Source organism: Rhinoderma darwinii, chromosome 3, assembly GCF_050947455.1.
Source record: "Rhinoderma darwinii isolate aRhiDar2 chromosome 3, aRhiDar2.hap1, whole genome shotgun sequence".
In the NCBI taxonomy this organism is placed as follows: domain Eukaryota; kingdom Metazoa; phylum Chordata; class Amphibia; order Anura; family Rhinodermatidae; genus Rhinoderma; species Rhinoderma darwinii.
Genome location: NC_134689.1, coordinates 259,541,759 through 259,613,847, shown reverse-complemented (window position 1 = coordinate 259,613,847; position 72,089 = coordinate 259,541,759). Strand labels below are relative to the sequence as shown.

The window sequence follows — 72,089 nt, the reverse complement described above, 5'->3', positions numbered from 1 at the left end:
CTGTTTCGGCAGCTCCGTAGAAATTAATGGAGCGCCGGTCGTGCTTGTGCGCATGCGTGACCAGCGCTCCTTTCATTTTTATTGAGCTGTGCAGACGCCGGAAGTCAGAGGTTAGTCATGGAGAAGTTCAGGGGACATTCAGTCCCCCGTTCTCCCTATCGCTGCCAGCGATCACACATGTATCCCTTATCCTGTGGAGAGGGGATACATGTATTTTGTAGGACACACTGTAGGTCGAATTTTGGTTGGGAGGGGGGACGCTGTATGGCGCTCCCTACAGGGGGGGGACGTTGTATGGCGTTCCCTACATGGGGGGGTGGCTGTATGGCGTTCCCTACAGGGAGGGAGCTGAATGGCGTTCTCTACAGGGGGGGCTGTATGGCATTCCCTACAGGGGGGCTGTATGGCGTTCTCTACAGGGGGGGCTGTATGGCGTTCTCTGCAGGGGGGCTGTATGGCGTTATCTACAGGGGGGCTGTATGGCGTTATCTACAGGGGGGCTGTATGGCGTACTCTACAGGGGGATGTATGGCGCTATCTACGGAGGGGGGGCTGTATGGCGTTATCTACAGGGGGGGCTGTAAAAAAGGCACTATCTACAAGAGGGGGGGGGTTGTGTGACACCCAGGGGAGGGGGGGCCCCAGTCAAAAGTTTGCTATGGGGCCCAGTCTTTCCTAGTTACGCCCCTGGTTATTACACTCTCTGGAAATCAGAATGTCAAGAAATTCCACACATGATTTACTGAACTTCCATGTCAATTTGATATTCAGATCATTGACATTTAGGGCAGATAAAAAGATCTCTAGATTTTGCATGGTATATTTATTTTCATTTTTACAACACATTTTTCATTATCTTTGCATTATTTATTTTGCATTATTTTTGTTATTTGATTTTTGGACATTAGACTCTGAGTTGGGTCAGATCTGCTAACCCTTTGGAACACTTATCAGTCTACCGTGCTGCTGCTCTCCATGTGTTTGTTTGTATGTTTATTGTATTTCATGTGATACCATGTATTGTTATTTATTAATAAAGATTTATATATTCTTTTACAATACGTGACTATTATATATATAAATACCATTTATTGGGGTGTTTTGTCCCCTGTGCTTCAGTGCTTCTAGGTTGTGTCTATGTTTTATTTCCTGACTTATTGGAGTCTTAACTAATTTAATTTTTTTATAGACATAGTGGTATGAGGTCTGTTTTTTTGCGGGATGAGCTGTAGTTATTATTGGTAACCTTTTGGGGTTCATGTGGCTTTTTGATCACTTTTTATCCTATTTTTTGGGAGGCAATGTGATAAAAAAACAGCAATTCTGGCATAGTTTTTTAGTTTTTGTTATACAGTGTTCACCATACGTTATAAATTACATGTTAACTTTATTCTCCGGGTCAGTACGATTCTGGCGATACCTAATTTATAGCACTTTTTCATGTTTTCCAACTCTGCACAATAAAATTACTTTTGTAAAAATAATGTATTTTTTCTGTCGCCATGTTGTGAGAACCATAACTTTTTCATTTCTTCATCGACGGAGCTGTATGAGGGCTTGTTTTTTTTTGTGAGACGAGCTATAATTTTTATAGATACCATTTTTGGATACATGTGACTTTTTGATCACTTTTTAGTTCAATTTTTGTAGGGCAAAGTGACCGAAAAACAGAAATTCTTGCATTGTCTTTTACGGTTTTTTTTACGCAGTTCACCGCGTGGAATAAATAACATTATATTTTTATAGTTTAGGCCGTTACGGTTGCGACGATACCAAATATGTATGGTTTATTTGTTTTTTCAATAATAAGTGACTTGATAAGCGAAAAAGAGCGATTGTGTTTTATTTTATTACTTAAAACTTTTATTATATTTTTCACAACTTTTTTTACACTTTTCTTTAGTCCCACTAGAGGACTTTAAGGTCTAACTGTCAGATTTGTAGTGCAATGTATTAGATCTGTCAGTCATTCACTGACAGCAAGCCGATTAGGCTTCGCCTCCGGGCGCAGCATAATCGGCTTCCGTAATGGCAGAGCAGGAGGCAATTGTTAGGCCTCTTGTTGCCATAGCAGCAATCGGCAGCCCTGCTGCGAACTACTAAGATGCAGCAATCACTTTCGATGGCTGCATCTAAGGGGTTAATGGCAGGAATCTGAGCTAGCTCCGGTTCCTGCCATTACAGGTGGATGTCAGCTGTAACATACAGCTGATATCTACCGCTGATGACGCCGGCTGCTCATCTACTGAGCTGGCACCATCTTGCCGACGGCTATGGAAGCCTTTTCGGCCCCGCCTCCAGGGGTGCCGATGAGCTGCAAACACCTAAATGCACCTAAATGCAGCGATTACTTACATCTGGATGATGTAAAACGGAGGTAGAAGTGAAGGAACTTTTAAGTTTAGCAATTGCATTTTCGGCTTCGGGGGTCCAATTCTTGGCATTAGCTCACTTTTTGGTGAGGGCTGAGATGGAAGCAGTAAGCGAAGAAAAGTTAGGGATAAATTGACTGTAGAAATTCGCAAGGCCCAAAAACCTCTGAACGGCACGGAGACCTTGGGGACAAGGCCAATCTAAGACGGACTTGACTTTTTCTGGATCCATCTGGAGTCCTTGGTCAGAGAAAATATAACCCAGGGAGGGTAAGGATTTATTTTTAAAGATACATTTTTCAAGTTTGGCATACAGGTTGTTCCCCCTTAACCGCGACAGGACTTGGCAAACATGCTTCTGGTGTGTCATAAGATCAGGTGAGTAGACAAAGATGTCATCCAGGTACACCACCATGCACACGTACTGTAAAGGGTTTGCCAGACACAGGTTCTGTGTCGACGCCCGTGGTTAATCAGCCTTCATCAGCTCCAAGGTCTGCTAGAGTGACGCGATCTGTTACCACTGAGGCTGCAGGCTGAGGAGAGGGAGAACCTATCACAGCCTGGCCTGACGGTTCTAGCTCCCGCCCTTGGTCTATTTATACCCTCACTTGCAGCATGTTCCTTGCCTGTGATTGTCTGGTTTCCTGGCTCTGCGATTCCTGCTATTTACCTGATTGACTGCTGTTACTTATTGACCCTGGCTTGACTGACTATTCTCCTGCTCTGATTTTGCTAATACGTACTCTCCTGGTTAGACTCGGCTGGTTCACCTCTGCCTGTTGCTCACGGTGTTTCCGTGGGCAACTGCCCCTACTTCCCCTTGCTTCTGTGTGCCTTTGTCTTGTGTTGTCTCTCTTGCACTTATTGAGCATAGGGACCGTCGCCCAGTTGTACGCTGTCACTTAGGACGGGCCGTGCAAGTAGGCAGGGACTGAGTTGCGGGTAGATTAGGGCTCACCTGTCCGTCTCCCTACACCGAGTCATTACATAATCACAGGCACCATACCTTTTCTTACCCTGGTCCCTGACTCTACTATGGACCCCCTTGAGGCCCTGGCCCAGCAAATTCAGGGTCTCTCCCTACAGGTCCAAGACCTGGCTCAGGGGTTCAACCAGCGTGACTTTTTTTCTCTTTTCAGGAGAGTTGTAGACTCTATTTTCGATTAAGACCCCACTCCTCAGGTTCTGAGAGCCAGTGAGTGGATATAATTAGGTTCCGGCTTCAGGACGGCCCCCAGGAATGGGCCTTCTCCTTGGCTCCTGACGCCCCTGAACTTTCTTCTGTTGACCTTTTTTTTTCTGCTCTCGGGCTCATCTATGACGAGACTGACAAGATTGCCTTTGCCGAGAGTCAGCTGGTGACCTTACGTCTGGGTAAGAGACCCGTTGAGGAGTACTGTTCTGACTTTAGGAAGTGGTGTGTAGCTTCTCGGTGGAATGACCCTGCCTTGATTTAGATTGGGTCTGTCGAAAGCCCTGAAAGACCTGTTAGTTAGCTATCCTACTTCAGACTCTCTAGATCACGCTATGACTTTAGCGGTACGTCTTGACCGACGTTTCAGGGAACGACGACTTGAACGTTCTGGTGCCTTCACCTCTGGCTCCCCTATGATGGCTCCAGAGGCTCCGTTGCTTCGTTCTTCCACGGAAAACTCGGATGAACAGATGCAACTCGGGACCTCCGTGTCTCCCCAACAACGTAGAGATTTCCGCAGGAAGAATGGTCTCTGCTTCTACTGTGGGGATGACAAGCATCAATTGAACTCCTGTCCCAGGTGCAAGAATAAGCAGCCGGAAAACTTCCGCGCCTAAGTGACCATCAGGGAGGTCACTTGGGCGCACAGGTATTTCCCGTAAATATGAAGCCTAATAAAATCTTGCTTCCCTTTCAGGTCTCTTTTGATGGAAGGTCTGCCACCGGCAGTGCTTTCGTGGATTCAGGGTCTGCTGCTAATATTATGTCTGTGGAAAGGGCCTCCGAAGAGTTACCTTCTCATAGAGAGTACGATTTCGCAATCGATTTGGTACCAGGAGCTAAGCTCCCTAAAGGTAGGATATTTAATCTCTCCTGAATGTGAAGCCATGAGAGAATATATCCAGGAAAGCCTGGCCAAGGGTTACATTCACCCTTCTACTTCTCCGGTAGGTGCTGGCTTCTTCTTCATGGGGATGAAGGATGGTGGTCTTAGGCCGTGCATCGATTACCGAAATTTAAATAAGATCACTGTAAGGAGCCAATATTCCCTTCCTTTGATTCTTGATCTCTTCAATCAGGTTCAGGGGGCCCAATGGTTCTCTAAGTTTGATCTTCGGGGGGCTTATAACCTTATCCGGATCAGAGAGGGGGATGAGTGGAAGACTGCGTTTAATACACCCGAGGGTCATTTCGAATATCTCGTCATGCCCTTTGGGTTGTGTAATGCTCCCGCGGTCTTCCAAATTTTCATAAATGAGATTTTAAGAGACTATCTGGGGGTATTTCTTGTAGTGTACCTTGATGATATACATGTGTTTTCCAAGGACTGGTCCTCCCACATTGAGCATGTCAGGAAGGTGCTCCAGACCCTTCGGAAAAACAAACTCTTTGCAAAAACCGAAAAATGTGTGTTTGGGGTGCAGGAGATACCATTTTTGGGTCAAATCCTCACTCCTAACGAATTCCGTATGGACCCTTCCAAGGTTCAGGCTGTGGCAGAATGGGTCTGCCCTGCCTCCCTGAAGGCCTTACAGTGTTTCCTGGGTTTTGCTAATTATTACAGGAGATTTATTGCTAACTTCTCGGTCATCGCTAAGTCTCTTACGGACCTCACTCGTAAAGGTGCTGATCTCCTCCACTGGCCTCCGGAGGCGGTCCAGGCTTTTGAGATCCTTAAGAGGTGCTTTGTCTCTTCCCCAGTGTGATTCAGCCTAACCAAATGGAGCCATTCATCGTGGAGGTTGACGCCTCCGAGGTGGGAGTGGGTGCTGTCTTGTCCCAGGGTACTAGGTCTCTCACCCATCTCCGTCTCTGTACCTACTTCTCCAGGAAGTTCTCCTCCACTGAGAGAAACTATGACGTTGGCAACCGCGAACTCTTAGCCATTAAATGGGCATTTGAAGAGTGGCGCCACTTCCTGGAGGGGGCTAGGCACCAGGTAACGGTCCTTACTGACCACAAGAATCTGGTTTTCCTAGAATCTGCCCGGAGGCTAAACCCGAGACAAGCTCGATGGGCGTTGTTTTTTACGAGATTCAACTTTGTGGTTACCTATAGGGCTGGGTCAAAAGATATTAAAGCTGATGCTCTGTCGCGTAGCTTCATTGCCAGCCCTCCTCCTGAGGAGGATCCCGCTTGTATTTTGCCCCCAGGTATAATCATATCCTCTGTGGATTCAGACTTAGTCTTTGAAATTGCGGCCGATCAGGGTTCTACTTCCGTGAACCTTCCTGAGAACAAGCTGTTTGTTCCCCTGCAATTCCGGCTAAGGTTGCCTAGGGAGAATCATGACTCCGCACTATCTGGCCATCCAGGCATCATGGGTACCAAGCACCTCATTTCTAGAACCTATTGGTGGCCTGGGTTGCTTAAAGACGTTAAGGCCTACGTTGCCGCTTTTGAAATTTGTGCTAGGTCCAAGACTCCCAGGTCCCGACCTGCGGGCTTACTATGTTCTTTGCCCATTCCCCAGAGACCTTGGACCCATATCTCCATGGATTTTATCACCAATCAGCCTCCATCCCAAGGCAAGTCGGTGGTGTGGGTTGTAGTAAACCGCTTCAGTAAGATGTGCCACTTTCTACCCCTCAAGAAACTAACCAATGCCAAGACGTTAGCTACCTTGTTTGTCAAACACATCCTGCGTCTCCATGGGGTTACGGTCAATATTGTTTCTGACAGAGGGGTATAATTTGTTTCATTGTTTTGGAGAGCTTTCTGTATGAAGCTGGAGATTGATCTGTCCTTTTCCTCGGCCTTCCATCCTGAAACTAATGGCCAAACTGAGAGGACTAATCAGTCTCTAGTACAGTACTTAAGGTGTTTTATCTCAGACAGTCAAAATGATTGGGTCTCTTTCATTCCCCATTTCGAATTTTCCCTTAATAACCGGGTCAGTAACTCGTCGGGGGTCTCCCCCTTCTTCTATAATTTTGGGTTTAATCCACGGTTCTCCTCCGTTTCACCTGGTGGTTACAACAATCCCGAGGTAGATGTCGTTAATCGGGAACTGTGCACAGTCTGGGCCCAGGTTCAGAAGAACCTTGAGGCGTCCCAGAGCATCCAAAAGACTCAGGCAGATAAAAGACGTTCAACTAGCACCCTGTTTGTGGTCGGAGATCTGGTGTGGTTGTCTTCTAAAAATTTGCGCCTTAAAGTTCCGTCCAAGAAATTTGCTCCCCGGTATATAGGGCCGTACAAAATCATTGAGGTCCTCAACCCTGTCTCCTTCCGGCTGGAGTTATTCCCGTCTTTTCAGATACACAATGTGTTCCATGCCGCCCTCTTGAAAAGCTGCTCCCCGTCCTTGGCTACATCGAGGAAACCTCCGGTCCCTGTTCTCAATCCGGATGGGGTAGAATTCGAGGTAGCCAAGATTGTGGACAGCAGGAGGGTCCAAGGCTCCCTCCAGTACCTGGTCCATTGGAAAGAATACGGGCCTGAGGAGAGGACTTGGGTACCCGCCCGGGATGTTCACGCCGGTATATTGCTCAGGAAGTTCCATCTTCGGTTCCCCAACAAGCCAGGTCCACCTAGGAAGGGTCCAGCGGCCCTCATAAAAGAGTGGGTACTGTAAAGGGTTTGCCAGACACAGGTTTTGTGTTGACGCCCGGGGTTAATCAGCCTTCATCAGCTAAAAGGTCTGCTAGAGTGACGCGATCTGTTACCACTGAGGCTGCAGGCTGAGGAGAGGGAGAACCTATCACAGCCTGGCCTGACGGTTCTAGCTCCCGCCCTTGGTCTATTTATACCCTCACTTGCAGCATGTTCCTTGCCTGTGATTGTCTGGTTTCCTGGCTCTGCGATTCCTGCTATTTACCTGATTGACCACTGTTACTTATTGACCCTGGCTTGACTGACTATTGTCCTGCTCTGATTTTGCTACTACATACTCTTCTGGTTAGACTCGGCTGGTTCACCTCTGCCTGTTGCTCACGATGTTTCCGTGGGCAACTACCCCTACTTCCCCTTGCTTCTATGTGCCTTTGTCTTGTGTTGTCTGTCTTGCACTTATTGAGCGTAGGGACCGTCGCCCAGTTGTACGCCATCACTTAGGACGGGCCGTGCAAGTAGGCAGGGACTGAGTTGCGGGTAGATTAGGGCTCACCTGTCCGTCTCCCTACACCGAGTCATTACACGTACAACAGATCTCGCAATATATCATACACAAATTCCTGGAATCAAACTCATATTCACCATCTCTGGTGTTAAATGGGGTTTTTCACTCGTCACCCTTTCGGATGCGTATCAAATTATAAGCCCCACAAAGATCCAGTTTACTGAAAATCTTGGCTCCACGGATTCGGTAAAAGAGCTCAAAGATCAGCGGTAAGGGGTACTTGTTTTTGATGGTAATCTTATTCAAACCACAATAATCGATGCAGGGCCGGAGGAATCCATCTTTCTTTTGCACAAAGAAAAATCCGGGTCCGGCTGGAGAAGTAGATTTCCTGATAAACCCCCTCTCGAGGTTCTCCTTGACATATTCCTACATGGCTTGGGTTTCAGGCAGAGAGAGAGGAGATACATGTCTACGAGGAGTTGAAGTCTCAGGAAGCAAGTCAATCGGACAGTCATAAGAACGATGATGAGGCAGGATCTTAGCCTCCTTCTTGCTGAAGACATCCACATAACAGGCATACTGTGTAAGCAGACCAGGGAGTGACTGAGGTACCGGAGAGTGAACAGGACGAACCTTAGGCAGACAGCAGTGTAGACATTGAGATCCCCACTGGAAAATTTCTGGAGAGCTTTTTTGCCAAGCCATGGTAGACCCAGCAGGATTGGATTAATAGCCTTAGACAGGACATAGAAGGCTATTTGTTCTGAGTGTAGAATACCCACTTGTAACCTCAAAGGTTCTGTGATGGATGGAGAGAATTGGATCTGGCAATGGTTGAACATTCACGGAAGCTACCGCTAGAGGTTTCTCAAGAGAAGTCGTGGGCAAGTGGAGACGGTCTACTAAGGCCTAATGAATGAAGTTTGCAGCCACTTCAGAGTCCAGATAAGCAGAAACAGAATGTGATTCTTCACCTGAGGTAATTGTTACAGGAATTGAGAGTTTAGGAGAGAATTTTTCAGAAGGCATCGGTCTACCAAGGGTAGTTTTTCCTATAGGTGCTGGGTAGTCTCTCCTCTAGGTGCTGGAGTTTCCCGGCTTCTAGGGACATTGGCGCACAAAATGATCCTTGCAGTCACAGTACATACATAAGTTAGCAGAACGTAAGCGCTGCCGCTCCTGGTCAGACAGTCTGACTCTATCCACCTGCATAGGCTTTTCAGGGATGACAGTAAAAGAGGGTAGTAGGGGTATCTGAAAATTTGGTGCCAGTCTGTAGGACCTTCTCTCTTGAAGGACTTCCCGGGAGCGCTTTCGGAACCTCATATCAATGCGTGTAGCCAGAAGAATCAGGGCATCCAGGGTAGAAGACAGATCAAGACCTGCCTATTCATCTTTGACTCTACTGGCTAAACCCTGCCAGAAGGTTGCCACCATGGCCTCATTTTTCCAAAGTAAGAAACTGTGTGGCCGTTGATTCTCCTTAGCAGAGTGTTAGAAGCGAAGCAGCGGCTGAAGACGTACGGCCCGGTTCCTCAAACACAGTGCGAAAAGTGTCTATGAAAAGCTGCAGATTAAAGGGCTCCCGCTCCTCATGTTCCCAGATAGGATTCACCAATGACAGGGCTTTGCCAGACAGTAGAGAGACAATGAAGGCTACTTTGGTCTGATCAGATGGGAACAGATGTGCATGCAGCTTGAAATGGATTTTGCACTAGTTGATGAAGCCTCGACAGGTTCTTGCATCTCAATCATAACAGGGTGGAAGTGGCGAAGAAATTCCAGGCCCCAGAACTGGAGTTATGACGGGTTGAGGAGAAGATGGAGCAGAAACTTGAGAGTTTGTCAGGGGAGCAGTAGAAGCAAAGTTCAGGCATGTGGAAATAGAATTCACCGCTTGCAGAAGCCGATCCTGGCGTGATCGGAGATCTCACATGTCCACTGGCATGGCTTGAACTGCCATCTTGGGTTAACCAGTGGGATCCATGGCCCGAGCAAACTGTCATGACCAGTGGGTTGAGCTGACCCTCTAGGCTACTCTGCCAGATTGGCATAGCTGCTGGCCAAACAGAAGCTAAACACGCATTGACAGATGGTACCTTGGAAGTAACTCAATGCAGGCTGAAGCAGGCTGTGTCGAATTCCGGGCAACAGGCTCTGTCAGATAGCTGGAAGCAGACTGCGCTGTGTAGCTGGAAGCAGACTGAGCTGGGTAGCTGGAAGCAGGCTGTGTCGGATAGCTGGAAGCAGGCTGTGTCAGATGGCTAGAAGCAGGCTGTGTCGGATGGCTGGAAGCAGGCTGTGTCGGATAGCTGGAAGCAGGCTGTGTCGGATAGCTGGAAGCAGGCTGTGTCGGATAGCTGGAAGCAGGCTGGTTCGGATAGCTGGAAGCAGGCTTCGTCGGATAGCTGGAAGCAGGCTGCGTCGGATAGCTAGAAGCAGGCTGCGTCGGATAGCTGGAAGCAGGCTGCGTCGGATAGCTGGAAGCAGGCTGAGCTAGGTAGCTGGATATACTAGAACAAAGCCTTGCAGCCGTCAGGCATTGGAATTATTCAAAGAATTACTGATTTGCCATTAGGCAAAAAAATACCCTGATTTCCGGCTACCTAAATAAAGTTGGTACTAAAATATAACTTTTATTAGATACTTATAAACTAACAATAATAACAACACGATTAAAAGTAGCCAATGCTAGCTGACAGTAACTAGTTAGTATGACACGTTGCCAAATACACTTGGTCAAAAGCAACCTGCTGTACGAGTGTGAGGGTATGTTCACACGCAGTGGTTTCAGTTGTAATTCGGGCCGTTTACGCCTTGAGTTACGCCTGAAAAAATGGCACCATTACGCCTCCAAACATCTGCCCACTGCTTGCAATGGGAATTACGGTGTTCTGTTCCCACGAGGCGTTATTTTATGCGTCGTTGTCAAAATACGGCGCGTAAAATTACACCGCGTAAAAAGAAGTGCAGGTTATTTTTTGGGACTTTTTGGAGCTGTTTTTCATTGACTCCATTGAAAATCAGCTCCAAAAACGGCTGTAAAATACGCAGCGAAAAACGCGAGTTGCTACAAAAACGTCTGAAAATCAGGAGCTGTTTTCACTTGAAAACAGCTCCGTATTTTCAGACGTATTTTGCTAAGCTGTGTGAAGATACCCTTAGGGCCAGCGTTAGCAGAACGCTATACTAAAACTGACTCCATATATATAGAATTCTATCTAACTATCAGCTAAGCATTGAGATTCAAATGAAAGAAAAAAAAACCCCGACATGTTTCGCTACCAACGTAGCATCTTCAGGGGTTTAATTGGAGCTAATGATTATTAGCCCCATTTAATCCCCTGAAGACCAAGTGCATTTGGCAATGTGCCAGTTACTGTCCGCTAGCGTTGGCTACATTTAATCATGTGGTTATTATTGTTGGCTTATAAGTATCTAATAAAAGTTATATTTTAGTACCAACTATATTTAGGTAGCCGGAAATCAGGGTATTTTTTTTTTGCCTAATTGCAAATCAGTAATTCTTTGAATAGGTAGCTGGATATGGTACACTGGGTGTGGTACGCTGGATGCTAGACTCAGGATACTGGACCTCTGCAGGAAATTCTTGGATGTGCAACACTGGCACTGGAACACTGGGCAGACTTCCTATTATAGTGCTGAAAGTGCAGGGATAGGCTTGGGAAACTTTACTTGTGCATACACTGGCCCTTTAGGAGGGGGTCAACGTGCGCGCACACCCTACAGGCAGAGCCTGCCCTTATCGCATGACTGAGACCTGGTCTCCGCCCCGGAGGATGCATACCACACACATTTATCTCATTTGATGATCCAGATGACATTCATAATTGTTGTGAATGAATGAAAGAAGAAACAAATGAACTTGACCTGCACCTGTTTCTACAAGAAATGCTCTTTTCGCCATGTATTCCAGATGTTATTGTGTACCTTTTTTTAACTGTTTGGATTAAAAAGAAAAAAATAAAGAGAATTAAAAACTAAAATAAATAAATAAAATAAATAAAAATTATATTGAAGACAAGAAAGTGTATAGGGTAAGATGGTGGAGCTAATTTCTTTCAGAAATTGCTTGCTATTTTATGTAATAGTACCCAAACACACAAAAGTGATAAAAAAAAAAGATAGAGAAGCTCTTTACCTTCTTTTACCCTGGTTCTCAATGTCTGCATCTAATAAAGTACATGAAAATTCAACATATAAAGTGCTTTGTACACCTGTTCACTAATATCAGCCCGGCTCACACGGCATCTTACATAAATGTGCAATGCCTTTGGGCTGCCAGTTTGCAACAATATTTGCTTTTTCGAAGATGCTTTGGAACTTTTCCTGAACCAACTCTATAAAGAGCATGTGTTATTCCCAGAAGCTACATCCTGGATCTAGGAGCAGGAACTTAATTACTACTAAATCAATACAACTGCACATTACAGACAGTGCAAGGAAATAGAAATGTTACAAAAAGTTTAAAGTAATCAAAGGCATACAGAACATGTCACACTTTATACCACATTACCACAATTTTATAGATCTAGCATAATATATATTGTCATATTTTTAAATATTTGTGTTTGTATATTTCATATTTTTTATATAAAGAGTTTTTCCGTTTGATTTTGAGAAAACCCAAAGGGACAGATTTACTAATACTCTCTACGTCCGAAAATGCGATAAATTTGTGGTGCATGCAGTATGATAAATTTGGAAACATCTAGCTAAACAGGTTAGACACTTTTCTCTTCTTTATACCATCCCTTGGTTGGCTTAGTTTACACCAGTTTTTTGGGTTGAAGTTTTGCCACAATTCGGTGCATTTTAGGACCTGCCCCTTTGCTAAGGATGCCGAAAAAAAAAGGTGTCTAAAACAGTTAATAAATGTGGCACACAGCATTTGCTCCAGAATTCTGGCTCAATTTGAACCAAAATTATGGCGCATTTTAAATAATACATCTGCCACATTGTGTTTTAAAAGCTTTACTTCTGAACACATAAGAGTTATGCTTCATTTAGCCAACTAAATACTTTCTTTATGGTAAAAATTTCTGCTACCATTAAAGTGATTTTATTGTCAATATATAAAGAGCATGTATAAGATGCTCTTCATTAACCCCTTCGCGCACCCAGACGTGCTATTATGTCCGGGTGCGGGGGGTGATGTTTGGAACGCGCTCACAGTCTGAGCGCGCTCCATATGCTGTGGGTGTCGGCTGTATTTTACAGCCGACACCCGGGACTAACAGCCAGGAGCAGTGATTGCGCTGTTCCTGGCTGTGTAACCCCTCGAATGCTGCGGTCAATAGCGACCACAGCAATTGAGGCGTTGAAAAGAGGGGGCGGCCCCCTCCGACAGCTCAAGAGAACGGGGGTGACGATGGTTGTTATGGCAGCCCAGGGGCCTAAAGAAGGCCCCCAGGACTGCCTTCACTCTACCTCTGTTAAAGAGACTCTGTCACCACATTATAAGTGCCCTATATAAGGAGATGAAGGAATAAAAGCAAAAAAGCCAAAAAACGGGTGTCTTCTATGCGCTATTGATCAATAGAATCTTCCAAAGGACGTGTATTCCAAATTCCTCAAGGATAACGGTAAAGTCGATATTGAAAGGATTTATTGATAACAGGATGATATAAAAACACAACTGTTTAACAATGAACAGTTTCGAAACCGGACCGGTTTCTTCCTCAGGTAGTATGTAAATGAAAGGGTGGCGTGTCGGTTAAATAACCGAGTGAAAGGTCAATTAAAAACCAAGAACTACCGGGTCGGATACAAAAATAAAACACCAACTCAAATTACATATCAAAGTGTACATATGATTACAGTCAATAAAAAATACAAAATATATGATATATATGAGCTATGTACGTATATATCATATATTTTGTATTTTTTATTGACTGTAATCATATGTACACTTTGATATGTAATTTGAGTTGGTGTTTTATTTTTGTATCCGACCCGGTAGTTCTTGGTTTTTAATTGACCTTTCACTCGGTTATTTAACCGACACCCCACCCTTTCATTTACATACTACCTGAGGAAGAAACCGGTCCGGTTTCGAAACTGTTCATTGTTAAACAGTTGTGTTTTTATATCATCCTGTTATCAATAAATCCTTTCAATATCGACTTTACCGTTATCCTTGAGGAATTTGGAATACACGTCCTTTGGAAGATTCTATTGATCAATAGCGCATAGAAGACACCCGTTTTTTGGCTTTTTTGCTTTTATTCCTTCATTCATTATTGAGACTTTGTACTTCACTATCGCTATGTGCAGCCTCATACACAAACCCTAACATTACTACAGTGTCCTGATAATGAATACACATGAAATCCAGCCTGGACGTCATGTGTACTCAGAATCCTGACACTTCTGACTCTTTTTTGTGAGATTCCAGCAACGGATACGAAATCTCGCGAGATCTCGGAGCTAAACGAGATTTGGTTTCACTTGCCGGAATCTCACAAAAAAAGATTCAGAAGTGTCACACATGACGTCCAGGCTGGATTTCATGTTTATTCATTATCAGGACACTAGTAATGTTAGGGCTTGTGTATGAGGCTGCACATAGCGATATATCTATATCGCTAGTGCAGTGTAAATGAATGGAGAGGAGTGCATGATGCTGATTGGTCAGCGTCATGCACTCCTCTGTACAACGCCCACTTGCTCGAAAGTAAAAGTACACCCACTTGGGCATTAAGAAAGCTCATTAGCATAAACTTAAATCGCTCCTAACTTTGTGAAAAAAGATCGGTTTTTTTAAATAAAAAGCATTACTGTCACCTACATTACAGCGCCCATCTCCTTATGTAGGAGATAGGGCACTTATAAAGTGGTGACAGAGTCTCTTTAAGCCCTGCCTGGGGCAAGAGCTTAAGGCCCTGTTCACACGGAGTTGTTTTATGAGTTTTTTGGCGCGGAAACCGCTCCGCAAAACTTGTCAAAAAATGCCCGAAAATGCCTCCCATTGATTTCAATGAGCGTTGGACGAGTTTTTTTACCGTGAGTAAAAAGAACGTGTCGCGGTAAAAAGAGGCGACATGACCCATCTTGAGGCGGTTTCCGCCTCCAAAACCCCATTTCAATCAGTCAGAAAGGGTAAAAAACACCTTGACGAGTGTTTTGACGAGTTTTTGTCAAACCACTGTGCAAAAAACGTCTGGAGCAGTTTTTGCAGGAGGAACTTTCAATGTGAACACAGCCTAACAGAAGCCTGTAAAACAGACAACATACTGCAATACGATCTAACGATCGCTGGTTCAAGTCCACTATGGGGGTTAATAAACTGTGTAAAAAAAAAGTGAAAACATTTTTTAGTAGTGAAAAAGAAAAAAAGAAAATATTAAAAGTTAAAAAAAATAAATCCTTTTCACATTTTCCCCTAAAGAAATGTAAAAAATAAAGTAAACAAAATTGGTATCGCTGCTTCTGTAAAAGTCTGAACTATTACAATATAGCATTATTTAACGCACACAGTGAACGCCGTAAAAAATAATTTGCTGTTTTTAGGTCAACTTAGCTCTAAAAAAAATGTAATAAAAAGTGATCAAAAAGTTCTACGTACCAAAAAATGGTACCGATAAAAACTACAGCTCGTCCCGCAAAAAAAATAAACCCTCACACCGCTCAATCTGTGAAAAAATAAAAAAGTTATAGCTCTCAGAATGTGGCGACACAAAACTTTTGAAAAAAAAAAAAAGTTTTTTATCACTAAAAATATAAAAAAACCTATATAAATTTGGTATCACTATAATCGTATTTAACCACAGAATAAAGATAAGCTGTCGTAAAAACGAAACCCAAAAAACAATTGAGGAATCGCTTTTTTTTCCAACTTCAGCCCGCAAATAATTTTTTTTTCAGTTTCCCAGTACATTATAAGGAACTATAAATGATACCAATAGAAACGACAACTCCTCCCGCAAAAAATAAGCCTTCACACCACTCTATTGACGGAAAAATAAAAAAAGTTATGGCTCATGGAATGCGGGGAGTGAAAAACTAAAATGAAAAATCCAAAAATGGCTCAGTCCTGAAGGGGTTAAAATCACCTACAATATATAATATTTTTTTTAACTGAACAAAGTCAGATACTGAAACATATTCTTTATTTTCTAATCTGTTTTTATTTTCTGTTTTCTTTCTATTTTCTGTGCATGATATTGAAAGTATAAGTTTATGATGTACTAATTTTACGAAGAAAAAACTATTTGGCAAAATAAAAACTATGTAGCGTCCATGGTCGCGGGCCGTCGGGTTTACTCACCTCCCGACGCCCGCAGCCATGGATCCGTGAGCGTGGCTCTGTCTCCTTCCTAGGAGACGCCAGCGCTCACTTCCGCTCCGTCCTGCTGTGTCCCGTAGGGATCGTCATCATCATCAACTGCCATGATTTCCTGGTCTATAAGAAGGCCCCAGGCCTTCTGATCCTTGCCTGAGCGTTGTTAGTCTATCCCAGTCTGTCTCGCAAATGGTCCCTTAGTGTTTCCCCGTTCCAGTTGTTACCCGTGCCCTGTTTCCCGTTCCTGTATTCCGTATTGTTCCAGTTCCTGTGCCTACCAGCGTTGGAGTCATGTCTACTGCACCTGCTGTCGTTTGCCACGTCCAGTGTCGTTTGCCACATCCAGTGTCTTCTGCCACGTCCAGTGTCTTCTGCCACGTCCAGTGTCTTCTGCCACGTCTAGTGTCTTCTGCCACATCCAGTGTCATTTGCCACGTCCAGTGTCTTCTGCCACGTCCAGTGTCTTCTACTACATCGGATACTGCCCGCCACGTCTGGCGCCACCTGCCGCACCAGCCTCCATCCGTGCTGAAGCCACAGCCACCGTCTGGACTATTTCAGGTACCCAAGCATTACTATCTGCCATTTGACTTTCACATAGACTGTGACCTGGTCAGCTGCCTCCCCGCTACGGCGGAGCGGCCTAGTGGGTCCACATACCCTGTGTCCGTGACAGTACGCTCAGGCCATGGAACCCGCTGGCCAGCCCAAGAACCCAGTACAGAAGATTCAGACGGAGATGCATGACCTACGCACACGTCAGGATCAACTCCTTGAGGCGGTGAATTCTATCCTGGTCCGTCTGGATCTACTCGCTGTTCCACCTCTGGTTCTTCCTCCTGAAGCGGTTGCTGTGCCACTGCCCGTTGCTCCTCCTGTTTGTTCCGGATCCACAGTTCCTCTGCCTCTTCCTCCTCGCTACGACGGTGATCCCAGAGCATGTAGAGGATTTCTCAATCAATGCACGGTTCATTTCAGGCTACGGCCTCATCTCTTCCCCTCCGAGGAGGCCAAAGTGGCGTTTATTATCTCCCTCCTCGCTGGCAAGGCCCTGGCATGGGCGAACCCAATCTTGGAGCAACAAGGACCTGTATTCTCAGACTTAGCCTTATTCCTGCAGTCCTTTCGTGCCGTGTTTGAGGGGCCGGGTCGAACATCCTCTGCCGCAGCCACTCTGTTGACCCTCAAGCAAGAAGGCTCCACAGTAGCCGAGCTGGCATGGAACAATAAGGCACTGGTGGCGACCTTCTGGCAGGGACTGTCCTCTCACATCAAGGACGAACTGGCGGCCTGCGACCTTCCTTCTACCTTGAATGCCCTCATCCTGTTAGCCACCCGGGTTGATATGAGAATCCGGGAGCGCTCTCAAGAGGTTCGACAGGAGAGCCAGGTCCACAGACCAGCACCTTCGGTCCAGAGACGACTATTGTCCTCTCCTAGTGCGCTACCTGAAGAACCCATGCAGGTAGACAGAGTCCGGTTATCTGAACAGGAGAAGCAGTGCAGACGCTCCTCTGGACTATGTATGTATTGTGGCCTTGTGATCGCAATTTGAGTCACGTTACGCCTTGATCTCCATGCAGGTTCAAATCAGGTGGGGGGGGGGGGGTGCGAGCTCGGAGAAGCAACAGATACACTGAGACGTTTCTCAAAGTAAAAATCCTTCTGCCTTTATTTAACCGTAGTGGTCGCTTTTATAGCATCAGAACAAAGAACATTCCATAACATATGAGTCATCTGTATATTCAATCCTTACATCCTTACATCCTTCTTTCCCATTGGTGGAGCACAAGGTATTCCCTTAGGTTTCCTTTATGCTTAGGGGGGTTGGTCAAGTGATTGTCCACCATCTGTTTGCAATTTCAATGGACAGCAGAGCAGCTGCAAACTATTTCCTCTCTTAACCTTTCTAAAATACCCATTCTATTGTAACACATGTTCTCCTCTATAACATTTCACTCCTTGGGGCCCCAGATACATTATACATATATTTATACCATAACAGCCTCAAGGGCCATTTTGTGCGCCAATGCCCACAGAAACCGGGAAACTCCAGTACCTAGGGTTGATTGGAGAGGCAACTCTAGGTGGAACGTCTCCAAACATTAAAACCTCTTCCAGATTATCGATTCCTGTAGCCATCGTCGCCGGAGAGACATCACATCCTTCCTCCCCCTATGTTGACTCCGTAGCGGCTGCTAATTTCATCCAGCAGGATCTAGTGGATCGTTTTCATCTACCCACAGTCCGTCTGGAGAGACCCCTGGCTGTTGCCTCTGTGAATGGTCTACCATTGCCTGATCCGATCATGCTCATCACAGAGCCGTTGACACTACGGGTCAGAGCTCTTCACTCAGAACAGATCACCTTCCTGGTACTACCTAAGATTATCAATCCTATCCTGCTGGGCCTGCCTTGGCTCCGTCTACACGCCCCAACCCTTGACTGGAATTCTGGAGAGGTTCTTCAATGGGGTTCCAGATGCCATAGCCATTGGCTGTCACAAGTCCGTCCTGTTGTGCCCCCTCTGCCTCAGTCACTTTCCGGTCTACCATCTCAGTATGTCAGTTTTGCGGATGTCTTTTGCAAACGAGAGGCTGAGACGTTGCCTCCACATCGGAATTATTACTGTCCCATTGAACTGGTTCCTAATGCTTCTCTTCCCCGTGGACGAGTATATCCTCTCTCCTTGCCAGAGACTTTATCGATGTCAGCCTATATCAAGGAGAACTTGGAGAGGGGTTTTATTCGAAAATCTTCCTCCCCGGCTGGGGTAGGCTTCTTATTCGTTAAGAAGAGAGATGGATCTCTTCGACCCTGCATTGACTACCGTGGTCTCAATCAGATCACGGTCAAGAACAAATACCCGTTGCCACTTATTTCCGAGCTCTTTGATCGCATACGAGGAGCCAAAAAATTTTCTAAGCTAGATCTGCGGGGGGCTTATAATCTAATCCGGATTCGCCGGGGTGATGAATGGAAGACGGCATTTAACACCCGCGATGGGCACTACGAATACCTAGTGATGCCCTTCGGACTGTGTAACGCTCCCGCAGTATTTCAGGAGTTCGTTAATGATATCTTCCGAGATCTCCTCTATATGTGTGTTGTAGTTTATCTCAATGATATTTTCATTTTCTCCCCAGATCTGATGACCCATCGGAGGCATGTTCGTCAACTTCTTCTGCGACTAAAAGAGAATCGCTTATATGCCAAGTTGGAGAAGTGCACCTTTGAAAAGAGGTCTTTGCCCTTCCTGGGCTACGTCATCTCGGATCAAGGCCTTAAGATGGACCCTGAGAAACTAAAGTCTGTCCTGGAATGGCCACGTCCTCAAGGCCTTAGGGCCATACAACGGTTCCTGGGATTCGCCAATTTCTACCGGCAGTTTATTCCGAACTTTTCTTCTCTATCGGCTCCCATCTCTACCCTTACCAAGAAGGGTGTGAACGCCAAGGTGTGGACTCTAGAGGCAGAGTCCGCATTCATTAGCCTCAAGAAAGCCTTCACTTCAGCTTCAATTCTCCATCACCCTGTCGTATCTCGGCAGTTCTCACTGGAAGTGGACGCTTCCTCTGTTGGTGCTGGTGCACTTCTGTTCCAGAGGAGCTCCAAAGGAAAGGCAGTGGTATGTGGCTACTACTCAAGACTCTTTTCTTCTGCTGAGCGCAATTACTTCATTGGAGATCGGGAGCTACTGGCTATCAAATTGGCCCTGGAGGAGTGGAGACATCTTCTAGAAGGCGCAGCTCACCCCATCCTGATCTTCACCGACCACAAGAACCTCACCTACCTTCAGTCCGCTCAAAGACTGAATCCTCGTCAAGCCAGGTGGTCGCTGTTCTTCACCCATTTCCAGTTTCTGCTCCACTACCGGTCCGCTGACAAGAATGTGAGGGCCGATGCCCTGTCCAGATTGTTTGAGACGGAAGACACGGTGGAGTCCCTTCAGACTATCATAGACCCATCCTGCGTCGTCACCGCTAATCCTCTGCAGCTTAGAGACATCCCTCCGGGGAGAACTTTTGTTCGGTTGGCAGACAGAAAAATAATTCTCTGCTGGGGACACAGTTCTAAACTGGCTGGACACGCTGGTGTCCGTACAACCCAAGACCTGATTGCTCATCACTTTTGGTGGCCCACGCTACCTAAAGTTGTTCTGGACTTTGTCTCTTCTTGCACGGTGTGTGCCTCTAACAAAGTGACTCCCTCCAAGCCTGCCGGCCTGCTTCAACCTCTGCCTGTACCCAGTGCCCCTTGGCAGCACATTGCGATGGACCTCGTCACAAACCTTCCTCCCTCAGCAGGATGCAACACCATCTGGGAGGGGGTGGACCGGTTCTCTAAGATGGCACATTTTATCCCGCTGACCGGCCTACCCTCTGCTCCCCGACTGGCGAGTCTCTTCATGGCTTTCGCTTGCATGGCTTGCCTCTTCAAATTGTGTCCGACCGGGGGGTTCAGTTTACCTCTAAGTTCTGGATAGCCCTCTGTAAACTCCTGGATGTGAGTTTGGACTTTTCCTCTGACTATCACCCCCAATCCAATGGGCAAGTTGAGAGGATCAACCAGATCATGGAAAATTATCCCCGCCACTTCATCTCTTCACAGCACGATAACTGGGTACAGCTTCTTCCATGGGCCGAGTTCTCATACAACAACCACACAAGTGAGTCCACCACTTCCACTCCGATTGACATCGTGTACAGTCAACATCCTAGAGTCCCTCTTCCTGTGTCGACTTCATCTCAGGTACCCGCTGCTGACTCTTCATATGGGGACTTCCTGCAAATCTGGCAACAGACCCGTTCCTCTATTTTGCTGGCAGTAGATCGCATGAAGCGAAAGGCAGATACTAAGAGAAGAGAGCCGCCTCAGTATCTTCCGGGGACTGAAGTCTGGCTGTCCTCTCGGAATATTCGCTTGAAGGTACCCTCATACAAGTTTGCTCCCAGGTTCCTTGGTCCTTTCGAGATTCTGCAACAGATCAACCCTGTCTCCTATAAACTGCGGCTGCCTCCTACCCTCAGAATCCCTAACTCCTTCCATGTGTCCCTCCTGAAACCAGTGGTCCTAAACCGCTACAGCAAGACTTCTAGTTCCACAGTTGCTCCCAGCGGTCCTTCTGATGTATTCGAGGTAAAGGAGATCCTGGACTGCAAAAGGGTAGGAGGAAGGACTATCTCTTAGGTGGACTGAAGAGGGTTTGGTCCTGAGGAGAGGTCCTGGGAGCCAGAAGAGAACCTCAGTGCTCCTGCTCTCATTAAAAAGTTCCTCTCTCGCTCTGGTCCCAAGAAGAGGGGGCGTAAGAGGGGGGATACTGGGTTTACTCACCTCCCGACGCCCGCAGCCATGGATCCGTGAGCGCTGGTCCCTGTCTCCTTCCTAGGAGACGCCAGCGCTCACTTCCGCTCCGTCCTGCTGTGTCCTGTAGGGTGCGCACGCTCGCGCGCTGCCTTAAAGGGCCAGCGAGCGCACAAAAGGTTCGTTATCATCATCAACTGCCATGATTTCCTGGTCTATAAGAAGGCCCCAGGCCTTCTGATCCTTGCCTGAGCGTTGTTAGTCTATCCCAGTCTGTCTCGCAAATGGTCCCTTCGTGTTTCCCCGTTCCAGTTGTTACCCGTGCCCTGTTACCCGTTTCTGTATTCCATATTGTTCTAGTTCCTGTGCCTACCAGCGTTGGAGTCGTGTCTACTGCACCTGCTGTCGTTTGCCACGTCCAGTGTCGTTTGCCACGTCCAGTGTCTTCTGCTACGTCCAGTGTCTTCTGCCACGTCCAGTGTCGTTTGCCACGTCCAGTGTCTTCTGCCACGTCCAGTGTCTTCTGCTACATCGGATACTGCCGCACCAGCCTCCATCCGTGCTGAAGCCACAGCCACCGTCTGGACTATTTCAGGTACCCAAGCATTACTGTCTGCCATTTGACTTTCGCATAGACTGTGACCTGGTCAGCTGCCTCCCCGCTACGGCGGAGCGGCCTAGTGGGTCCACATACCCTGTGTCCGTGACAAACTACTTTCTGATTTTTCTGTCGATGGAGCGTTTTATTTTGCAAGACAAGCTGTATTTTTTTTGTAACCATATTGGAGTTAATTTAACTTTTTATGAACTTTCTATTAAATTTTTTGGGGGAAGTAAGGAGATAAAAAACCAGTTATTTTGAATTATGATTTTATGTTTTCCTAGGACGTTCATCCATGGACTTAAATAACGTGATATTTAATCGTTCGGACTTTTATGAATGCGGCAGTACCAATTACGTTAACTTTTATTTTTTTTGTACATTATTACAATTTTATTTAACCCTAGAGGACTTGAAAAAGCGATCGCTTGTCAAAAACACTGCAATACCTCCGATAGAAGCGGAAAGATGGCAGACCTTGGGGCCTTCATTAGTGGCTAACATAGGGTGTGATCGCTATTGATAAACATGATCGTTATCTCCGATATCGGTCTTTGCAGTGAGGTGTCGGCAATACAATAGTTTTCGCAAAAAAAAAACATGAAACCTTACGGAACGGAAACTGCAACGGAAGCCCAGGGCCGCACCTACCATGAGGCGAGTTGAGCCTCTGGCTTCAGGCGGCACACTGCAGAGTGCATTACGGAGTTGCCGGCCGACGTTTCCACCACTTATTAGCAGCTGCAAGATGTGCTGCCTCCTTAAGAGAACATCCCCCCCTGTGTCACCTTAATAACACCCCCCCTGACTTCCCCAGCTGCTCTCCACTCTTCTGTCGCTATTGTAATGTGATCCTGCTCAGTGTCGGGACGGTGCAGCGTGTCTGTGTGTGTGTGTGTACGTACGGCCTCATGCACATGACCGTTTTTTCTCAGCTGTAATTTATCCGCATATTTGCGGATAAATTGCGGATCCATTAATTTCCCTGGCATTAATGGCCCTAAGCATGCGACCGTGGTTTACACTGATCCGTATGTGGGCTGCAAATCCAGACCGCAAAAACTCAAGACAAGTAATTTTACGGTCCGGATTTGCCAATAATGGTGAATTGTTGTGGATCCGTGAATCCTAATGTTACACCAATGCACAACTAACCAGTGCGGTCGTGTGTATGAGGCCATAGTGTGTGTGTGTGTGTGTGTGTGTGTGTGTGTGTGTACGTATGTATGTGCGTGTGCGCAATATATATATATATATATATATATATATATATATATATATATATACACACACACACACACACACACTACCGTTCAAAAGTTTAGGGTCACTTAAAATTTCCTTATTTTTGCAAGAAAAGCAGTTTTTTTCAATGAAGATAACATTAAATTAATCAGAAATACACTCTATACATTGTTAATGTGCTAAATGACTATTCTTGCTGCAAACATCTGGTTTTAATGCAATATCTACCTAGGTGTATAGAGGCCCATTTCCAGCAACCATCACTCCAGTGTTCTAATGGTACATTGTGTTTGCTAACTGTGTTAGTGTAATGTCCGTGGATGCGGGCTGTCAGCTCCAGCCTCCCGCTGACAGCCGCAGCCACGAGTCGGCAAACGCTGGCCCCAGCCTCCTCCTCAGGAGACGCCAGCGCTTGCATCCACTCACCTCCGCCGGAGCCCGCAGGGTGCGCGCGCACGCTCGTCCCCGCTCTTAAAGGGGCAGCGCACGCACCGGACATCTTGAACGACCTTTGACCCGTGAGTACCCTGGGCTATAAGAGGGGTCCAGCCCCCTAGTTCGATGCCTGAGCGTTGTTAGTTTTCCCAGTCTGTCTTGCAAATGGTCCCTTAGTGTTTCCCGTTCCTGTTGTTACCCGTACCTTGTTCCCCGTTCCTGTTTCCCGTGCTTTGCCCTAGTATCAAGTCGTGCCACGTCGTGTGTCATCTGCCACGTCCGGAGGAATCCGCCACGTCCTGTGTCATCTGCCACATCCAGAGGAATCCGCCAAGTCCTGTGTCATCTGCCACGTCCGGAGGAATCCGCCACGTCCTGTGTCATCTGCCACGTCCAGAGGAATCCACCACGTCCTGTGTTATCTGCCATATCCGGAGGAATCCGCCACGTCTGGTGCAACTTGCGGCTCCTGTGTCATCCGCCACGTTTGGCGCCATCTGCTGCACCCATGTCATCTGTGCCAGAGCTGCGGCCACCATCTGGACTATTCAGGTACCCTTGTGCGGGACATTGTATTTCTGGGGTGTCCTGTTGTTTGGCCAGCTGCCTCCCCGCTGCGGCGGTACGGCCTAGTGGGTCCACTAACCCGCTTCGTGACAGTTAGAAGGCTAATGGATGATTAGGAAAAACTTGAAAACCTTTGTGCAATTATGTTAGCACCGCTGTAAACAGTTTTGCTGTTTAGAGGAGCTATAAAACGGACCTTCCTTTGAGCTAGTTGAGAATCTGGAGCATTACATTTGTGGGTTCGATTAAACTCTCAAAATGGCTAGAAAAAGAGATCTTTCATGTGAAACTCGACAGTCTATTCTTGTTCTTAGAAATTAAGGCTATTCCATGCGAGAAATTGCCAAGAAACTGAAGATTTCCTACAACGGTGTGTACTACTCCCTTCAGAGGACAGCACAAACAGGCTCTAACCAGAGTAGAAAGAGAAGTGGGAGGCCCTGCTGCACAATTGAGCAACAAGACAAGTACATTAGAGTCTCTAGTTTGAGAAATAGACGCCTCACAGGTCCTCAACTGGCAGCTTCATTAAATAGTACCCGCAAAACGCCAGTGTCAACGTCTACAGTGAAGAGGCGACTCTGGGATGCTGGCCTTCAGGGCAGAGTGGCAAAGAAAAAGCCATATCTGAGACTGGCTAATAAAAGGAAAAGATTAATATGGGCAGTAGCACACAGACATTGGACAGAGGAAGATTGGGAAAAAGTGTTATGGACAGACGAATCTAAGTTTGAGGTGTTTGGATCACACAAAAGAACATTTGTAAGACGCAGAACAACTGAAAAGATGCTGGAAGAGTGCCTGACGCCATCTGTCAAGCATGGTGGAGGTAATGTGATGGTCTGGGGTTGCTTTGGTGCTGGTAAAGTGGGAGATTTGTACAAGGTAAAAGGGATTTTGCAACGCCATGCCATACCCTGTGGACTGCGCTTGATTGGAGCCAATTTCATCCTACAACAGGACAATGACCCAAAGCACACCTCCAAATTATGCAAGAACTATTTAAGGAAGAAGCAGGCAGCTGGTATTCTATCTGTAATGGAGTGGCCAGCGCAGTCACCAGATCTCAACCCCATAGAGAAGTGCCCATCAAGCCAATCCAACTTGTGGGAGGGGCTTCTGGAAGCATGGGGTGAAATTTTTCCCGATTACCTCAGCAATCTAACAGCTAGAATGCCAAAGGTCTGCAATGCTGTAATTGCTGCAAATGGAGCATTCTTTGACGAAAGCAAAGTTTGAAGGAGAAAATTATTATTTGACATAGAAATCATTATTTCTAACCTTGTCAATGTCTTGACAATATTTTCTAGACATTTTGCAACTCATTTGATAAATATAAGTGTTAGTTTTCATGAAAAACACAAAATTGTCTGGCTGACCCCAAACTTTTGAACGGTAGTGTGTGTGTGTGTGTGTGTGTATATATATATATATATATATATATATATATATATATATATATATATATATATATATATATATATATTTATGTATATATATACACACACACGAAAGCCAATAAGAAACCAAGCGGCGCAAAGCTCACCTTAGCACTTTTGCTGTTTCGTTTTAGCGATCGGGGAGTGCTAGGTATTCAGACGCCCAATGATCAAAACTTCTGAAATTTTACTATGACATGTCAAAGGTTTTTTTTAAAGTTTAATTACACTTCAAGGGTCAGTTCACAAAGAGTTTTTGGACGAGGAAACCGCGTCGGAAAAAACGCCAAAAAACGAAAATGCCTCCCATTGATTTCAATGAGAGTCGGAGGCTTTTTTTTCCCGCGAGCGGAAAAACCGTCTCGCGGGAAAAAGCAGCGGCATGCCCTATCTTTGGGCGTTTACGTCTCTTTCCTTCCATTGACATCAATGGGGGGCAGAGAAAGTGTATTTTGCGGCGTTTTTGCCCGTTGCGCTCAATGGGCACGAGCGTGGCAAACAGTGTGCAGGCAGATCAAAATCTGCCTCAAAATTCCAAACGGAATTTTGAGGCAGAATTTTCTGCCTGCAAAAAACTCAGTGTGAACATACCCTTAAGGAAAGTTGTTTTTTTGTGTTTTAAGTTATGAGCCTATTTTTTCTAACTATTTTAATGTTCCCTAATGTAACTGTATTTATTCATATATTTGTACTAATAAAGATGGGGCAGCCATCTTTATTAGCACCTGTGTACGTGTTTCTGCATGACATACACAGGTGCTATATGGCTCCCATCCCATCCCATCCCTACTTTCCTATCTCCTGCTGGAGCCATTTTAGCTTTGAACTGTTCATGCTCTGTGTCATGTACCGTTCACAGGGACCCACAGCGACCCTCACTTCTAGGGGGAAGACGGGCGCCATTTTATCTAAGAGCGACAGCCATTGCAGTCATCGCAGGAGTTGTCTGTCAATTGAAATGAATTGCCAGGCCTTGCCTGTGAATGCAGGACCGCTCGTCAATTTATTTGAATTGCCGCCTCCTCCTGCCCCACACTCTTACCTAACACTTCAATGTGACTGCTAGTAACTCCGGTCACGTAGCTAATACAGGGACTCTTCTGTCACTTTAGGAGTCCCTGCATTAGCATTTTCTGGTGCACGGGACTTCCCAGATGCGTCAGAATTATTAATAACGATTAATATTTCTGCCGGATCTCTAGTTCCTGTGTGCCACAATAGGCACTACAGTTCATTGACCTCTAGTTTCTATTGCAGCGCAGGGGTGGAGACAGAAGACTGCAGTAGGTGAGTATAAGTATTTTTATTTTTCATACTGGTTATGTTTTGTTTTGCAGGTTCCGCTGGACCATTTGGACAACGTCATAGATTCGTTGGATTACTTTGATGATCTACATTTTTTTTTTATAAAATGGTCAGAGGGTTATGTGAGAGAGTTTTTATTTCAATTAAAAAAATAGTATGTCTTGTTTTTTATACTTTATTACCGTCTTCGTAATAACCGCTGTCTGACAGCATCCATTACTAAGGCTGGGGCTTACTGTTAACCAGTAAAAAGGCTAGCACCAACCTCCCATTATTACCCCAGTACCCACCGCTATCAGGGGCATCAGGAAGAGCCAGGTACGATCCAGGACCCAACCATCTGAAGGGATGACAGTGCCCGACCGTCGCTTCATATGTTCAGGTATTGGATTGTACCCGGCTCTTCCCGGTACCCCTGGCGGCGTTGGGTACCGTGGTAATAATGGGAGGTTGGTGCTAGCATTTTTACTGGTTGACAGTAAGCCCCAGCCTTAGTAATGGATGCTGTCAATCAGATAGCGGCCATTACACTGGCGGTAATAATGTATTAAAAAAAACACATGGACATAAGAAACATTTTTTATTTGAAATAAAAACTCGCTCACACAACCCGCTTTCACCATTTTATAAAAAAAAAAAAAAGAAACATAGATCAAAGTAGTCAAATAAATATAAGGCGTAGTCCAAACGGTCTATTGGAACCAACCGGGGAAAAAAAAAAGTATGAAAAATAAAAAAATATACACTTTCCTTCTCCCCTGCAATGCACTAGAATCTAGAGGTCAAAAGAAATAATAATTCCCCTTCAGACTCTACTACCTGTCAGCTGAAAAGTCTTTCGCCAGAGGGAACATTTTTTCCACATGGCAGAGTACCAGGTCCCAGGCTTGGGTGAAGCTTTCTTTTACTCCACCATTGGGGAAAAAAATTTCCTCTGGTGGAAGATTTTTCCATTGACAGGTAGCAGTTCTATAGAGGTGGTGTTAGGGAGGACATACTCAGCAATTGCACAATGCCCCCAAAATGGGCCGCTACTCTTGGGAAAGTGATGTGTGCTTGCCTCCAGGCTAAAATGTGCCAGCCTGCCCTGGGCCATTGGCTCCCTGCCCCACCGTTTTCTCTCGTAGACCAGAGCCTGGTTTAGGCCTGCGGTCTACAACAGTCCAAGAGCACGCTATTGACATCAGCGGCCTAGCATGATTACGTCACTGCATCATGCCATCCGCGCTGGGCCGCTGAACTCAGCAGAAAGTCAGAACGTCTGGCTGTGGTTACTTGGATAGATTTGTGGGGGGGGGGGGGCGCCTTTCTATAGTTCGCCTCAGGCAGCAAAGGGGCTAGGTTCACCCCTGCGGAAGCCTTACCATTGAAATCAATGTTAATGAAAATGGAAGCTATGGTTTCCATTTGGCTTTCCGTTCATCGCTTCCTCCGACGGAAAGGTCAAAAGGAACCCATGAACGGAAGTCAGACACTGGTGTGAACAGGCCCTCAAATGGGTTCTCAGGGTTATTTTAAAAATTTGTCCAAATTCGAGTCATTACTTGCCTCACGGATCCCCGTCGTTCCTCCCCGCCGCTGTGTATTGACATAGCTGCAGCAATGATGTGCTTGTATACCGACCTGATTGCTGCAGTCAATCACTGGTCTCAGTGGGAATACGGCACAGGATCGCTAAGGCCAGTGCTTGGCTGCAGCGATCAAGTGGGTATACAGGCACGTTATCGCTGCAGCTATGTCAATAAACAGCGGCAGGAAGCAACACCTTCAGAGGCCTGTGGAATTTGGGATCTGAAAGAAAAGTGGAGCTTGATTTTTTTTCCTATCTAAGGGTATGTTAACACGGCCTATTTTCAGACGTAATTCGGGCGTTTTACGCTCCGTAATTTCAGATATATTTTAGTACTGCGTGTGAACATACCCTAAGGCTGGGTTCACACTGAGTTTTTTGTAGGAGGAAAATCTTCCTCAAAATTCCATTTGGATTTTTGAAGCAGATTTTGCTCTGTCTGCACGCTGATTTTCGCTGCGTTTTTTGCCCGCGGCTATTGAGCGCCGCAGGCAAATAACGCTGCGAAAAATGCTTTCTCTGACTCCCATTGATGTCAATGGGAGGTCAGAGGCGTAAACGCCCGAAGACAGGGCATGTCCCTTCTTTTTCCCGTGAGACGTTTTTTCCGCTCGTTGGAAAAAAACGCCTCCGCCTCCCATTGAAATCAATGGGAGGCATTTTCAGCCGTTCTTTGGCGCGTTTTCCGACGCGGTTTCTGCGTAAAACAAACTTGTCAAAAAACTGTGTGAACTCCCCCTTAAAAGCTATATAAACCTTTGAAAACAATGGGGGTATTTTTGAAAGCAGGAGAAACAGGGTGATAGATTTTGGGGTGTGTTTCTTCATACTCATGTTTGCTTTACAAAGAAATCTGTCTTTGCAATGACACATTTGTGAAAAAAGTGGAATTTTATTTTGTTCCACCTGCTTTGCATTAAAAAAAGAAAAAAAAATGGTGGGTCAAAATACTTACTACACCCCTAGATAAATACCTTAAGGGGTATAGTTTTCAAAATGGGGTAATTTGAGGGGGTTTCCATCATTTTAACACCTATGAGGCCCTGAAAACCTGGCTTGGTGCAGGAAAACAAAATGTACTTAAAAATGTATAAAATTATTATTCAATTTGTAAGTCTTCTAAATTGCTCAAAATGTATTTTAGTTTTTCAAAAGTGCAGCTAAAATAGAGTAAAGAGATGACAATATAAATTTAATTTAAAAAAAGTGTACAGTATGTGTGTACATATGTGACATATTGCAGTTAAAAATAGGAAAAAAAATTATTTTTACATAACTTTATACATTTTTGTATTTTTTAACTAATTTACACAAATTGTATCCATCTACTTTTACCACTAAAATAAAGTACAACATGTGACGAAAAAACAATGTCAGAATTACTTAGATATGCAAAACTATTGCAGAGTTATTCTCTGATAAGTTCAGACATACCAGATTTGACAAATCTGGCTTGGTCATTAAGGTCCAAACAAGCTTGGTCATTAAGGGGTTAATGTCCCGCAATAACAGATCAGGAAAATACATATATAAATGAGAGGGAATAAATATAGGCTAATGCCAAGTATCTAAATGAGTAATACTTACCAACTATTAATCGGGACTCTTGTGTGCGGTGACCACATGAACATGCGTTTCGGTGCGAAAGTGCCTTTTTCCGGGAGGTGTCAGGTGTTCTGATACACCATGCATTTCTCATTGTATCCATACCATTGCATTAGGGTATGTTCACATGAAGTGTTGACGAGTTTTTTGACGCGGAAAGCGCTCTTCAAAACTCGACAAAAACCGGCCGAAAATGCCTCCCATTGATTTCAATGGGAGGCGGAGGCGGTTTTCTCCCGCGAGCGGTAAAACCGTCTCGCGGGAGAAGGAAGGGACATGCCTTATCTTCGCGCGATTACGCCTCTGACCTCCCATTGACATCAACGGGAGGCAGAGAAAGCATACTTTGTGGCGTTTTATGCCCGCGGTGCTCAACGGCCGCGGACGAAAAACGCAGCAAAAATCGGCGTGCAGGCAGGGGAAAATCTCCCTCAAACTTCCAAACTGAATTTTGAGGCAGATTTTCCGCCTGCAAAAAACTCTGTGTGAACCCGGCCTTACTGTTTGCTGTGTCTGGAGACTTTGCATTAGCTTGTATTTATTCGATCTCATTTATGTATGTCTTTTCCTGGCCTCATGCATAACAGCCTACCACTGCGACGTTTATCGTCATTCAGCTTTAGGCAAGTGGTTAGATTTGTATTTAGACCCCTTCACGCACCTTGCCGTTAATGCATGTCAAGGTGTGCAGTAAATTTGAGCACCTTGACGGGCAGTTACGTCTGTGCTTTGACAGTCAACCACCGCGCGGCGCTACACCGCAGCGGCGGTTAACTTTGCAGGGTGTCTGCCCTGCATTTCCTGTTGCCGATCATCGCCGCTGATTTAGGCAGTTAACCCTTAAATGTGGCGGTTGATTGCCGTCGCCGCATTTAGGGCGTTTAGCGCAGATCGGCAGCCCCCACGTGAAATCACGGTGGCTGGCGATGGTACCCATGGCAACCGGACGCCAGACAATGGCTACCGGGCTGCCATGTACAGAAGCCTATGAGGACCAGCCGGAGGCTGGTCGTCATAGGCTTCCTGTCAGTGTGACCGTCACATCACAATGACAGTTAGAACACATTACACTACGTACGTAGTGTAATGTGTTCTAGCAGCAATCAGAGCTGCAAGTCTAATGGTCCCCTAGTGGGACAAATAAAAAAAAGTTAAAAAAAAGATAATAAAAATGTTTTAAAAAAGTGTATAAATAAAAGTTATAAGTGACATTAACAAGAACTGCTTTTTTCCTATAATAAGTCTGTTATTATGGGAAAAACGATAATATTATTTTTCCCGCACGGTGAACACCGCAAATAAAATAAACGAAAAACAATGCCAAAATCACTATTTTTTAGTCACCACCCCACCCAAAATATACAATAAAAAGTGATCAAAAAGTCGCATGTACGCCAAAATAGTACCAATAAAAACTATAACCCTTCCCGCAAAAACCAAGCCCTTAGGCCCCATTCACGGCCCGCGATTGCGGGCACGGCTGGCCGCTGACTGACAGCCGCATTTTCGGGCCGCGCTCCCATACAAAGTATGGGAGCACGGCCCGCAAAATGCGAAAGAACGGACATGTTCCATAATTCCCGGAACATTTCCACGGCACTGACACCCTTCTGTAGTGCTACGGAAAGGTGTCAGTGTTCAATGAAAGTGAATGGCTCTGTTTTTGCGGACCGCCATTGCGGTCCGCAAAAACGGAGGTTTTTTGCTGTCGTGTGCATGGGGCCTTACACAGCTTTTTTCACTGAAAAATAAAAAGTTATGGCTGTCAGAATATGAGGACACAAAAAATAAATTTAATAATATATATTTTATAAATAAGTGATTTTATTGCGCAAACGCTGCGAAACATAAAAAAATGATATACATATAGTATCGCCGTAATCGTACTGACCCGCAGAATAAAGTAAAATGTTAATTTATAGCCCAGGGTGAACGCTGTAAAAATAAAATAAAAAACATGGTCAGAATTGATGGTTTTTGGTCACCTGGCTTGACGAAAAATGGAATACAAAGTGATCAAAAAAATCGCATGTACCCCAAAATGGTACCAATGAAAACTACGGATTGTCCCGCAAAAAAATAAGCAATCACACAGCTCCGGTGGTGAAAAAATAAAAAGTTCTGGCTCCTAGAATGACAATGCGAAATGTGCAGTGTTCCAAAAGCGGATAAGATCGGGCGCCATTTATCAATGCGACACTGACCACATATCTGTGGATTATTATTTATTTACCCCATTATTATACCCCTGATGTACTCTGTCCAGCCTGCATATGCCCCCACATTATAAACTAAAATACCAGCAAAACGCCAAACAGAACTACTACCAAGCAAAATCTGCGCTCCCTAAAGCCAAATGCTGCTCCCTCCCTTCTGAGCCCTACAGCGTGCCCAAACAGCAGTTTACGTGCACCAATATGGCATCGCCATACCCGGGAGAACCAGTTTAATATTTTATGAGGTATATGTCTTCAGTGGCACAAACTGGGCATAACATATAGTGCACTAAAATGGCATATAAGTGGAAAATTTTAATTTTCACACTGCACCATTCGCTGCGCATTAAACCCTTCGCACACCACGACTATATAGCATGTCGTGGTGTGGGGGGTGGTGTATGGAGCGGACTCACCCCCTGAGCCCGCGCCATACGCTGCGGTTGTCAGCTGTGTATTACAGCTGACACCCGGGACAAACAGACAGAAACAGCGATCGCATTGTTACAGGAGCCTGTAAAAATGAAAATACCTTTACAGACTAATTTCAATGAATTCAGCAAAACAACTGTGGGGTCAAAATACTAACTTTACCCCTAGAAAAATTCCTTGAGGGATGTAGTTTCCAAAGTGGGGTCACTTTTGGGGGGTTTCCACGGTTTTGGTCCCTCCAGTGCAGTGCAAATGCGACACAGCACTGAAAACTATTCCAGCAAAATCAGAAATCCAAATAGTGCTCCTTCTCTTCTGAGCCCTGAGTTTATTACCACATATGGGGTATTGCTATAATCGGAAGAAATTGCTTTACATATGTTGGGGTGTTTTTTCTACTTTATTCCTTGTAAAAATTTCCACGTTTTTTCATAAAAAAAAGTAGATTTTCATCTTCACATACCAATTCAAATAAATTTAGCAAAAAAAAAAACGGTGGGTTCAAAATGCTAACTATACCCCTAGATAAATTCCTTGAGGGGTGTAGTTTCCAAAATGGGGTCACTTTTGGGGGGTCTTTACTGTTTTGGCACCACAAGACCTCTTCAAACCTGACATGGTGCCTAAAATATATTCTAAAAAAAGGAGGCCCCAAAATCCTCTAGGTGCTCCTTTGCTTCTGAGGCCGGTGTTTCAGTCCATTGGCACACTAGGGCCACATGTGGGATATTTCTATCTTCTGTGGTACAGAATTTTTTTTATTACAAATTAATTTTGGCAAAAAAAAATTAAATTGGTCAATTTCACCTCTACTTTGCTTTAATTCCTGTGAAATGCCTAAAGGGTTAAAACACTTTCTGAATGCTGTTTTTAATTCTTTGATGGGTGGCGTTTTCAAAATAGGGTGATTAATGGGGACTTTCTAATATATAAGTCCCTCAAAGCCACTTCAGAACTGAACTGGTCCCTGAAAAAATTGCCTTTTGAAATTTTCTTGAAAATATGAGAAATCGCTGCTAAAGTTCTAAGCCTTGTAACGTCCTAGAAAAATAAAAAAATGTTTAAAAAAACGATGCAAACAAAGTAGACTTATGGGAAATGTAAACTAGTAACTATTTTGTGTGGTATTACCATCTGTTTTACAAGTAGATGCATTTAAAATTATAATTTTTGCTAATTTTCTCTAAATCTTGGTATTTTTTTTACAAATAAATATTGAATTTATCGACCAAATTTTTTCACTAACATAAAGTACAATATGTCACGAGAAAACAATCTCAGAATCATTTGGATAGGTAAAAGCATTCCAAAGTTATTACCACATAAAGTGACACGTGTCAGATTTGAAAAATCGGCTTCGTCCTGAAGGCCAAAACAGGCTCAGTCCTGAAGGGGTTAATAAAGTTTAACATTTTATATATATGCACAGCTATGTAGCATCTGTTGTTTTGTAGGTTCATTTGTATATGATTCAGATGCCGTCTTTAACGGTATTATTTCGCTATAAACTAGCAGTTCATTTATGATCGTATACGTAAATTAACACACCAGGTTAGATGGAACCACGCTTCATCAGACACAATATATTACAATGGGTCCAAATGGCCGTCTACGATGATGTCCAGTTCCAATACGCCACACGCTTCTGTTTATCCCCCTCCTTCAACTCCTCCACAACTGACACTCAGTATGGCTTCAAGTGAAGTGATTTTCAGTACACGTCGACATGTTGTTCTGCTGACATCTGCCATCTGGGATAATTTTTGCGTCAATTTCTTTGGTCTTCTCATAATCCTCTCCTGGATGTCTGCAATAATGCAGGTGTCAAGAACACATGGTTGTCTGTTTTATTTACATCTATCACGGATCCTGTGTTACGCCACTTCCACACCAAACCATGTATACTGCTTTAAACTAGCACAGGAAGGTCCAGAAATTGACCATAAAAACGGACCTGTGTATCTTTGAATGAGCCTGTGTGTTCTAAGGTCTCCACTATCGCCTGTGGATAGGTGATAAATATGGTTGTTGAGAAAACCCTCTTAAACTTTCAATTTTATGAATTAAAAAAGATGAAAATAAAAAAGACGACACACACAGCAGCATCAGCAAAAAAAAAAATATGTATGGCTCTTGGAATGTGGCAAAAAACCTGAAAAATAGGGTTAAATACTTACTGGAAGTTTTGTATAAAAAAAATCAATGCATCTCAAAATATATATGCATAGGTAAAAAGACATCTAGATCAAAACAGAATAAAACACTTAAAAAATTCAGGAAAAATCTATTTACTGTTAAAGCATGGTGTATCTGATGATCTCAAAATAGATAGGTAAACTACTTCACCTTAATGGATAAACTAAAGTAATAAAATGTTTTTTATTTTTAAGGCAGTAAAGAAAATGTTGTATGCCTCCACACTCACAATGGATAATGAACAATAACTCCTTTAGACTTTTTTTTACTCTTTATTAATTGAATACAGCTCTATAAAAGAGTTTTAGCTGCAAGACTGGCTCCAGGCCTCTAAAGCAATAAATAAAGCAATATCTTGCATTACGAATTGTTTATTTTAGTACTATATAATTGCTATAATTTATTTTATTTGTGTATGAAATTACCAACATTATTAACTATTTCCTGTCCTTAGAAAGTACGTGACAATAAAAACGTAGACAACACGCAAAGGATTGTGACTCAGACATCATTGATGAGGTTGGTTGTTAGACAGGACCTCCCTGACCTTTTCAAGGATTGTGCTGACCTCTGCCATAGCTCCAAGTCCTGTAGGAAAGAAAGGGTAATAAATAAAAACTATGGACAAAACAAAAGGATTTTTTTACCTGTGTTAGGCTTCGTTTACATCTGCGTTTCGGCTCCGTTCTGCCGTTCCGTCGGAGCTTACCGTTAGAATAGAACCATGACTGAAACAAACAGAACCATAGGTTTCCGTTTGCATCACCATTGATTTCAATGGTGATGGATCCGGTGCAAATGGTTTCTGTTTGTCTCAGTTGTGCAAGGGTTCCGTTCATGGGTTCCCCTGATGGAAAGCTCCGACAGAACCTATGAACGGAGCCCTGACGCAGATGTGAACAAAGACTTAAACTATCACAATTGATCACAAATAACTGGTAGCTCTAATTCTGAAGCCTAAAAATCCTACATGGGGATGCAAATATAAAGATGGGGATAGTCAGTGGAACTTAAGAAAGTTGTAGTTATATGGCCGTCTGAATACTAGATACTTTTACTCCCGATACAAGGCATCAGAATTTGTCATACTTCCTGCGGTTTTATATATTTTCTTATTGCAGGGAAGTATTCCTATAGGGAGCAGTCAGAAGAGGAGGTCTGCAAATATTGATTTTAAACCATCATCCTTCTGTAATTGGATCCAATTTTCTCACAACTTCCCATTAAGTTACAAGATCATTATCGTCTCCAATATCAACAGGAACATTTCCATGCAACAACAAGAAGAAATGTACAACTTGTTCATACATAATGAGTATGCACAAAATAAAGATTCCCAACACACATCAGAATTACAAGATTCCATGGACCTTAAAGAGGCTCTGTCACCAGAATAAAAATGCTCTATCTCCTACATCAGTTTATCGGCGCTGGAATGTAGTTACTAGCAATGTGTTTTTATTTTAAAAACGATGTTTTTTAACAAAGTTATGGCGTTTAGAACATTTATGCAAATGAGGTCCTTAATGCCCAACTGGGCGTTTTTTAATTTTCAACCAAGTGGGCGTATGACAAAGAGGTGTATGACACTGGCCAATCCGCATCATACACCTCTCTGCCTTACACCCAAGCTAGATTCACTGAGCAGCGTGATCTCGCGAGACCGCGCTGTGACGTCACTTCTGCCCACAGGTCCTTCATCCCTGCGTCTGAAGACAACATCTTTCGTCTCCCTCCAGGCCGATGAGAAGTCCCAGTCATCGGATCGGCAGTAGTAGAAGTAGTAACAGCAGCAGCTTCTCGGTTCTCGGCCTTTTGGCTAAGATCAAGTGTAGTACCTGCTCAAGCTGAGGTTAGTAATCATCCCTGCCGGTGGTTGATGGGCCATCGTAGGGGGATGACAGAACGCCGAGGTGAGGGCAGGGAACCGCAACGGTCATCGCTCTGGTGTACGCATTTGGTTTAAAGGTACCATTTGTAGGTGACCAGGCGACCGCCGGATCGAGGTCAGGAGGTCGGGTAGTTTGAAAGCCCGAGTTGCTATGTGCCCCAGGGCTGGTGACCCTGGGGTGCCCTAACTCACTGGGGGTGGGATCCCACTGAGTGAAGGCACATTTGCACGCACTCTTCTTTCACACTTCTAAGCACACACCTTTTTTCTCCCGGGCTTCTGGCTGGGAGATGAGGAATTTTTTATACCTGGCGGATGTCCAGGCTGTATCACAGCGCACATCCACTTATTTAATTTTGTTTTTCACTGTGTGTTTGTCACGTTTGTCACAAGGATTTTGGGATGCGGTGCCCTTTTGGGACCCTCCTGAGGTCTAGGGGGAAAATGTGTGGCCTTCTGGTTCCGTTTTCCCCTGCAACCCGGCCTCCCCTCTTCGGAGGGGAGGTGCAACTTGGATGCAGGCTCCTAGGTGGACACTGGGGTGGCAGCCCAGGTACAAGCCTAGGAGTGTGTTTGGGTCTCCCTAAGCTTCGGCGAGGGGGGATCATCGATCCTTGATCCTCTAGGCCTATGGCTTGGAGGGTCGAGGAATGGTTATGCGGGGCCTCTCTCTTTTAAGAGAAGGGCTGCGATAGACCGCATCCTTGTGCACTTTTTGTGTGGCACCTCTGCACTTTTTATGCACTTGGGTGATAGAAAGCACGACTCGGGCTTTCAAAAAAAAAAGAAAAAAAGCAGCAGCAGCAGCAGCCTGGAGGGAGACGAAAGATGTTGTCTTCAGACGCAGGGATGAAGGACCTGTGGGCGGAAGTGACGTCACAGCGCGGTCTCGCGAGATCACGCTGCTCAGTGAATCTAGCTTGGGTGTAAGGCAGAGAGGTGTATGATGCGGATTGGCCAGCGTCATACGCCTCTTTGTCATACGCCCACTTGGATGAAAATTAAAAAACGCCCAGTTGGGCATTAAGGACCTCATTTGCATAAATGTTCTAAACGCCATAACTTTGTTAAAAAACATTGTTTTTAAAATAAAAACACATTGCTAGTAACTACATTCCAGCGCCGATAAACTGATGTAGGAGATAGAGCATTTTTATTCTGGTGACAGAGCCTCTTTAAACTGCGCCTCACCAAATGTAAAGTGACTTAATTCTACGTGGTAAATGCTCTGCTGGTGAAACAGGGCAGAACAGCCACGAACTAGAATGAATGTGTCGCATTGGATTTATATCATTCTACATTACTTAAAGAGACTCTGTCACCACATTATAAGTGTCCTATCTCCTACATAAGGAGATGGGCGCTATAATGTCGGTGACAGCAGTGCTTTTTATTTAAAAAAAAAACCGATCTATTATCACCACTTTATTAGCAATTTTAGATTTATGCTAATGAGTTGCTTAATGCCCAAGTGGGCGTGTTTTTACTTTAGACCAAGTGGGCGTTGTACAGGAGTGTATGACGCTGACCAATCAGCGTCATACACTTCTCTCCATTAATTTCCTCAGCACATAGTGATCCTTTTAGATCCTTATGTGCTGTCTTATACTAACACATTAACAATACTGAAGTGTTTAGACAGTGCATAGATATTCCACGGGATGTCTATTCACAATCCCTGCACTTCGTTACTCTGTCTGTGGTAGTTACAGCAGAGGAAGCATAATCTCGTTGTAACCTGTCATATATAGCGTAATCTCGTGAGATTACGCTTCCTCTGCTGTAACTACCACAGACAGAGTAACGAAGTGCAGAGATTGTGAATAGACGTTCCGTGGAATGTCTATTCACTGTCTAAACACTTCAGTATCGATAATATGTTAGTATAAGACAGCACATAGCGATCTAAAAGGATCCCTATGCGCTGACTAAATGAATGGAGAGGAGTGCATGACGCTGATTGGTCAGCGTCATACACTCCTCTGTACAACGCCCACTTGGTCTAAAGTAAAAACACGCCCACTTGGGCATTAAGCAACTCATTAGCATAAGTCTAAAATCGCAAATAAAGTGGTGAAAACAGATCGTTTTTTTTAAATAAAAAGCATTACTGTCACCTACATTACAGCGCCGATCTCCTTATATAGGAGATAGGGCACTTATAATGTGGTGACAGAGCCTCTTTAAAGAGGCTCTGTCACCACATTATAAGTGGCCTATCTTGTACACAATGTGATCGGCGCTGTAATGTAGATTACAGCTGTGTTTTTTTATTTAGAAAAACAATCATTTTTGACAGAGTTATGACCTATGTTAGATTTATACGAATGACTTTCTTAATGGACAACTGAGCATCCTGACACTTCGGTAACGTTTGTGTGAGAATTACAGCAAGGCAAGCGTAATCTCGTTTTAAATGACAGTTTACAGCGTAATCTCGCGAGATTACGCTTGCCTTGCTGTAAATCCCACACAAACGTTACCGTAGTGTCAGGATTCTGAACAGACATGACGTCCTGGCTGGTAGTGATGTCTATTAACTCTCAGGACACTTGAGTAATGTTAAAGTGTGTGTATATGTGGCTGCACATAGTGATCTAGTAAGATTACTATGTGCTGTGTAAATGAATGGGGAGAAGTGTATGACGCTGATTGGTCACTGATTGGTGAGCGTCATACACTCCTCTGTACAACACCCACTTGGTCAAAAAGTAAAACACGACCAGTTGTCCATTAAGAAACTCATTAGCATAAAGCTAAAATAGGTCATAACTCCGTCAAAAAATATCGTTTTTCTAAATAAAAAACACTGCTGTAATCTACATTACAGAGCCAATCACATTATGTACAAGATAGGCCACTTATAATGTGGTGACAGAGCCTCTTTAAGGAATGTGCCCCTTAGACCTTGTTTGGTCATTACAACCATGGGCCAGATCTAAATCAGGGGGACAATAAAATGTTCACAATCCTTATCTTTAAACTGCTCCAACTAATTACTGCTAATTTGTGTATAAATATGTAGACTTAAATAAAAAACAATTAGTTATGGCATGCAGGCCCCTTATTTACTGGCAAACATCGCTAGCTGCGAGGAACAAGGGGCCGAGCATGTAATACAACATGCACAATCCTTGTGTGCCCCTACATTTGCTGCTGGGAGACAGTTGGACTGCCACCATACACCTAATCGCTGACATTTATCTAACATGTATGTCAGGCTTTAGTCTAACATTTCTTAGTAAGATATAAAAGCTCTTCACTACCCTGATAAAATGTATTAAAAAAAATATTCAGTATTCACTGATAGTCTAAGATCTGAAAGCAAACTCCTAATTACAAATTTCCTAAACAGAAAACCCCTTTAAAATGCATCTGTCTTCTATGGCCAAAGTCATCCTGTGTACTGACATATCCCTGGGTCATATCACAAAGTAACATTGTAAAGTCATGATGAACTGAATGCCCCAGGGAATACAGAAAGCGCAAACACTTCTGATCATACTATATGCACTCGAAAGCAACTGCTGACCTTTGTCACCACACATCAAAGTTTTTTCAATGCAGGCAATCTCTATGTAGCCAAAATTGCAAAGACGTTCAATCTGTTCTGCTGTGATTGGATGATCCCACATGGCCGTGTTCATAGCTGGACAGAACAGCAAGGGCTTTTGTAAGTCCCATGCACGAACTATACAGGTCTGCAAAATAAAACACACACTCAGGTAGAGAGCAAAGCACAAAGACAAGGACATTTCTAGGTGGTACATTTTTCTCCACACTATTTCACTGATTCAGAATTCCAAGATGTATAAACTGGTGAGTACATTTGGGATTTTTCCCCACATGGTTGCCAGACAAAATGTACTCTATATTTAACATACTTACCATAATTTTGAGCTTTAGGCCCTCACACGCCCGCAGTAGGAACAATAGACTCCAAACGGGGCTATTTACACAACCGATTTTTTGACGGCCCGGTAAACCGGGCCGTCAAATAATGGGTAATGCCCTATTTTGGGCTGTTCTCCCGGCCACACGGCTCCCATGTAAAGCACGGCCGCCACTCGGATGTGATGCGAAGTGCATGTGAGGAGGAGATTTTTTTGCTCCCTGTAGGAGCGGAATCTTAATCCCAAGCCACAGCATTGCCAAAGCTGTGGCTGGGTATTCCGCTCCAGGAGAAGTCCCTGACTTCACTGTCCATATATGGACAGTGACATCAGGGACTTCTGCCCTTGGAGCGGTCCCCTACTCCTGAAGCGGAATCCCCGGCGCTGTGGCCGGGGATTCAAGTCCCTGACTTCACTGTCCATATATGGACAGTGAAGTCAGGGATTTCTCCTGGAGCAGTCCCCTCCAGGGGGGGTGCCATCTACGATGGTGCTATGTACAAGGGGCTGTGTGGCACTGCCTACAAGGGGGCTGTGTGGCACTGCCTACAAGGGGGTTGTCTGGCACTACCTACAAGGGGGCTGTCTGGCACTACCTACAAGAAGACGGTGTGGCATTATGTACAAAGGCCAGTGTGTGGAATTATCTACGGGGGCCAGTGTGTGGCATTATCTACGGAGGCCAGTGTGTGGCATTATCTACGGAGGCCAGTGTGTGGCATTATCTACAGAGGCCAGTGTGTGGCATTATCTACGGAGGCCAGTGTGTGGCATTATCTACAGAGGCCAGTGTGTGGCATTATATACGCATTATCTACAGAGGCCAGTGTGTGGCATTATCTACAGAGGCCAGTGTGTGGCATTATGCCAGTGTGTGGCATTATCTACAGAGGGCAGTGTGTGGCATTATCTACAGAGGGAAGTATGTGGCATTCTCCAGAGGCCAGTGTGTGGCATTATCTAGAGAGGAAAGTGTGTGGCAAAAATTTGACAAATTAAATTCATCCATTTTTAAAACGGACAGGGAAAAAAAACGGATGCAAAATTGGTCAAAATCGGCTGTTAAAAACGGAAACACATCCCGGAACGGAAATGGAACGGATGCAAAACTGAAATTTTTATCGGCCGACACTCGGACCCTGTCATGTGAATAAAGCTCAATACTCCTTTATGGCATAATGTTAACCTTCATATTTTCAATGGTTTTGAAGATTTTAAATTTTGGTCGTCTAGGAGAGTGAATAGGATTTCCCACCTTATGAGGGAGGGCAGAATGAATTATATTCCCACATTGTTATATTGGTTGAAGGAAGGTGGTTAATATATTTACATTTTGTTTTATTTATATTTCTTTTTATTTATTTAATTTTTATATTTATTTTACTCAACTACATTTTTATTTTGATATTGAATTTTATTTTTATTATTGTTTGTTTATTATTTATAATTTTTTTCTACTTTTATTTTTATCTTTATGATTATTCTTATTTTTATTTACATAATTTTTCTGCATGAAACCTAATGGGATGAAGATTACCAGTTTATTCTAATATATATGATCATTTGAATCTTAACTTGTCTTAGTAAGAGTTAATAGTACTGATGTTGTAGTTAAGTTGTTCATTGGCGGCTTGCATACTTAAATAGTGATCTTGTACATGTTTTACTATGTAACGCTCTGAAGAAGTTACGTGGTGACGAAATGCGTCAGGGCATGTAGCTCACGCTCTGACGTCACACGCCCAGGATCCGTGTTCTGCTGTGTCCAAGTACATGCCGCTCTGCATGCAGCTCAACCGGTTTTAATACTTCCCATGCTGCTTGCTACTCGTACAGCATACACCGCTTGTGTTAAGGATCTGCCAGGCACAGCTTCTGTATCTACGCCCATAGGTAATCAGTCTGCACCTGCTTCTATGTCTGTGAGATTGACTCCATCTTCCACCACTCAGGATGGCAGGCTTAGGAGTGGGAGAGCCCATCACAGCCTGGCCAGACGGAGCTAGCTCCCGCCCTCTGTCTATTTATACCTGCCTTTCCTGTTCCTCCTTGCTTGTGATTCTTCTCGTTTGTTTTCCTGGCCCTGCTAAAGCTTCTTGAACTATTTTACCCTGCTTCATATTGACCCTGGCTTACTGACTACTCTCCTGCTCTGCGTTTGGTACCTCGTACACTCCTGGTTTGACTCGGCTTGTTCACTACTCTCCTGCTCTGCGTTTGGTACCTCGTACACTCCTGGTTTGACTCGGCTCGTTCACCACTCTTGTTGCTCACGGTGTTGCCGTGGGCAACTGCCCCTTTTTCCCTTGCTTCTGTGTACCCTTGTCTGTTTGTCTGTCGTGCACTTATTGAGCGTAGGGACCGTCGCCCAGTTGTACCCCGTCGCCTAGGGCGGGTCGTTGCAAGTAGGCAGGGACTGAGTGGCGGGTAGATTAGGGCTCACTTGTCTGTCTCCTTACCCCCATCATTACAGCTTGTCTCACTTCTTGGCCTTGTACTAGGGCCTACTTAAAGACTCCAGCCTCAAGGGGACCTATACCGCCCATTGCGGCTAAGATTTATGGCTCTCTTTCACTCATATATATATATATACTTATTGAATTGCTCTACTTCTGAACTTTCTGGTTAACAATATCATACAAAACCTATCCTGTACTACTGATGCCCTGAGCTGGCTCTTTTGTGACAGTATATGGTTTCCTGCTATACAGTATCTGCTAATTAATCACTATATCTGATATGTTAACCAATCAATTTTGCCTCTGGCTTAGGCTTCGTTCGCATCTGTGTCAGGGCTCCGTTCTGTCCGAACTTCCCGTCAGAACGGAACCCTGACTGAAATAAATGGAAACCATAGGTTCCGTTTGAATCACCATTGATTGCAACGGTGACAGATCCGGTGCAAATGGTTTCCGTTTGTCTCAGTTGTGCAAGGGTTCTGTAGTTTTGATGAAATCAATACCGTATTCGACTGCGCTATTCATTCCATCAAAACGGCGGAACCCTTGTACAACTGAGACAAACGTTTCAATTTGTTTCAGTCAGGGTTCCATTCTGACGGGAAGCCCCGATGGAACGCCAGAACGGAGCCCTGGCGCAGATGTGAACGAAGCCTTACCTACGAGATTTACTCTCTGGCTACATGATTGCCTGTATTCTGCATTTTTTTGGGGTTTGGCAATACGCCTGTCATAGTATGCAGCTAATCTTTTTGAAGTGTATTTTTACTTAGAGGTCATTGACCTGTCCAAATTATCTGTTGCTCTTTATAGACTCGTGTGCATAAACATTATCTTTATCTTCCTTGTATACTAGTCTATCTTAGGCTGGATTCACACAGAGTTATTTGCATGAGGAAAATCTGCCTCAAAATTGCGCTTGGAATTTTGAGGCAGATTTTACTCTGCCTGCATGCCGATTTTTGCAGCGTTTTTCGCCTGCGGCCATTGAGCGCCGCGGGCATAAAACGCAGTGAAATACGCTTTCTCTGCCTCCCATTGATGTCAATGGGAAGTCAGAGGCGTAAACGCCCGAAGATAGAGTATGTCCCTTCTTTTTCCCGCGAGCCGGTTTTTCCGCTCACGGGAAAAAAACGGCTTCGCCTCCTATTGAAATCAATAGAAGGCATTTCCGGCTGTTTTTTGGCGCGTTTTCCGCGTCAAAAAACTCTGTGTGAACTCCCCCTTACTGTGTATTGATATATGTACATCATTATATATTTTTGCTCTTTTGTATACCAAAAGCTATACTATTAGCACTTGTATGCACCATTTATTATATTGGCTATATGGTTTTCACCCGGCCGGGTATGTTATGTTTCTGCTGCAATACAGAATCACCTTTGATGCGGTTATTCTTTTTTATATATATATTTTTGTATGAATTAAACTTTGAGATTTTTATAACCCAAGAGTCGAGTGCCCGTTGTTTTCCAGGTAGGTCTGGTTGTTTTTTCTTTTGTATTCATTTTTCTGGTGGCACCGTACTACACCGCGTTCCAAATTATTATGCAAATGTTATTTTCCACTGATTTTCCTAAATAGTCGATGCAAATGACAGTCAGTATAATCTTCAAGCCATCAACCGTTGGAGTATAAAGCGAATTTTATTGAACAAATCTCCTAATGATAACAGGTTTTTTTTTAAGGCTATGTTCACACAGAGTATTTTGACGAGTTTTTTGACGCGGAAACCGCATCACAAAAGTCGTCAAAAACGGCCCGAAAATGCCTCCCATTGATTTCAATGGGAGGCGTCGGCGTCTTTTTCCCGCGAGCAGTAAAACTGCCTCGTGGGAAAAAGAAGCGACATGCCCTATCTTCGGGCGTTTCCGCCTCTGACCTCCCATTGATTTCAATGGGAGGCAGAGAAAGCGTATTTCGCGGTGTTTTATGCCCGCGGTGCTCAATGGGCGCGGGCGAAAAACGCAGCGAAAAACTCCGTGAAAATCAACGTGCAGGGAGAGGAAAATCTGCCTCAAACTTCCAAATGGAATTTTGAGGCAAATATTCCTCCTGCAAAATACTCCGTGTGAACATAGCCTAAAAGTAGAAAACTCAAAATGCACTGTTTCAAATTATTATGCACAAAGAGATCAATACATTTTAAAGGTTCTAAAGAGAACTAAAATGGTAATTTGTTGAATTTGCAGCATCAGGAGGTCATATTTACAGAAATCAAAAGCTCTTTCAATAAAAAAAAAACTTAACAGGCCAAGTTACATGTTAACATAGGACCCCTTCTTTGATATCACCTTCACAATTCTTGCATCCATTGAATTTGTGAGTATTTGGACAGTTTCTGCTTGAATATCTTTGCAGGATGTCAGAATAGCCTCCCAGAGCCTCTGTTTTGATGTGAACTGCCTCCCACCCTCATAGATATTTTGCTTGAGGCTGCTCCAAAGGTTCTCAATAGGGTTGAGGTCAGGGGAACATGGGGGCCACACCATGAGTTTCTCTCCTTTTATGCCCATAGCAGCCAATGACACAGAGGTATTCTTTGCAGCATGAGATGGTGCATTGTCATGCATGAAGATAATTTTGCTATGGAAGGCACGGTTCTTCTTTTTGTACCACGGAAGAAAGTGGTCAGTGATACTCTACGTACCATGCAGAGGTCATTTTCACACCGTCAGGGACCCTAAAGGGGCCTACCAGCTCTCTCCCCATGATTCCAGCCCAAAACATGACTCTGCCACCTCCTTGCTGACGTCGCAGCCTTGTTGGGACATGGTGGCCATTCACCAACCATCCACTACTCCATCCATCTGGACCATCCAGGGTTGCACGGCACTCATCAGTAAACAACACCGTTTGAAAATTAGTCTTCATGTATTTCTGAGCCCACTACAACCGTTTCTGCTTGTGAGCATTGTTTAGGGGTGGCCGAATAATAGGTTTATGCACACTTGCAAACCTCTAGAGGATCCTACACCTTGAGGTTCGCGGGACTCCAGAGGCACCAGCGGCTTCAAATACCTGTTTGCTGCTTTGCAATGGCATTTTAGCAGCTGCTCTCCTAATCCTATTAATTTGTCTGTCAGAAACCTTCCTCATTATGCCTTTATCTGAACGAACCCATTTGTGCTCTGAATCAGCCACAAATCTTTTCATAGTACGATGATCACGCTTAAGTTTTCTTGAAATATCCAATGTTTTCATACCTTGTCCAAGGTATTGCACTATTTCACGCTTTTCGGCAGCAGAGAGATCCTTTTTCTTTCCCATATTGCTTGAAACCTGTGGCCTGCTTAATAATGTGGAACGTACTTCTTAAGTAGTTTTCCTTTGATTGGGCACACCTGGCAAACTAATTATCACAGGTGTCTGAGATTGATTACAATGATCCAAAGAGCCCTAAGACACAATACCATCCATGAGTTTCATTGAAAAACTAATAATTAAATGTTTGACACTAAAATCCAATGTGCATAATAATTTGGAACACGGTGTATTTGTACTGTACTCTGGTTAGTTTCATGATATCTTTTAGCTCTTTTTTCTTTTGAGGCTTAATATAGGTTTTGTGGGGCAGTCTACATTTTTGATCCTCTAAAATAAATGAATATTTAAATAAACAAAAATTTATTTAGGATCTGTCATCATATTTTTCAGAAAATGAAGGGCACAGCGCTCAGAGGAATACCACGAGCCCTTCATTCTAGCAATCGCTTAGTCCCAGGGCACAGACCCCCTACCCATGACATCTTCTAACATGTCTCCATGACATGTTAAAAAGTGTCTAAAGATGAACCTTGATTTTAATTATCTAATTAATCACACAGGTTGTAGAGAAATTTTTATTTATATGAAGACACCTAAACTGGTCAGAGATTAGATTCTAATGTCTATAAGGGCTACCCGGCTTTTACTGTTGGGGAAACATAGACCAGAGAGGTATTGTTTGCTCTTCATTTTACACCACTCTAATGAAAGTTCATAGATAATAATGGAAACGCTAATAGCTGTTGAATTTCTGCAGCATTCATGCAATGGTTGGGTAACTAAGGGTCCTTTTACACCGGCCAATTTTAGCAATAAAGCGAGCGCCGATCAACGAGCCAGCTCATAGATCTGCACTTGTTTGCTCCCTTCACAAGGAGCTATGATCAGTAATGTATGGGGATGAGCGATTGTTACTACGATCACTCATCCCCATACATTTCCATCTTGTCGGCAGCAGTGGAGATGTGCTGCCGACAATGCTAATATTTTCTGATGCTTAAACGATCTGAGCATTTGCTCGTTTATCAGCTGATTGTTGCCCTGTTTAGTTGTCCTAACTTGAGTTATTACTTGATGTAAGGTATTCCTATGGCTACTTCAATTGAAAAAAGAAAATAGATTACCCAAAATTTTGCACATAAAAAGGTCTAAGGCCTCATGCACACGACTGTAGCCATGTGCACGGCCGTGATTTTCTGGGTCGGCCGGCGAGTGTCACCCGCGAGCCGCCCGCAAATCGCGGGCCGTGCACATTATTTCCTATGAGCCTGGACCGCAGAACACGGCCGTAATAAGACATTTCGGTTCTTTCTGCGGTCCAGGCTCCTGGGCCATGCACAGACCGTGGAAACCACTGTCGTGTGCATGGGCCCATAGAAATGAATGGGGCTGCAATTCCCCGTGGATTTTCGGGGGAATTGCGGCCGCAAAAGCACGTTCGTGTGTATGGGGCCTTATAATTTGGCAGCTGCAAATAACATCAATCCTTCCATTTATGGGAACCCTTTTAAGAAAAGTGGAGTACTTGGTTTCACACCTTTGACTTGCAACAAAGGTATGTTTTCGATAATTAGATATATTAAATTTCAAAAATAAAATCTAAATCTCACATTACCACTACAAATAAATTGTATTAATATTTACAGAAAATGCATGTATTTAAGTAACCTGAGGAAACAAAGCCAAAAATAACCACACTTGAGGTTTATATTTACAGTCCCAATGAACTGTTTAAAATACATTATTCCTAAAACTAGGAAAGCTGTATGGGGCTTATAACACGTGTAGACAAAACATAACCACATTTTTCATGTGCGCACGCCACCTGGTGGTGTATAGGGTTACTGAAAGTCTGTTGAATAGCTTTTCCAGGCAGAGTTAATTGTTTGCAGTCCATAAATGTTTTTCTTTAACTAACTTATAAACAATTTAGCTCTATTAAAAAATTTGTGACTGGATCTCCCGACACAACTCTAGCTCAATCCCATTACCAGCAGAGCGGCAAATCACGAAAGTAGCACTTTCTGGCTTACCCATCCATAAGAGACCAAAAATCCGTCCTATGAAAAAACTGTGAAGTACAGCATTGCATTAAAAAAAAACAAAAAACATGCAAAAACAAAATAATGAAGATAGAAAGTTAGATAAAACTTTTAAGGCAATGAGGCCTTCCCTCCAATAAGGGTCTCCAAATGGAAGACTGCAGAACAATTTATGGAACAGAGACACATCATTAAGATAAAACAGTGCAATAAAATGTAAAGGAATTTGTTACAGATGGAAGAGCAAGGGCAGATGTAATAACGTCATTAGACGTGACATGTGAAGACCTCTGAGGTCTGGAATCAGTCTAACGTGACACAAAAGTGTGAAGAGTTATTTATGCTTCAGTGTAATAAAACTTGAGGACAGATTGAACTATATAGGCTTTCCACAATAACGACAAACACTATTCGTTGTCAGATCTTTCTCAGGTCATGCTATTAAGCTGGCTAACATAAGAAAAGAATAGAAGAGGGGATATCTGAGGATGGACGGCTGTATTATTAAAAGTCTGTTCACACTGGGTGTTTTTCCTTATGATTTGATCGCTTCAGAGATGGTAACAATAATTGGCCAGTGTGAATAAAGGAGAAGATCAAAGATAATTGATGAAGCTATTGTTTATCATCGATATTCGTGACAGCAGCCCGCTTGCAGCGACGTATACACATTGCAGTGCATGGCTATCGTACTGATAGAAATATTCATCATATCCTCGGCCACAATTCTTCAAACCACTGACTGTTCTTCAGTGGCTTAAAAAACCTTTACTGTTTTTGGCAAGAAATATAGGGACCCAGTTGTGTGAATTTCACTAAAAATAACCAACTGACAGCAAAAAGGGAATTACATACTGTCCTATGACAAAGACTGATATTCCACAAGGGGTAAAATGCTCTGCGATACATTTGCGGTCTTCTATTCTTATGTAAAAAGTGACAAGTGCAAATGAATTCTCACCACCAGATTGTCACAAATCCCATTGGAAATCTTCCCCAAAGTGTTAGCATCAATGGGAGCGAGGATCATAAGATCTGCCCACCGGCGTAGCTCAATGTGCAACACAGGATCAGAGCGGCGGTTCCACATCTGTGAACAAAGGATGTAAATAGTAAGTGACACACAGGTACCGCAGTCAGTATCTAGTTTCTGGAGGTAAGACCTTGTTCTTGGCAGTTCGAGAATTATCACTCTTTAGTAAGGGCAATATCTGAATGATTTAGAGAATGCTAAGGTGCTGCTTACAGGGAGGTGCAATATTGTTCCTTTGCTATAACCCTTTCCTGATTAGACCCATAAAGCAGGGGTGGGGAACCTTTTTTCTGCTGAGGGCCATAAAAAATTATCAACTTAAAAATGATCCTGCTATATTTGGTCAAATATTTCATTAACTCACCCCTGATGTGATGGCTGGACGTGCTTCTCTTTGGTGAGGCGTGTGATGTTAGCCGGTATTGATGATGTTTCTACTGCGTCAGTCTGGAGCGCAGTGGTCTCTTTGGTGAGTTTTGAAAAGAACTGCTCGCAACACTAAGGCTACATTCACACGAGCAAAAAACGCGTGTAAATCTGGTCCGCGTGTGTTGCATTATGCATCAGTTTTTTCAAACTAATTAATGCGCAAATCACGCACCGCACACGAATGTACATACGTGTGCAGTGCGTGGTTTTCACGCACCCATTGAATTCAATGGGCGCGTTGGTGCATGAAAACACACCAATATAGGACATGCAGTGAGTTTCATGCAGCGGACTCTCGCTGTGTGAAACCTCACGCATATGTGAATGATGCCATTGAAATCAATGGGTTCTTGTGCTGTGCGTGATTTCCATGCACATCACACGGACGATCTTCACGCTCGTGTGAATGGGCCCCTATGTTGTTCCGACTTACTTACAGGGGTTTTCCCATCAGGGACATTTATGACATATGACTTTTTTTTACAATTTTACTGAAGCTAGGATAACATGATCTGTGTTTAAAGACAACCATGTATATTAAGGCTTTATTGACATGACACGGTCTGGGTGTCGGACAATAAAAATGGCCGTTTTGGTCCATCTTTGTTGGCCGTTTTCCATCTGTCTTGCATCCAATCCATTTCTGTTACGGGCCGTGTTTCCGGTTTTAACGGCCGATTGTGACACGTTTTAAAAACAAATTAATTTCATTTGTAAATTTTTTTGGTCCCAACCCACTAAAAACACCCACAGGAAGGTCACATGATCGCCCAGTCACCATTTTCTCTTGCTTTCATAGTATAGACAGCTTTGTCTGATCCCTCAGCTTCTTTGCATTGGTCTCTACTATTTTTGACTTGCTACCATGTCCACACAACTATTGAACCATGTATTACAGCTTTGGCTGATTTCTTGGCAATTCGGACAGCAATCGCATATGTTGAATGAAGAACTGAGCAGTGTTCAGAAGGTGACAGGGATCTGCGAGAGAGCAGGGACAGGGTAGATAGCAGGAGACAGGCCACTGTTTTAGGTGCGGGGGGAAACAGACGTTGGAGGAAGGGGCTCTTTGTGGGGTCAGAATGTGCCCAAAGCCCTATGAGGGTGTCAGACAGGGATACAAAAGATGGCAGGGGGGCACAGAAAGTGGTAGGGGTACTATGGGGAACAGAAAAAGGCAGGGGGTTCTCATGGGGTGCAGGGAACACTGAACAGGATTTTGTATTTTATTTGTGGTGGGGGCAGAGATGGTGGCAGAGGTTCTGTGGGAGGAGGGGGAGAGGGGTATAGAAGGAGGCAGAGGTTAAGTGGGCGGGCAGGGGGGAGGTGACAGCAGGGCCGTATTTAGATTTAATGCTGTCCTAGGCACTTCTAGTGCTGATGCCCCCTATAACTACCGAAGTTACGGAAACAGCGTAACTCGCTGACATTGCGGCTCCAGCGCTGGACCAGGGAAAGGTAAATATAATAATTGTTTTGCTTTTTTATGTGTTACTAATTATTTATTCTTTTGATGTTTACAGGTTGGGTTGTTGGACTACTTCGATGACAGCATTTTTTTTATTCTCAATAAGGCTATGTTCACACAGAGTATTTTGGGGGAGGAATATCTGCCTCAAAATTCAGTTTGGAACTTTGAGGCAGATATTCCTCTCCCTGCACGCCGATTTTCGCGGCGATTATCGCGCCGTTTTTCGCCCGCGGCCATTGAGCGCCGCGGGCATAAAACAGCGAGAAATAAGCTTTCTCCTGCCTCCCATTGAAGTCAATGGGAGGTCAGAGGCGGAAGCGCCCGAAGATAGGGCATGTCGCTTCTTTTTCCCGCGAGGCAGTTTTACTGCTCGCGGGAAAAAGACGCCGACGCCTCCCATTGAAATCAATGGGAGGCGTTCTCGGGCCGTTTTTGCCGAGTTTTGCGACGCGGTTTCCGCGTCAAAAAACTCGGCAAAATACCCCGTGTGAACATAGCCTAAAATGGTTAATGAGGGTTGTGTGCGGGTTTTTTTATTTTAAAAAAACCTATCTACCAACAGAAACATGCTATCAGTTTCATTAGAAAAATTAATAGCCCCCCAAAAAATAAATACTTTTCTAATCATGACTAAAATGCTGCATACCAGTATGTAAATGACCACACTACCCGCAGAAGTCAGGTCTGAGCTTCTGGGTTGTGCACTCTTAGTATGGCCAGCATCTTCCCGCAATGGCACCATACACTCAGAATGCAAGATTTCGCTAGTTATCGCGAGATCGCACAGCTCCAAATTATCTATTGCAGCATAGGGACGAGGCGGTGACGATCATTCATGATACATACAACCACGCAACCCAGTGCCACGGCCTCTGCCTAGCACACAGACAAGAGCCACTTCCACTCTCCTTATCCCCTGATCCTGTTTCGTCACCTCCATCTCTCCCTCTCTTTTTTTATTTCAAACATTTTTTTGGGGCCTGGCTATCGATTTTTTAAATAAAACGGATAGACTGTTTCTGGTGATAGGTTCTCTTCAAGTGCAGTACTAGGGAGCGTGCTGCTCATTTGAAGACAGGGAGAAAGATGAAAAGTTTTACTTTCTAGTTTTGTGCCTCTGTAAAAGTACATTTAACGCATTCAAATGATTTTGGCAAACTAGCGCTCGTACAAACGCTTGTTCCCGATCATTGCCCTGTGTTAACATGGCAGCGATTAGTCGACAAGCGAGCAAATGTGCTTTTGTTGATTAAGATTGAGAAAATAAACACATATCCAACTGTGTTGCACTAATTCATAACAACGCAAATTTTATTCCCATACTTACAAGGATAAAAAAGTTTCAAACACGTAGTAAAATGTATCAAAGCGGCATGCCAAACACATCGTCTTTTATACATTTTACTACACGTTTGAAACTTTTTTATCCTTGTGAGTATGGGAATAAAATTTGCGTTGTGATGAATTATCCAAACTGCGTTGCACTATGTGTCTCTTTTCTCAATCTTAGAAACATTTAAAGCCGTTACCTGCTGTAACTGCGTGCAGTGGCAAAAGCTTGTAAGATCTGAAGCAGCCCTCGTAGAACTACAGGTCTCAGGAGGAATAGGCAAACTACTTTTGGGACTTTATTAATTTTCTATATGCAAACATGCTGGGGAAAGGACATTAAGGACTGTGAGTCCTTAAACTGTTAGGGCAGATACAGACGGACGTTGCATATTTGCGCGCGCAAACAACGCAGCGTTTTGCACGCGAAAAAATCATTTGACAGCTGCATGTGTCATCCGTGTATGATGCACGGCTGCGTCATTTTCGCGCAGCCGCCATCATAGAGATGAGGCTAGTCGACGCCCGTCACTGTCCAAGGTGCTGAAAGAGCTAACTGATCGGCAGTAACTCTTTCAGCACCCTCGACAGTGAATGCCGAACACAATATACAGCAACCTGTTAAAAAAAAAAAAAAAGTTTGTACTTACCGAGAACTTCCCGGCCGTTGCCTTGGTGACGCGTCCTTGGTGACGCGCCTCTCTTGACATCGGGCCCCACCTCCCTGGATGACGCGGCAGTCCATGTGACTGCTGCAGCCTGTGCTTGGCCTGTGATTGGCTGGAGCTGTCACTTGGACTGAATTGTCATCCCGGGAGGTCAGACTGGAGGAAGAAGCCGGGAGTTATCGGTAAGTCAGAACTTCGTTTTTTTTTACAGGTTCATGTTTATTGGGATCGGTAGTCACTGTCCATGGTGCTGAAACAGTTTAACTCTTTCAGCACCCTGGACAGTGACTATCTCCGGACGTCGCGTACCGGAAATTTTTTTGCCGGGTTCGGCCAAAACGAGTTCGGCCGAACCCGGTGAAGTTCGGTTCAATTGTCTGGGTTCGCTCATCTCAAAGACACTCCATTTGGATGTTTGGAAACAGAAAAGCACGTGGTTCTTTTCTGGTTACATTCATCCTTTTGACAGCTGGTGCGCTGTTTCAGTCGGTTCGCACGGAAGTGCTTCCGTGCGACCTGCGTGGTTTTCACGCACCCATTGACTTCAATGGGTGCGTGATGCGCGAAATACGCGGAGATATTGAACCTGTCGCGCTTTTTGCGCAGCTGACAAACGCTGCGCAAAAAGCACGGACTGTCTGTACTGCCCCATAGACTTGTATTGGTCTGTGCCTGGCGCGTGAAAACCACGCGGCCCGCACGGACCGAATACACGCTCGTGTGAATCCCCCCTTAGAGCGGTATAATATACTTATTTTGTACTTAGATCTAGGCATACGTGGCATGTATGAACTCAGCACATCTTCAACTTTTATTATTAAAATGTGTTGTGTGACTTTGCTCGGGTCAAATTTATAGTCACAAACATGACTTTGTAGTAGGGCTGGGCAATTAACCGTAAAAAAAAACTAAACTGAAATCCTACGCAGATAACCGAGGTCATCTTGTACATTTTTCCTTTTTTCATTTTTTTTTCTGGTTTGAACTGCATCTGTGTTCTCAGGACTACTATTTACTGTGTAATTCCGGCCACTCACGGCTCAGCGCAGTCAGTCGCAATGGCGTCACTGCCTCGTGCCTGTCTGCGCTGGACTTCTGTTTACCCTTAATGCCCACGCGCCATGGCGAATGGACAGTGCCTACCCAAATGGTATAAATACAGCTGATAGAGATTATATATAGGGCTGATGGGGTAATATACAAGGATGATGGCAGTCTGGTATATACAGGGATCATGGGGATTCCTGTATATTACCCCCCATTCTCCCTGTATATAGCAGCCACCAGCCCTGTATACATCATTCTTGTATATAAACCCCATCATCCCTGTATATTACCCCATCAACCCTGTATACAGGGAAAATGGGAGTTATATAGAGGGATGATGGGGCTTATATACAGGAATGACAGCTGTCTAGTATATACAGGGATGATGGGGGTTACATACAGGGGTGAAGGCTGACTGGTATATACAGGGATGATGGAGGCTATATACAGGAATGATGGGGGTTATATACAGGGATGATGGGGGTTTATATATGTGTCATGAGGTAATATACAGGGATGATGAGGGTTATATACAGGGGCCACCATCATCCCCGTATATACCAGCCCGCTATGGTCCCTGTATATAACCCTCATCACCCGTGTATATTCCATTGGGGTGGGCACGGTCCGCTCGCCATGGCGTATGGATATTGAGGCTAAACAAGAAGTAAATGGGGTGGGCACTGATGACACTGTGGATCAATAGGATTCCTGAAAAACAGGTATATGGCAGAAGTCCAGCGGAATCTGAAAATATGCGCCGAGCCACACAGACCGGAGGAGCAGAGGGATCTCCTCCACTCGTCGCTGCAACAGGGTTAGGTGAGTATGTATATTATATACAGTAGTATACAGCAGGCTTAGGGGATCTATATTAATTCAATGGCGTGGCATGCAAATAGGGGCATGGCATGCAAATAGGGAGTGTGGTATGTAAATAGGGGTGTGGTCTAAACATCTTTTTTTTTATTATAATTGATTTTTATTTAGGCCATAATCGCCCAGCCCCACTTTGTATGTCTAATTTACACAACATTATGATATGATGCAAATTTTTATGAAGACGCCCATGAGTGTAAAGTGCTGGGTATCATTTACACGGTGTCTACTTTCATAACATATATGCGCTTGAGGCTATAATATGATTTTTCAATTTTATAATTCAGGTTGTATAGATAATGTCAAAACAGTTGCAGCATGAAAAGGCATATTGTAATCAATGTAGTATAATCAAAACCTTTAATAGGAATAGCACAATATCACAGCAAGATTCATTCTGGCTGTAATAAGAAAGTGACGTAAAGGTCTCTTCTTAAATGAGAAAAGAGGAGCAGGTATTATTGACAAAAGACCAATCTGAGGAGAGGCGGTGGGACGATTGTCAGTAAGAGTGTTGTATAGTGAGAAAATCTTAACCAAAAATCTGTAGTTAGTAGGACATTTCCACCAAATATTGACATGAATCCTAGAGCATTGCCACATCGCCAGCAAAGATCTGACACAGAGGGATAGATCGTATGTAGCAGAATGGGACTACGGTACCACCTTGTCATGGTTTTCTTAGTAAAGGGATCTTAAATGATCGTAACAGCTCTTTCTAGGAGCTTCGCTTATATTAGCTGTGACTTTACATATTCATTATGGTGTTTAGTCCTACCTCACCTTCCATTCATCATCGTCACTATAAATCGGTACAGGTATGTCCTGTGTGTTGTAAAAATGTTTTGCTCTCTCTGTGGTCACAACTTGCACCTCAACCTGCATGGAGAGAAAAATATTTTTAAGTGATTTATATGCAGCAGCACTTCCATTATGTAATGGTATAACAAACAACAATAAAAGCTACTTATGTATTTTGTATGTAAACGATTATATGACAGCATAGCATTTACTAAATATTAGTTGAATGTCATCACAACTCACGATTCACTAACTCCTATTTATCAAATACAAAGTATAAAATCATATTATAAGGGTATGTGCACACGATAACATCAATTACGGCTGAAATTACGGAGCTGTTTTCAGGAGAAAACAGCTCCTGCATTTCAGACGTAATTGCTCGTACTCGCGTTTTGCGGGGCATCTTTTACGGATGTAATTTGGAGCTGTTCTTCATTGAAGTCAATGAAAAACGGCTCCAATTACGTCCCAAGAAGTGTCCTGCACTTCTTTGATGAGGCTGTTATTTTACGCGCCGTCTTTTGACAGTACATCGGCAAACCCATTGAAATGAATGGGCAAATGTTTGCCGACGTATTGGAGCCTGTGTTTTCAGGCGTAATTCGAGGCGTAAAACGCCTCCATTACGCCTGAAAATAGGTTGTGTGAACCCAGTCTCAAGGTGCAGCTTTGATATAGGTGAAAAACATTTTAGTTTTATACAAATGTGACTTTTAAAGTGTTTTTTTTACCCGTTTGTTAAAGTGTTTTTTTTTTACCCGTTTGTTATGTAAATAAAGCTTAATTATTGTATAATGTAACGTTATGCAACTTAACACAGTTCCTCATAGGTTTCAAGACTTATGCTTGCTGTTAGTGAATAGAAGCACTCTTGTTTACGTCCAGAGGTTGAAAACGTGATCATAATCAGATTTTTCAGCCTCTAGATGTAATCAAGAATGTTGAAAGTCAAGATATTAAGAAAAAATGAGGTATTCAAATATACAATATATTAGAACATTGCATGAGTTTATTATACAATTATTAAGATTTATTCTTTTGATGTATTTTTTTTAATTACCAAACACTGTGGTACTCCAAGATACTAATGTATTTGCTAAAGATATTGGGATTGTTTGTATACATAGTCTTGTACATTTGGATAAAACACACACAGTTGCAAGTAAGTGAACCCTCTGGAATTACCTGGATTTTTACATTGATTTATACGAATATGTTTAGAGAAAAAAGAACAATGCACACCATCAGGAACAACTTATCCCAAGTGTGAAAAATGGTGGAGGGAGCATCGGGGGTTGGGACTGCTTTGTTGCCTTACGGCCTGGATGCCTTGCGATCATTGAGGGAACAATAAATTCCAAGGTGTAGCAAAAAAATTCTACAGGAGAATGTAAAGGCAGCAGTCCATGACCTTAAGTTGAAGAGATGTTGGGGTCTCTTCAGGGACACGCAGGACCCGCTGTCACTGAATTAATCATTGCCACTGACCTGACGGATTCAGGTCTCAGCTCAAGATACAGCTGCTCTGTATACAGTATACAAAGCAGCTGTATCTCAAAAAGAAAAAATAATTTTTAATAAAATGTGTTTTGAAAGTTGCACCAAACACACTGATAAACATTTTTATTTAAAAAAAAACAAAAATGATTTCAAAGGTGTACACAGCCTTTAACTAAAGAATGGTGAAGATTATTTGTGTTTTGGGGTGGCCAAGTCAAAGTCCTGACATTAACCCTATCGAGAGGGCTGTGCATTGAAGGCATCACAGAAATATTGCTGAAACACATTTGCAGGGAGGAATGGTCAAACATTTCTCCTTAACATTGTGCAAATCATATGTGCAGCTACAAGAAACATTTTTCAGAGGTAATTGCTGCTAAAAAGGAATTAAATTCAAGGGTTCACTTACTTTTTTCCCCTGAACTTTGGATATTTACTCATGTGCACAATAAAAGGTTGTGTGTTATTAGATTAGTTACATTGTATTTCTCTAGAATTGTAACTTAGATAACAAATCAGACCACATTTTATTAGTAATCAATGCAGAAATCCAGCTAATTCCAAAGGGTTAACTTAGTTTTTCTTGCAACTGTACATCCCCATAAACGTGTCCATGTAAGAAAAGAATCACCTACATCACTGGACTCTGAAATCAGCAGCTGTGGGAAAAATGTAACTAGTGTGTATACACACGTTCAGTTATTTTAAAGTGTCCCTCCAACTTTGCTGTCTTGGTCTTGATCTTACATCTGGGCAGGTACAGTTGCGGAGGCAACCGTACAAAGGCCAGCAAGCATTAATTAAAACAGGACCCGTGCACAATACCTGTTATCTCCGAGCAGGGAGACATAGAATCCCCCTGGCCTACTTCTCTGTGAAAACACCGGTGTTTAAAAAAAAAAAAAAAAAATATCCATGGCTAGAAATCTATGAGCCAAACTGGATCTTGGCCACTATGCTAGTTGGTATCTGATACCAAGCAGCAGCCCAAACATATTTGTGTAGTTGCTTATTTACCCGTCTGTATGCCCTATCAGGAGAGCAGCCTCTGTCAAGGGGTTTGTCACAGATGTACTACAAATATTAAATATTGTTCTAAACCTTTAAACATTATTTATACTGAAATAATAGATTGCTTTATTTGTAAGTTGTAAATATTGATAGTATAGTGGCTAAAAAATGCAATACTTTTTAAATACTAATCATTTGCAGTCAACATTAGTATAAGTTTAGTGTGGACATATAAAAGGGGTTATCCGGGTTATTAAAGGGGTTATCCAGCGCCATAAAATTATATGGCAATCATCCAATGCCTCTATATTAAAGAGGCTCTGTCACCAGATTCTCAAATCCCTATCTCCTATTGCATGTGATCGGCGCTGCAATGTAGATAACAGTAACGTTTTGTTTTTTTGAAAAACGTTCATTTTTGGCCAAGTTATGAGCTATTTTATATATATGCAAATGAGCTTTGAAATGGACAACTGGGCGTGTTTTTATTCGTATGTCCAACTGGGCGTGTATTGTGTTTTTAACTGGGCGTGTTTACTTGTTTTACTAACTGGGCGTTGTGGAGAGAAGTGTATGATGCTGACGAATCAGTGACCAATCAGCATCATGCACTCCTCTCCATTCATTTACACAGCAGCATCGTTCTTACTAGAACGATGTGCAGCCACATACACAAGTGTCCTGATAATAAATACACATGACCTCCAGCCTGGACGTCATGTGTATTCAGAATCCTGACACTTCTGAAGCTTTTCTGTGAGATTCCAGCAAGCCGCGAGTAATCTCGCGAGATTACGAGGTAAATGAGATTTTGTTTCCCTTGCTGGAAATCTCACAGAAAGGATTCAGAAGTGTCAGGATTCTGAATACACATGACGTCCAGGCTGGAGGTCATGTGTATTTATTATCAGGACACTTGTGTATGTGGCTGCACATCGTTCTAGTAAGAACGATGCTGCTGTGTAAATGAATGGAGAGGAGTGCATGATGCTGATTGGTCACTGATTCGTCAGCATCATACACTTCTCTCCACAACGCCCAGTTAGTAAAACAAGTAAACACGCCCAGTTAAAAACACAATACACGCCTAGTTGGACATACGAATAAAAACACGCCCAGTTGTCCATTTCAAAGCTCATTTGCATATATATAAAATAGCTCATAACTTGGCCAAAAATGAACGTTTTAAAAAAAAACAAAAAAACGTTACTGTTCTCTACATTGCAGCGCCGATCACATGCAATAGGAGATAGGGATTTGAGAATCTGGTGACATAGCCTCTTTAAGTAACTTACTAATATACTTCTTCTTACTAAAGTGTCCCCGTTCGCGGATTCAGAATAGTCAAGTGTTCCCAGAAGTTCTGTAGTTCATTCAGCAGTGATGATGCAGCGACACAGGCCCATGTGACCAAGAGGGTTCTCCATGTCGGCACGTCATCAAATCACATGACCGCTAGGGGGCTGGCACATTGACGCTGATGAGGAAGTAAGCAAGCCCCCTTCTTCCACTCCGCTGTCTCGGAAGTACACTACCCAGCTCATGCACAATGTGGGCAGGGATAGAGGAGCACGAGCACAGGGGATAGAAGTGGATGCCGGGATTTGTAGTTTTACAGTGCACACTGAAGCTGCAAGTCCGACCTTATTACCAGAAGATAAACAAGCGGCTCTGGCATTACATCAGGGTGCTACAAGTAATGTAAATTTATGTTTTCTTGCCATTTAAACTACTAGTAGCCATGCTTGAAGGTGTTTGCAGGTGGTTTTGTGGAATTGGTTTTATTTTTGCGTCCCCTGGATAACCCCTTTAAAATTGATGGCCTATCCTTAGGACAGTAGGACCCCCACCGATCTAATATTGAATCCTAAGTATAGGCCATCAATTTTCAATAACTCGGATAACCCTTTTAAGGATATACTGTATGTTGCACCTACTCCAGGTATCTGTAGTAAGCCAGACACTAGAAGGGGCAGCTTCAGAGCCGCCACGCTGCCGGTGACACCAACAAGCACATGGATGGCATGGGGTGAAGATGTAGTCACAGAGCCAGAAGCGTTTGCATCAGAACCGTCCATTGCTTACTACCTGCACAAAACATAATAAACCAAATAAAATGTGTCTTCTCACAATGCATATAATGAATTCTGAATAATTTAGTTATGATTACATTAATAATTTAGAATTTTATCTTCCTTGCTTAACCCAGTCCATTACATCATCCAATGCTGTACAGCTATATAGATGTATAGCTATACACTAACAAATGAGTTAGAAAACATCATTTAGAGAGAATTTCCACCTAACATAAAACTCACTATCAAATATAAGTTGGAGAGTCCTCTTCAGTCAGGTTATTATCTAAATATAGCACACTTAAAAAAAGGAAAATATTTATCTTTGTACTATTTTAGCCAGCAGATAGAACAGATAAAAATCGAAGATGATGCCAAATAGAAAGCTTTCCAGACTACTAAGGCTATGTTCACACGGAGTATTTTGGGGGAGGAATATCTGCCTCAAAGTTCCAAACGGAATTTTGAGGCAGATATTCCTCCCCCAAAATACTCCGTGTGAACAGCAATTATCGCGCCGTTTTTCGCCCGCGGCCATTGAGCGCCGCGGGCATAAAACAGCGAGATATACGCTTTCTCCTGCCTCCCATTGAAGTCAATGGGAGGTCGGAGGCGGAAGCGCCCGAAGATAGGGCATGTCGCTTCTTTTTCCCGCGAGGCAGTTTTACTGCTCGCGGGAAAAAGACGCCGACGCCTCCCATTGAAATCAATGGGAGGCGTTCTCGGGCCGTTTCTGCCGAGTTTTGCGACGCGGTTTCCGCGTCAAAAAACTCGGCAAAAGACCCCGTGTGAACATAGCCTAAGGCCTCCTGCACACTTCCATCACCGTTTTCATGGCCGTTTTTGACGGGTCCGTGAACCCGTTTTAGCAGCCGTGTGATTTCCGTGTGCACTCCGTGTTTCCGTTTCCGAGCATGGTACTGTCCAGGGTGCTGAAAGAGTTAATGGGCTGCACTGATCAGCGGTAACTCTTTCAGCACCCTGGACAGTGACTAGCGCTGAAGAATGACCATGCTCGGCGCTCGCAAAATACAATTTATGAAATAAAAAAATCAGTTCATACTTACCCAGAACTCCCTGCGTTTTCCTCATGTCCTGCCTCCTGGGATGACGTTTCATCCCATGTCATCGCTGCAGCCAATCACAGGCTGTAGTGTCGGTTACGCAAGTCTGGATGACGTCAGAAGGCCGGCCTCCAGGGATGACGCTTCATCCCACGTGACCGCCTCTGCAGCCAATCACAGGCTGCCGCGTCATACAGGAAGGATGGACTGGAAGAAGAGGGACTCGTCACCAAGACAACGACCGGGGTACGTATGAACTTTTTATTTTGTTTTTAATCAGCAGCCTCTTCTCGCTATCAGTGATTGATAGAGACAAGTGGCTGTCGATTAGTGTAATATATCTGTAATGTACTTCTGACCGCCAGGCCGTTGAGAGGCAACGGCTCCGTCACACACGGACGGCACACGGATGCCTTCCGTGTGCCTTCAGTTTTTTTTGACAACCCCATTGACTTGCATGGGCCTCACGGTCACGGAATCTCGGACCAAAGTAGGACATGCTCTACTTTGGATCGGAACGGAGCAACGGGAACGTCAAAAAAACTGAAGTGTGCATGGCCCCATTGAAATGAATGGGTCAGGGTGCTAGCCGTCAGAAAAACGGCTAGCACCCTGAAGAAAAGGACTGAAGTGTGCACTTAGCCTTAAGGGTAGGAACACACTGGGCGTATACATTGCGGAATTTGGAAATTGTGGAAAATCCGCAGCATATTACAGAAGCAGCAAAGTGGATGTGATTTAAACAAATCTCATGCACACGCTGCAGGAAAAATCTGCCGAAAAAACAAACTGACCTGCCCTGCATTTTTTTAAAATCTGCAGCATGTTAATTTATACTGCAGAATCGCTGCCCTTCTGTTGCAGGATTTTCCCATTGAATTCAATGGGGAGGAAAACCCGCAACAAAGAACCATGTGTTGAGACTTTTGTGGCGGATACACTGCAGATCCACCGAAGTGAAGGAAAAAAAGCAAAACATTTTTTTATGTAAAATTAATTTTAAAAAAAAGCTTATGGGTGGTAAGTATAAACATTTTTAGAAAAAATTCCTGCAGTATTTCCGCAGCGAACAATTTCGTGCAGTTTTTCGGGCAGAATTCCCTGTGGTTTCCAGGACAGATATGCTGTATACTTTTACGCAGCGTACCTTCTCTGTGTGTTCATACGCTAAAGGGGTTTTCACATCTTGAACATTTATGGCATATTCACAGGATATGCCACAAACGTCCAATAGATGCGGTATCTCTAGAAAGGGGCCCCCTAAACCCCGTTTTATCTTTCCCGGCTCCTTTAGAAGTGAATGGGATTATGGAAACAGTATAGCACCACAGACTATGCTGTTTCTGTAGCTCCTGAGTTTTGGAAAAGGCAGAACTCGAGGTGCTACGCGGTTTCCGTAACTTGCATTCCCTTTTATGGGAGTTACGGATCCAGCATAGCTCAGCTGTTACCTTAAGGGTATGTGCACACACAAAATCAAAAACGTCTGAAAATACGGAGCTGTTTTCAAGGGAAAACAGCTTATGGTTTTCAGACGTTTTTTAATCATACTCGCGTATTTCACTGCCGTTTTTGGAGCTGTTTTTCTAGAGTCAATGAAAAACGGCTCCAAAAACGGCTCAAGAAGTGACATGTACTTCTTTTTCGCGGGCGTTTTTTTACGTGGCCGTTTTTCAAAACCGCCGCATAAAAAACGCCCCGTCGGAACAGAACGCCGTATTTCCAATTGAAATCAATGGGCAGATGTTTGCTTCCGATTTTTCAGCCGTTTTTCAGGGACGTTTACAGCCTGGAAAACGGCTGAAACTCCACCACCTAATCAGGAAGTGTCCAGGACGGAGCGCAAGCAGGGCACGGTAGAACAGGCTTTAGGGGGCCCCATTCTAGAGATAGGTGCCAGAGGTGGGGCCCGCATTTATCGGACATTTAAGAAATATCCTGTGGATATGCCATAAATGACCAAGATGGGAAAACCCTTTAACTTCATCAGGCAAGGGTTACCACAAAATCTGAAGAGTTAGGCTCCATTCACACGACAGGGTCCGAGTGTCGGTCGATTAAAAACTGCCATTTTGCATCCGTTCCGTTTCAGGCCATATTTCCGTTTTTGACCAGTTTTGCATCCGTTTTTTTTTCCTGTCAGTTTTAAAAATGGATGAATTTCACGTGTAAATTTTCTGCCACACCCTGCCCTCTGTAGATACTGCCACAGCCCCCCTGTAGGTATATATGGACAGTGAAGTCAGGGACTTCTCCTGGAGCTGAATCCCCGGCCATAGTTTTGGCCAAAGCGGTGGCCGGGGATTAGGGATTCAGCTCCTACAGGGAGGAATAAAATACCCTCCTCCTCACATGCACTTCGCACGGTGAAGAGAGTGTGCGAGCGAGCGGCCCGTCACTCGGATCATATCCAAGTGGCAGCCGAGCTTTACCCGGCCCCATAGTCTTCTATGGGAGCCGTGCGACAGGGAGATCGGCCCAAAACAGGGCATGTTCTAGTTTTTGACGGCCCAGTTTACCGGGCCGTCAAGAAAATCGGCTTTGTGAATAGCCACATTTAGGGTCTATTGTTCCTACTACGGCCGTTTAAAGAATGGACGTCACACGGCCGAGTTTCCCTATCATGTGAATAGGGCCTTACACATTTATAAACAAACAAAAGGACAAAGAACTAGTGTGGTAAATAAGATAAGTGACGAGAAACAGAACCATCAATTTGAGTAAATATGAGTAAACAGATGTAGCAGTAAATAGTTGGAGCAGATTATAGATAAGGATTGTGAACATTTTATTGTCCTCAGATTTAGAGCTGGCCCATTGTTGTGATGCCCCCACAAGGTCTAAGGGATTCCTTGAGTGATGTAGAATTACATAAATCCACAGGACACATTTATTCCTGTTCCGATCATGTCAAAGGTGGTCATGAGTTTGTACTCCCAGACTCTACTGTCTGCAGTTTGATATTTACTTTTAACCCCGCTGCAGCAATTTGTCATTTTAATTTTTTCCTCCCCACATTCCAAGAACCTTTACATTTTAATTTTTTTGTCGGCAAAGCCGTATGAGTGTTTTTTTCCTGCTGGACAAGTTTTAGTTTTTAATGGGACCATGACATTTACTATATAATGTTCTGATAAACTTTTAAAATTACTTCAGAAGGTGGAAAAAAAAAAACATCAATTCCTCCATTGCTTTTTGAGTTTTATTTTTACGGCGTTCACCTTGCCGTAAAAACAACATGTTAAAAGTGTATTCCTAACTTAGACATTTAGGGAATATCCACAGGATATGCCATAAATGTTTGTTAGATGCGGGTCTCATCTCTGAGACCCGCAGATATATCGAGAACAGGGGTCACATGACTCCCGATTCACCTGATGTGACGACCGTAAACTGCTGATTCCAGGCAGGGAATAGTGGAGAGGGGGCCACGCATGCCCCATTTCCAATGAAGGTATCAATCCTATAATACTTTTATCTTTTTTGACACAAAAGTATTTAAAGGGAAGGCGTCATTAATTTTTTTTTTTTTATCATATTGCTTTTAATATTATAATAACATAAATTTTATTTATTTATATTCTTGTGTTCTACTTTTTACTTCACTATGGGGGCTGCCATTTTTTTTTCATCTCTGTATGTGTCGATTAACGACACATACAGAGATGGAATACAGCACATACATCCCCATAGAGAATGCGAACGGGAGCCGTTCCATGCGCCGCTCCCACACAGACCAAAACGAAGCTCGTTCGCAGAGCGAAATCCGGCACCATTTTCTTGTGGACCGGAAGCCGCTGCCGACAGTAAGATGACGACTTCCGGCCGCGGCTTCCGGCCATGGCTTCCGGCCATATGTTCAAGGAAGCGAAGGAGCAAGGAATAGGAGCGGAGGCGGCAGGAGCAGGTAATTTATGTTTGTGTATGTGATGTGTGTATTATGTTCGTGTATGTTCGTGATATACTGTCTGATTACCACTGTATCTAATCCTCCTACACTGTGCAGTCACTCAGAAAATGGCGGCACACAGTGTAGGAGGTTTGAAGGTTCAAACCCCTCCTTCTCCTGGCACTAGCCAGAATAAGGGAGGGGGGATTGTGTGAGGACACTAGAGTGAGTGTGTCTACCCCAAATTTGCAGCATAAAGCAATGAGGTTGCTTTACCACATTGACCATGCTGCAATTTTGGGAACTGCTCCCTCTAGTGGCCAGTACATGGAAATGTTATAAATTAGATTCTAATTTATAACATTTCCTGACTTGTGAAAAAATGAAAAAAATTAAAACCATGTGTAATCACTCAAATAATAATTGTTTAACTAAGAAAAAAAAGAAAAAATTTCTAGCGACATATTCCCTTTAACATCACATAGACTTCTTATCTATGAACTTCCCCAACTTTTTACTCCCTTCCTCATATCGATGGTTGTACTTTAGATAACTTACTATTTCTTTGTCCCTTTGTTTATAAATATGTGACTCTAGATTTCGTGTCAATCCTTGCCTGATGAAATGACTTAAAGAGGCTCTTTCACCAGATTATAAGTGCCCTATCTCCTACATAATTTGATTGGCGCTGTAATGTAGAAAGTGTAGGTATGGGTAAAGAGGGAAAAGTAGAGCACAGTGGGTTAAATGTCGCCTTCAATGGTTTTATTGATACCGACTAATGTAGTAGGAAAAGGATTTGTCCTGTGCAATGTCCCCTTTAATTGCCACAGTTTATAATGTTTTTGTTATAAATAAGGTCTGTCAACCCTATTTTATTACATTATATATTTCTTGGTTATAATATTTTCAAATTCCACTGATAAGGAAGCTATTGATGGCTTTTCTCCTTCAGTGGAAATAGAAGGGGTGGTGCTGCAAGGGTCTATATTGGATTTATAATAAACCCTGCATGTGCACACCGCAAAGAATCGTACTCTGTCTCAGTGAACAGCTGACTGGTCACTGAGTATATTGTTATATATATTCTCCTAGCGTTGCCACTCTAGTCTTTAATTGATTAGCAGCCCAGGATTACCAGCTGCGTCTGTAATTGAGTAGCAGCGCAGGGTTAACAGCTAGCACTGCGTTTAAACAGGCAGACAGTCTGAGTGAGCAGCTGACTGATCACCAATGCGTTTTTATTGTATAGTTATCTCCCAGTGCTGCCACTCCGATCTAATGTTGAGCAGCAGCGCAGGGATGACGGTTATCACTGTGTTTATACAGACGTAAATTCTCAGTGAGCAGCTGTTACTGCTCCATTCTGTGTTAAGCAGAGGTGCTGGGATGACAGCTATCGCTGCGTTTAGACAGGCAGACAGTCTGAGTGAGCAGCTGACTGATCACCAATGCGTTTTTATTGTATAATTTTCGCCCAGCTTTGCCACTCTGATCTAATATTGAGCAGCAGCGCAGGGATGACGGCTATCACTGTGTTTTAACAGACGTAAAGTCTCAGTGAGCAGCTAACTGCTCACCGAGTATGATTTCTCCCAGCGTTACTGCTCCAATCTGTTTTAAGCAGAGGTGCTGGGATGACAGCTATCGCTGCGTTCGGATAGACCGACAGACTGCCTGTTAGCAGTCAGCACTCTTAGGTAGTGAGACTGAGAAATTGCTGGCTGTATTATGCCTGCAGTATTCAGAGTCTCAGCCGTGAGTGCCACGACGTCATCGGCACTGAACGGCTAAGTGGTGTGCAGTGTAATAGCCACTACACTCATTCGTTCCCGCTCTGTCAAGAGCGAATCTCTAGATGCGGTAGGATTAGCTTTATGTTATATATTCATTGTACTAATCTCTCCCTCTACCATACCGACTCTGATAGTAGGGAAAGATTATAGAGGGAGAGGCATGGCCTAGCAGATGCCTGTCTGTTTTACATGGACAGGCACTAATACACTGCAATACAAAAGTATTGCACTGTATTATAAAACCGATCGGACGATCGAATAGTTAAGTCACCTTGTGGGACTAGTACAAAAAAATAAAAAATGGAAAAACAACCGGCACCCCTGACCGCTTCTTACTTAATCCCTTCCTTCCCAACCCATGATGCGCCGGCACGTCATGGAGCGGGGAGGGGATGATGTTTGGAGCGGAGTGGGCTTACACTCTGAGCCCACTCCATACACTGCAGGTGTCAGCTGTGTTTTACGGCTGACACGCTGCTCTAATGGGCAGGAACAGCGATGGCGCTGTTCCTGGCCGTTTAACTAGTTAAATTCTGCGATCAATAGTAACCATGGCATTTATAGGGTTTTCCCATGAAGGATATTTATCAACAAGATATGTCATGAATGTCAGATAGATGCGGGTCCCACCTCTGTGACCCGCACCTATCTCTAGAACGGGGCCCCCTAAACCCCGTTCTAGCTTACTTGCTCCGCTGTCTCCCACTTCCTGGTTAGGTGGTTGGGAGTTACGGAAACAGCTGAGTTAACTCAATAGTAGTTACGGAAACAGCGTAGCTCAGCGAGTTACGCTGTTTCTGTAACTCATCCATGTATTGCACCAAGGATCTAATGATCGTTGGTTCAAGTCCCCTAGGGGTACTAATAAAATGTGTACAAATTTTTAAAAAAATTTAGATACATTTTCAGGATTGTAAAAAAAATATTAAAAAGTTACCACTTTTCCCCAAGCACAATGTAAAAAATAAAAAAAAAGGAATGAAATAAAAAATTATAAAAAAAATCTTATGTACAAAAAAATGGCTCTCAGAATGTGGTGAAACAGAACAAATTTTTTTTTTTGTAACAAAATCGTAAAAAATGCAATTTTAATTTTTTACAATTTTTTGTTGTCTAAAACCTGGGTGTGTTCTAGTCATGTGCGTCTAAGGCCTTATTTACACTACAGTTTTTCACGGCCGAGGTGCATCCGTGCTCGGCGCTGCGGGACGCGATGTCACGCATCCCCCATAGTTGAGAGTCTATGGAGGGATGCGTGATGCGTGAAAAGATAGGACATATCCTATTTCCACACGGACCCTTCACACGGTCCGTTGAAAAAACGGCTGTTCGAACGGCCACATTGAATTACATAGGTCCGTGGGATGGCCGCTGTTTCAACGGCCGTCCCACAGACGTTTAACACGCTCGTGTAAATAAGGCCTTATAGGCGTTCCCCATACACTCTTTACACGATATTAGACTTTATTCCATTCCCCAGGACAGACCCTGTAACTTTAGGGTATCTAACAGCTGCATTAAGGAAAATTTCCCATGTGCGCTCCTGCTAAATTCCAGCGCAGGATGACTGGTTAGCTTGTTTTATTTAGGGCTTCTGATAGCCGCGCCAAATTACAAGGGATTGTCCTCGTGATATATTACCTTTAAAGTGCCAGTCCCTTATTGCCCCGAATACATCATTACCATAGGTTATTTGAAAGTGTCCCTCCGGTTATATTCTCTACCCGAACTAACATGGGGCGTGGAGAGACGACTGTTGCTGTGGCCCAGAGGGTAATGTGCACAGGGTGATTTAATAAGAATTGGACCCGTACGGTTGTCATGACAACCGTACTGCCTAGTGCGCAGGGGACGAGTATAACTGGAGGGACAATTTAGGTTTGTGGACCAGGATAACTTGATAAGTCTGTCTGTATATATATATATATATATATATATATATATATATATATATAAAAGGGTTTTTTTTGTTTCAAAATCTATTGCAGTGTGTGCTGTACTATTGAAAAATTGCATTAATTATGCCCATGCCAGTCCTGAAATCATACATTATGAAAATGAGGGCAAGAAAAGAGTGGAAGTGCTGCCCACAGCAATCAGATCGCTAATGTTAATTTCTAAAATTAGAACCTGATTGTTTGGTATTGGCAACTTTGTCACTTTTCCTCTCCACTAGTTACATCTCACCCATCATTGTAAGAGCTCGTATTGCCGGCAGTACCCTGTATATAGCGGGAGCAGGAGGAACGCTGCAGCGTTGACCACGGATTATTTTCTGCCATAAGCCGCACATAACCATGAATCGCGTACGTGTTACATCACCCGATAGCACATACAGTAATAATAAATGCCATTACCATGTGTCATTGAGGTACGGGACGCGGTAATGAATCCATTATATTTAATCAGAACTAGATACCTAACATTATAAACTACAAAGCTTCTTGCAAGGTTCCGGACCAATCGTTGCACTACCAATCCCAGAGTGCCGTGCGCCGCAACCATGTGACCTGATAGCTTCCGGTTTAAAGAATAAATGAACTACATGTCCCGAAGTCCATTACGTTCAATCCGGTCTGTTTCCGTCGCCAGTAATACATAATGCAGAATAAGCGGTTTCATATAGTGTTACATGTTGTTTAACCTGCAACTGATAATAATAAGGTTGTGACAGCACTTTCAGGGCGTGTGTGCTGCTGAACCTTACTGTCTGCACTTATGTAACATGCAGCACTACATTTCTCCTCATGAAATACTATCACACAGATGTAGCAGAACTTTATTTCTCACTTAGTCCTGGACTAGACTTCAATTGCTATATTGCTGCACTGTTGGATTTATTAAAATGTATAGTAGCACCTTCATCAGTAGTGTCCTGTGAATGACACTTTACAAAAGGAGAATTGCGTTAAGCGGCCGGTGCAGCGAGCGCCGATCAACGCAACACAGTTGATCGGCGCTCGTTTGCTCCTCTCACACAGAACTATGGATGGGGACGAGCGGTCGTTACTCTGATCGCTCATCCCCCATACATTATCATGTCGGCAGATGATCGAGCGTTTTTTTTGCTGCTGATCGCTCCCGTTTACACAGGGAAAGTGCGTTATATGAATGCTCGTCTGCACGATAATCGTCCTGTGTAAAACTCCCTTTAGGCCCCATTCACATCTGTCGCAGATTTCAGCAGAACAGCCACTGTGACGTAAAGTAATTAGGTTCCGTTGGTTTCTGTTATGCGACAGATCCGGCAGCTCAGTTTTCTCGTTCTGCTCCTTTGATGGACCAGAACAATGTAAAGCCCTGACATAGATCCATACAGTCTCTCTGCCGTGTGCAAAAAATCTAAACTATGTAAACATTATCCAGGTGGAAAATGGTACAAAACAGGTGGTAAAACTCACGGTACAGTAGGCACAATTCACCTAATGGCTGTGGTACATGAACACCAGTATGTTACCCAAAAATAAGCCCAAGGCTTCCAGAAATATTATGCGTATCACTTGCTACATTATACTAGTGCACATTTACACTATTTCTCTGCCATATTTTGTTTGATAAATGTGCCTTATTGATTCCACTATACACATGACTGACTCCAGATGCCCGCGACAGACTTGTCAGGCAGCCACTGGCCACCGCTTGCAGATGGATGAGCAGTGGAGAGGTGGCCAGGATTACAGAAACAGCCAAGCTCACTGTGCTATGTTGTTCCATAACTCCCATAGTGAATGGAAGTTACAGAAACAGCGCAGCACAGAAAGCTACGCTATTTCCGTAACCCAGATCACCTCTACACATTCTCCACCTCAATGCAGCGGCTAACAGCCACCTTACTAGACTGGAGGCAGTCCCTCCGTTCTGATGATAGGTGCGGATCTTAGTGGTGGGACCCGCATCTATCGGCAATTTATGGCATATCCACAGGTCCCGTTCTTGAGATAGGTCCATGTTCCAGTGGCGAGACCCGCATCTATCCTGTGGATTTGCCATAAACGTCCAACATAGGAAAATCCCTTTAAAGCAGTGGATTTGATTCCAGCCAATGACATCTGTATGGGGTTTGTATGTTCACCCCATTTTTGCATGGGTCCTCCCACACCCGCATAAACATACTGACAGATTACCTGGCTTCCTATTGTTAGAGCAGCCATTTGAGTTCTTTCCCATAACAGAATTTGTCCAGGACCACAGAAATTGACAAGTAAGCGGACCATGACCGGCCAAGTACGTTCACACAACAATAACGGTGTGCAAGAGACTCTGAATGGCTTCAGAATATTTTTTTTATAACTTCCGTTATATTCATTAAATCAGAGAATGACAACCATAAGATACGCATGTCTAGCCTTCCCGTTTTGAACTTTTATCCTCTATACAGAGCAGTTGTATCTAAAAAAAAAAAAAAAAGTGTAAAATGAGTTTTTAATTAAAAAAAACTATAACGTAACACCAAACACACTGACTGAACGGTTTATTAAAGAAAAAAAAAAATGCCCTGCAAAGGCACACAGCCTTTAAAGTTCTTCCACTTGCATCAGTTAGGCTAGGTTCACCACACATTTTTGAATCAGTTTTTTTTTGTTTGTTTTGATCGGAAACTGGTAGCTTTTTAAGAACAGTATATTTTTTGTTAGATCCTTTATACCCGTTTGCCTTGGTCTCCAAATAAATGTAAAAAAAATAAAT

General features: G+C 43.7%; 1 protein-coding gene across 3 annotated transcripts; it reads right to left on the bottom strand.

The window, feature by feature from the left end:
* Window positions 1-35,108: 35,108 nt before the first annotated feature.
* On the bottom strand, window positions 35,109-69,900 carry PPCDC (phosphopantothenoylcysteine decarboxylase). Of its 3 annotated transcripts, none has more exons than XM_075855163.1 (6): window positions 69,761-69,900; window positions 60,517-60,667; window positions 56,048-56,143; window positions 49,370-49,498; window positions 40,280-40,448; window positions 35,109-35,444 (listed from the first exon to the last, which is right to left on the bottom strand). In XM_075855163.1, the coding sequence occupies exons 2-6, from the start codon at window positions 60,655-60,657 to the stop codon at window positions 35,365-35,367; spliced, it is 615 nt and encodes a 204-aa protein (XP_075711278.1). In that variant the 5' UTR covers window positions 60,658-60,667; window positions 69,761-69,900; the 3' UTR covers window positions 35,109-35,364. The 3 variants fall into 3 exon arrangements, with proteins under 3 accessions (XP_075711278.1, XP_075711279.1, XP_075711281.1); XM_075855164.1 differs by lacking the exon at window positions 69,761-69,900 and adding an exon at window positions 69,625-69,662; XM_075855166.1 differs by lacking the exons at window positions 60,517-60,667; window positions 69,761-69,900 and having other exon boundaries at window positions 56,043-56,137.
* Between the last annotated feature and the right edge of the window lie 2,189 nt (window positions 69,901-72,089).

What these genes read in the sequence shown, in the direction of transcription:
- PPCDC (XM_075855163.1), bottom strand. Translation starts at nt 60,657, where the DNA reads ATGGACGGTTCTGATGCAAACGCTTCTGGCTCTGTGACTACATCTTCA. An exon ending in GGATTTGTGACAATCTGGTG is followed by an intron (nt 40,449 to 49,369) that starts GTGAGAATTCAT and finishes TTTATTTTGCAG; the next exon opens with ACCTGTATAGTTCGTGCATG. An exon ending in TTTGATGTGTGGTGACAAAG is followed by an intron (nt 35,445 to 40,279) that starts GTCAGCAGTTGC and finishes TCTTTCCTACAG; the next exon opens with GACTTGGAGCTATGGCAGAG.